Here is a 72,089-nt window from a genome sequence, read left to right as displayed (position 1 = left end):
AATGTCAGGCAACCCTGTGCCATGTCATGTGGTATGCATATCCACTCTCCTGTTATGGAYTGGTTTATGTTGTGCATCGGAGATTTTTGGGTTTATAAAGTCTACCTACAAAAATGTTTTGGGGGCAGCAACATGATTGCCCCTCAATTTCCAAGTACATATTACCCTTTTTAGTGTACCCAGCCTATATGTACAAAAGCAAAAGTATGTGTACAACAACAGAAAATATTTTTTAATACAAGACGTGGAAAATGTTTTCCTGCTATCTATGCAAAKAAAGCCTTGTTAGGAATTGTTGTCACCATGACATGCATCTATTCCCATCTAAAATAATGTGCATTTGGAGTCCTGCTCTGAAGCAGTCTGGGACAAAATAAATAGAGGCTTCTGTTAAGGATTAATTTTTCTTTATTAACTAGTAAAACATTTTAATAACTGGGAAAATGTAAGGAGGATTTGCTAGAGAAAATAATGATATAATATAGTGTGATAYCATGATTGTGAGACCAGAAATGGTTTCACCATTGCTTCATACTTGGTAGGTCCTGGAACACATTAGTAACGGAGACTGAAAACAGGCTAACTATAGAAAGATAAGCATAATTCCATCTGTTAATGCAAAGGAGGTTTCTTCATTACTTGGTGACTCAACAGTGTATTATGGACTGCAACGTGTGTTAGTTAAGGARGTTGCCATTGAAAACAAGTACTCATTTAGCATCTCACTGACCACTGCAATTCCCCAGGTATGAAGAGGTCTGAGGTGTCCCTTGCTAGCTACTGGGAAAATTTAGACAAGCATGTAAAGAAGCTGACCTATGAGAGGAGTTCCAAAAAAGAAAATATTTTACAAGACTTCCCACATCCCTCTCAGTCAGAAAAAGCTTGCTGGCACAAGCCAAAGACTCTAAGTGTATCGAGTTCCACAGTCCATCCATTTGTGATAATTTTTCAGTGTTAGTTAATTTATGTTAGTCTACAGCTATGTTAGAGCTACAAAAATATGGGAAGAGATGGGTACTCTTCCTTACTATACCAATATCTCTTCTATTTCTGCCATTTGCAAAGATGAATTAAAGGAAACTGTAGTTTTATGCTTAAACCACTTTCCTTCCTCCTCCATAATTTACCAGGTACAGGAAAAAACAGGAGTGGTGCAAGAGAAATGCTCTTTTCCCACCTTTATACAAATACAACCCTAGCTGTAAACCAGTAATAAACTCAGTGCATAAAGGCTGGATACTGCAGCAAAATTCAGGAGTCTAATCCTRTTGTTACAACTCACTCACTCAACAGTAAAGAGGATCAGAGGGTCTTTTTCCTGTCACAGATTCTCTAAGACACATCTATGTCTTTTACTTAGTGCAGTGCTTGTAGCATTCAGCAGAACATCTTTAGTTCACCCACTGCCAGAGGCTGACCTTGAGGTCTGTGGTCATTGTGCTCTGTTCTCCTACCCCTCTGCCATTAACATGCAACCTCTCAGTTCCTCTCAGCTGCATCCTGCAGGGAAATGTTGAGAGAGCCTCTTTTAGAAGTTGTTTCATGGCAGACCATGGTGGCTGAAGGAGCAGGCTAATGGCTGCTCACACCAGCAGCCAACCCAAACCATCCCATGACCCAGARAGCAGCAGGAAAGGTGACTCGGCATTTTGTTGGATGGCATAACTGTGATGAACTATGTAGCAAATGGAGAGGGACGCATGGAAATGGAAAGGGAAACATTGTGCAAATGACAACTCATTAGGAAGTTGACCAATACGTGGAAGAGTGACAAGGAAAAAAGCAGGGAAAATAAAAATGTGAAGAGAATTGTGTGAATAATACTCTGAAACTAGTTTAGCAACATGTGTTTGCTGCTTCCATATTAACTGCACAAGATTTCTCCTGCAGCTCTGGTGGTGCACACTGAKGAGTTGACCTGTAACTCAGTCCAGTTACAGTCTTTGGCCTGTGCTGGTTCTCACACCAATGACAGGTTTATACATGCAAATAAGAAATGCTGGACAAAAATGGCAATAGGGGAATGAAGCCAGGAGGGGAGAGGAGTGCTGTGAGGAAAAATATACAGAAAATCAGTGTTGAAGAGAAGCTCAGAAGTAGAGACAAAGCCCACTGAAGGTGAGAACAAAACCTGGTATTAATAGATACCTATGTCCACAAAAATAAATTGGCAGCAGGAAATGTTCATGATCCTGAAATCGGCTGCACTAGCAAAATCCTAAAACACTCCCTGTCTTGCTTTCAGCTAAACCAGCTGGGCTTCTTCCCAGCTGGTTTTAAAGATTTGTCCATAGAGCAGGACCCAAACACTCTCAGCCTGTCTTTGTAGAACAGGTACTCCACCCTTCTGATCACTTTTATGGCCCTCCTCTCGACCTGCTCCTGTGCTAAAGACCCCAGAGCTGGACACAGGGGCTCATGAGAGCAGAGTAGAGGGACAGAATCACCTCCCTTGACCAGCTGGTCATACTTTTCTTTGATACAGCCCAGGCTATGGTTGATGTTTTGAGCTGCAAGTGGACATTTCCAGCTCATGTCCAGACACTAATTCCCCGGTACCTCTAGTCCTTCTTGTCAGGGCTGTTGTCAAATTGTTTTTCTTCGCTGAAAGATTGGATTCGGCAGAACCAAAATAAATGAATCATACAGACACACAAATATGTCAAGTAGGTGGAACAGGTATTTGACCCTTGCCCTGTCAATCTGTCCTCAGTCTGGCTATATCTGTACCAAGTTTGTGTGTGACTGATGTGAAATCATCAGGAATTACCTTGTGCACACCACACCTCAACCTATTTACTTGGAATCGGCCGGAAGCGAGCACCATATTACATTGTATTGATTTGGGAACCACACCTTATGATTACCTTATCTTTGGGCTATGATTGTGAGGCATCCTCTGGCACTTACATTTATGCCTCTGGTTTTCTGTGCAACCTGGGACAACTTATTCAAACCTGCTATGGCTCCATTTCTTCATCTCTAAATTGGGGGCAATTCTTTCCTCATGAGATTGTTATGAAGACACATTAATTAATGTTGATAAACAGAGGATATCCTGGGGTGAATGAGATAGATATATGGAAAGTATTCTTRTTATTCATGTTATGACAGCACGTTCTGCTTGTATGTACAGAATATACAATGTGAGCTCAGAATGGGTGAAGTTCATCAAAACTATACATAAGAGTGGGATTCATTTTCTTTAGTCACCTAACACCTGCTAGTCACTGTTCTAGGCTTTTTATATTATTGATAGAGGCAGAAAACCTCAGGCAATGACTTTTTTATTTAATCTAAGGGTGGTWGAATACACCTTCCTTATCTAGGGTGATAGAAAGCATCTTCCTCTGCAGGTATCTATTTCTTCCCACTGGCTATGAAACCTGGAGCAGCTCATAGAAGATATGCAGGTACACAAAGGAAAGTGAGACTAGGACAAACTTACCCTTTTGACCAATGAACTGCTACTATTAATTACTTATTCACAAGAATGATAGAGCTAAAATATCCCCTGTATTGTACCCAGAATAACTTTTAAAGTCAAGTTGGACAGCCATGTAACAGAAATTGTAAAAGTGAATACCCAGCTTCATTATTGCACATGTAGGTTCTTATTATTCTTATYACACTGTGGTTTTGAGTGTACAGACACGACACTGGAGATTCCCTRGAGACTCTGGAAACTCCAAGTCCTGCAGGCTTGAGCTCAAGTTTCTTCACTGGAGGTATGGCAAGCCCTAGCCCTAGAAATTGAATACGCAGCAAGAATCTATTTAAACTTAATATCAGAGCTGAGCTCACATTTGGAGAAAGGAAAGGAGGAGTAGAGAGAGTAGAAGGAGGTGGAATCACCTCAGGTACCCATTTAAGCATCAGTAAGATCAGTGAGTCACTGCTATAGGTCACATTACCTATATTCCCTAGCCTTCCCTCCTATGGCCAAAGTATTTTTCATGCAACTATGTCAGAGTGTTTTGAAATTGTCAATTTCTGACTTGTCTGCAAGATTATTTTTATCCAAGTTTATTTTGCCAGGCCTTTATAGTAAGGGCTATATTCCTACTGTAGATGTGATTTCTAGCATAAAGGTTCCATTTCTGACACTACARCATTACAGATAAACTGTTACTATTTGCAATTAATAGAATATTTTCTAAACCTCCTATAATCCATAGTTGTTATACAGTGGATGTATTCCACCCATAGAGGAAATTCCATTTATACATGTGTTAGACATACAGAATATTCACCTTTTAGGATACACTGCAAGATATTCTAGCATGTTTGGTATTGTTATGCAAGGAAAATCTCTGTACATTCTTGCAGAATCTGAGACCAAGTWGCAATAAAAGTTGCTATAAATGCTATATAGAGTTTAATGTTTGATTTCCTAGGTAAAATGGTCTTGTAAAAACTCCTCTGATTACTGTGCTGGATATTCTGGATGTATTGTTACTGCTGTWATTATTTTTAATCACAGTGTTGCCATTCCTATACAGTAGCATACTTGTGATTATCATGACACCTGTACACTCACAAACATTCTTTTACAGTGTGACTTAATCTGTATCATCCTTGAATTTGASTAAATCTGGGATTATAAACATTACCTGGTTATAAATCCTGTATGATGTGCTGTGAGATGGCATATACTGAAAGTATAGCTCAGGACACATCACACTGTAGCCTCTGTCCTTCAGCACATATCAGGAAAAAAGAAAAAAAAAAAAGACAAACTACATCTAGAAATAGATTTGATTTTTACTTGTCATACAAAATATTGTCTGTCAATTCTGACACATTAAATGCAGTACACATGGAACTGTGTATCAATTTGCATCATACCTAACCACTTCACAAGTCCCTAAGTAAAGMTATCCTATTTGAAACCCTTGAAGTAATATTATAACTTAATGGCTGAAGATCTTTAATTATATTGGTAGTATTAAAAAACCAAACAGCACAGAAATGGAAAACTCAGAGTCCAAGAATAYTAAAACATCAAAATATTGGCCAAATAACTCCCTTAAATATTAAAATTGATTTTTCTCTGATCTTGAAACAACTGTTAATTTAATGTGCATTAGAGAAAACACATTCAAATATTAAAGTGATTGATTTCATAAACTTGTAATTCATTAACATGATGTAGGTTCGAGACTCAATTAAAAAGGCAGAAATTGATTCCATTAAAACAAAAATAAAATGTGTAAGCAACTAACGGCCACCAACCTGAAACACAGATTTTGTTAGACGGGCTTACTATTTGAAGATCCGAAGTCTGACCAATAAAGGTAATGGAACTAGTAGATAAAATAAACCTTCTGTAAGCATCTGAATTACACAAGTTTAGGGAAAAAAWWRRRRTKRAAARATTAGTTAATTTAATTTATATGGATTAACAAGTTTCTCAGTGACAGTAAGGGTAACTGCAAATTGTCCGTCAGGTATATGGAATACAATAMTTTCTGAGGTACCACTGGCAGATCTGGCATTCACATTTCYACAAAAKTACTAAAAAYTTGCAAAAAMTTTKGTGAATRGTATAACATCTGGAATKTTYCTAACACTAACCATCAAAATAAGAYTAATCTGGTTTGCARTCCAATWAAAAATCAAGAAGGTSCTAAATGAAGAMACATGAATTGAACACCAACATAGAGATTACTGACAACAGACTGATCTATACAGTAGGGCTGAGAAAATATAAAAGTTGCAACTGGAAATTCTGACAAGAAAAAATTATGATAAATAATGACTTATAAGTAATTAACTGAGAAAAGGAGAGTAATATAAACTCTTTTATACCACAGAGATAGAAGATATGACTTCTTTTACTTTGCTGCAGAAAGTTAAAGGAGGCCATTTGATAGGCAGCCAGTCTGCGCCAAARACAGAGCAGAGATGGTGACAGCAACCAAGATGGATGTTTCATTTGCTTCTTGACAAAATAACCAGCAGGTCTGAGGGAGATATCCTCTCTCCTGCAGCCACTAGGCAGCTCTGGGTTGGCACTGGGTTATGCATGGAGCTGCACTTTGGCAGAATTTTTTGGTGCACTTCTTTACCTCTGTGTCAGCAAAAAACGGGACTGAGGTTCTCAGTCAGGTACTGTCCTACACAGCGTTTTTCTTTAAGTACCAATATTGTACTGTGTAAAAGTGCAAAAAAAATTGAAAGTATCATTTCCCTTCTGTAGGGGAGTTTGATTACAGCCCTGGAGCTAGCCCTGTACCTGCAGATCCCCTTCCTAGAGCACACTGGTGTAATGAATGCCTCTACATACCATATATATTGTATACATACTGGTACTGTACTGATACTGGTAACTTGCATGGTGTTATTCTGTCCAAGATGCTGGACTGCATTTGTTGCATTGCATAAAATGTTTGTCAGCCCATTTGTTCAGCTTGTCAAGGTGACTCCAACAGCAGACATATCATCCAGCACCATGACTGCTCCTTCCAGCTGGATATCATCTGTGAACTTGTGGCAGATTCATGCTGTTCCATTGTCAAAGCTATGAATGGAGATGTTAAACAATATTGGTCCCAACATAAACACCCAAGGAATATGCCTTATAAACAGAGACCACATCATTTTCAGCCWGTTGCTCTGGCCTGTTTTTTTACTCACTTTAATTCACCCAGTTAGTCCCTATCTCTCTAGTTTAGGTCCAAAGATACTGTAAGAGCAGAGTCAAAAGCTCACCAAAGGGAAGGGCATCCACGACTCAGCCCCCATCTTCAAATGCAGTCTTTACAATGTAGAATGCAATCAGATTGGTCAAGCATAATCTGCAATTGGTAAATCCATGTTTTTTTCTCAATCACTTTCCTTCTCTCTTATGTTCCTGGGCATGGCTTACACAAAGATTTGTTCCTTAAGCTCCACGCAGGTGAAAGTAAATGTGGTAATGAATGTAAATGAAAGTAAATGTCTCAATTTCTCCAGCTCGTCCTCCTCGTCATCCTGGAAGATGAGTTTGCTTCTGCARTCATTGGGAACTTCTGATCACTGTAACCTCTTCAAGAGACAGACACAGTGTTATCAGCCTTGCAGTGTTATCAGCCATGCGTCCTGCTTGACTCTGTGCTCAAGTTGCTTGGGTAATCCCTAACTCAGTCTTCCTCTAGCACTGGTTATATTCCAAACACATGGGAAACCTGAGAACAAATTTTGCCACAAAAATTGGGATGTAAAAACCTCAGCCTCCCTGCTTCATTGCAAGGCTACCTGTTCACTTGGCCTTACTCTTCCTCTTGCTGCCTCCTTCATGTACTTCACCAGTTTTTACTCTGGCTAGTCTTTGGTTTTCTTAATTCAATCATTTCAGGCTTAGACATTCCTTCTGCATTTATCCTGAGCAGCCCATGCCTTCTTCTGTCTCCCATGGGATTCCTTTATTCCATCTAAGCCCAGTCAGGARTTCCCCATTCAGACAGTCCGGCCTCCTCACACCTGCATCATGTCCTGCAGACAGAAGCTGATGCTTCTCATGGTTTGAGACTCACTCTCCTGGGCTCCTTTGTCTTTCAAAGGAGCTGCTTCTGGGAACTTGCACAACAATAATCCCCCTAAAAAAAGTCGTCTTTTTTTAAGTTCAGAGTTGATATTACTGCTTTTCTGCTTCCTATCTTCAAATCTTATGGCTCACTAGGTCTAGACCAAACAAGCTTGGTTCTTTGGTTATTAGAATTGGCTAGGCAGAACTAAAAACAAATTTTATTATTCAACAACCTTATTTAAAAAGATTTCTTTTTTCATCCTGACGGATCAATAAATTGATCCCCAGAATATATTACTATAAATATTTCATTGTGCTCTTATTGTGCAGCATCCTTGGCCTCACTCCCATTGGCACTTTCTCAATTAAAAGGCAASTAGTATATTTCTGTTGGTGTTTCTGCTCTAAACAATGTAAAATAGGTGTCCATAAAGACTCTACTGAATTCCACAGAGTCCTGTTCATTTACACGGGTTCTGTTCCAAATATTGATTCATGAATTTTTGAAAGAATTCAGATACAGACCTATCCTTCTGTGTCCATGAGCCTCCCATTACCTGTGATTTTTGGGCAGGTATTACAGTATCTGGCCTTTGTTATTTGGACATACTTTAATACTGCCTCTAACAGACAGACTCTTTTCCAATGTCAGGCTTCCMAAGGTTTCGGATTTCAGCATCCTGCTCCATTACATAGATAAGACCTAACATTTTGAGACAAGACCTGAGGCAAAATAAAGATTTGTGGGTAGATGCAGAGCTCATAAAATGTGCACACAGATAAAATGTGCTTACTTGGTGCACCTACTCATATGTGATAATTGTCTTTTAAAAAACACGAATTTAAGGTGTTGGCTTCCCGTACRGGAGTCCATTTATCTGCCACGTAGAGCTGTGACTCTTACCTTGGGGACAGGTGACTTCGTTCCCACCAGAGCTTTGTAATCCTGGTAAAATCTCCCTGAGTATTAATTGCCTCTTGCGCTAAGAATGGATGGCTCAGAGGCTAACACCAAGCCCAGTGCCACAGCAGCCTGTAATGGGCAGTGCAAATCCCAGCAGGAAGCACAGGATACCTGCACAGCAGCCCTCCCTGGGGATTTCCCTGCCTATCCCAGCAGGCAAGAGAGATGSATGCATGGCATCTTGAGCTGAGTGTGAACAGGATGTGGTAGAAGATGATTTCAAGACCCTTTACAAGGTGATGACTGTATTTCTGATTTCAACAACTAATTATTAACATGTTCTTGTATCTTTTCCTGCTCTTGCTCTTTCTTCTAAAACACTGTTGTGTTATACACACACACATGCATACACCTACTACAAAATTCTGTACTGTGAACCCTGTCAACTAAAAGATTTACAGTACTCACTGAAAACTTAGAGCAAAAGCCCTCATATGTTTAGTAAGAAATTTGGAATTCCACTATACARCATAGGAAGTGGTATGTTTTATATGTGTCTGCTGTGCCTACAAGTACCCAGTGTTTCTTCAGGTTCTTTCCAAGTAGGGTCCTGAGGCTCATGCCCATGCCTGAATATGGCATTGGAAAGACCAGTGAACCTCAAGTTTATACCAGTGAGTGGCCAARACATAGCTAGCTTAAGGGACATTCCAAAAATATCTGCTCTATTCTATTCCAAAGGGCTGGAACCAGTATCACTTTTCTCTAGGCTTGGTTTCACCATACATAACCTGAAATCAGTAATGCCAGATTGTCTCAATAGGACTGCATGGCTAACCTACTGTTTATTAAATGTATAAGCCTGTGGCAAATACTTGCACATGTTCTTCTGAGGATGAGACAACACACCTGCAATGAGCACTGGCCCTCCGGCTGTCCATCAACAGCAGATCCACAGCATATCCCCCTGGCAGAGTGGAAGGCGGAGCGTGCGCCGGGTCACACCAGTTCAGAGGCCCAGAGGCTGGCACAGCCTTTATGTAACTCCTCTGCCACAATTTTGWGCTCCATCACCACACAGGTAAAGGGTATGGGCAGCAGCATCGTTAYCACCCATGCTCACACAGCTACAGCTGGAGACAGCACAATGGCACCCAGCTTGCGTAACCAACGCCCTTCCATCTCGCTGCGATGCTGTAAGGGCTCTGCAGAGGACTATGCCCTACATTTCAGGCCATTACCAGCACAGAAGGAAAGGTGCAAGATCATCCCTACAAACAGCTCCACGCCTCCAGGAGGCTGACACACCCAGTGAAGTGGGTGCAGTAGCAGTGACACACACCTATGGAAAAGGCTGGATTTGGTCGTTAGTGACATGCTGCAGATCTGACTATACATGTTGCTGTCATTTCAACACAGTGCCCTCAAAACATCAGCCCATAGTTTAGCATCGTCCTTCTCCAGCATTTACACATATGAAGCCCTCATTGCAAAAGCCTGCTTGCCACACCTCGCAAATGATAGATGCTGTGACAGATATCASTGCAGATAAAAATCTCAGCTGTGTAAAAGTATGAGAAACCATGTCAGAAAAGTATCATTAAGGCAGAGCGAGGTAGTATATATACAGGGTTTTATCATCCTTGTGGCTGTTGAATGCTCATTTTTAGAAGGAAGCTGAAACACAAGTAAAGCTGGGAAYGTACACATACCTGCTGGGTACACAACACATCTCAAATACTGTGTGTACACATTAGCTTCATGGTTTGTGACCTCTCCCTTTGAGAGGGGAATCAATTATAAATTAATCTCTCAGAATGGTTCTGGGAAACACTGGATTAATGGCTCCTCTTCACAACCAGCACTAACCAGCAGCAGCTTAAGCGGAATGAAGCCCAGCACTGCAGGCCAACRCTTCCAGTCTCTGCCCAGACTGTGGTAAATGGGGTTAGTTCTACAGTTAAAAAAAAAAAAAAAACCTGTAAATATAATGCTCCTGAGTCAAACTACAGTTTACTTGAGAGTAAAGCCTGATGTGGCTTGGGAGAAAGCTGTCCACCACTTCCGTCATATTCTTCTTGGCACCAAATTTTTATGTAGAAAGATGAAGAAGAAATGTCAATATGTATAGAGAGTCCTGCAGAAACAAAACTTGCATTCACTTCCCTGGGAATGTTCAATCTGACCCTTGACMATTTAAACCAGGATATTAAACATACTTTAATTCTCATATTTCAGATAGAGTCACATGAAAATGGGCTGATGTTCAAAACATGAAGTTGACACATGCAAGAAATCCAGTTCAGTGCTGGTGGCACCAGTGAGGTGGAACCTTGAGGGAACTTGCATCAAAGGTAAGTTTTGGCCAAAGCCTGCACTGAGAATTGACATCTCTGGATACTTTCTGATACATCACTYCAATGTATTTGGTTTGGAAAATTATTTTGATGCAGTTAAACGTATGAAAGGACAGATGGCATCCAGCAGATGGTTTAGAAGACAAAGAGCAGGATGTGTTTCAGCTTCTATGGAAGACTCTCTGTGCAAAACTGTGTAATCCATGTGTGCAGAGTTACCCCACCTCAAATGATGGAGTTAACAGTATGTTACGTAATAAACAAAAAAAAATTAATTAGTGCTGAAAGACACATTGTTTGTTTTAATGTTATTRTTTTTTAAAATTATAGTTGTTTGAAAAGAACTTCTTTTAAGCTTGTATAGCATAAAGCTGCCTTAAATTAGCCTTTGTATTGAAGCAGATAGCAGATGTACTATTGCATATGAATACACTTGAGCCTGTATTTGTTGATTCAAAGATCAAATGAGCTTCTTTTGGCTCAGCTAGCAGTCTTTTTAAGGCATATCAGCTCGAAAGCTGTAATGCAAGGAGCATAGCAATTGGACAGGTTGGGCAAGAAAATCCCATGCACTGCAAATTAAAGTGCTAACTGATTTAATCATTTTCCCTCCTAAGACACTGATGGAATCAAATGAAAAAAATATGAGAATTCAATAGTTAAAGTAATCAAAACACATTTCTAAAGTTAAAGGAATTTTCAACATTTAAATTTGGTCGTGCTTAACATATGTATCACTTTATATGCCTTCTCTACTGATAAGTGAATAGGTTGYCCCTTACATGTAACATCTGTAACATTTACATCTGTCAAACGCATTGATTGAACCAATTTAATGCTTTCGCACCAGGAAGTCCCTGGTTGTGGTGATTCTCTTTGTAGCAAGGCAGAGTTCTTTCACTGCTGTTTTTGCCTTTTGTTGAGCTGCCTGGAGGGATCACTGGTGGCAACATACAAAGCTCTGACTGCTTTTTTCTTACTAGGCTTCATAAGCATTACCAAACATACCTGCATTACATTTTCCCCTTGCAGCAATTTCACAGCTTACCTGAAGCAAAACCTGAGTGGGAATACTTTCAACTAGTGCAGAAGCATYTGCTGATTCATCAATCATTATGATAGAATATGCTTCACTGAAATGAATGAATAAATACATTTTTATGAGCTTTACTAAAGGCAGTGTTTATGTGGAATTTGTAACAATTTTATTGCTATTTATTTATTTCACGGAGAAGCAGAAAATGGCATGAARCAGTTCTGAAATGAGATATCATTGGGGTTTTTTTACAAAAATATCTGGAAGACATATGAATGGTATATATCTGGAATGGGAGTTGGGAGGAGACCTTCCTTGAGCACCTGTCCCACAACTTCCTGTTACCTTCTGCACCCTTCCCAAAGCACACAGCTGCCAGCACAAGCACCCTAGAGCAATGGCCAAATGGCTGGAGCACAGCTGGGAATTCATGTGCGAGTTCCTCTGGGGCCAGCTGCCACAGATTTGCCTTTTTCTGGCAGAAATTTGCCTGTCTGAGATGTCCAGGTTTTAGGAACATATTGTGGTAGTGCATTCCACCCTTCCTCCCATCCCCCCATTCTCCTTTCCAAGCCATAGTGTGATGTGAGAAATGCAGATTACAAAGAAAAAGATGGCAATGCTGGCTAACTAATGATAYTGAAAAWAAMMCATCTTTTTCTGACTACCATGCTGCAGATCTCCTTGGAGGATGCCTTCATGTGATGCCTTCGTCCTCCTGCTAACTTCAAACAGAAGACATGGTGTCAGCATTCTCAAGCCAGCAGATCCTGCGGGTGCACAAATGTAGGAAACTACCTGAGATGTGTTTGGAAGCCCCAGACGCAGACCTAATCTTAAAAGAAAAGCACGYCCACATATTTGCAGGCTGAAAGTTAAACTAATGAAAATAGCTAGTCATAAATTTCAGCACATTTCTTAGAAGCAATCTCAAAGCACACAGGAAGTTACTCTGGTTAGATAGTTCATCTACTCCTTGTTGTCTAAGCTCTGCAACTCAGTTGTGGCTCCTCTCAAGGCTTAATTGCTCTGCAAAATTATCTACACACGATCATATTGCTAATATAAAGGATTTAATTGCCATCAAGAAAAGTTATCTAATTGGAAATAGATGAAACAGTAAGTTGGATCATATAAATATTTTACAAACAATAATTATTGGAGTTAATTGTGCAAAAAAAACTTACACAGAATAGATAGTAATTGTAATAAAGAAGTAAGTATATCTGGACTATAATATAAATAATTATTAACATGAAGATGTATTCATATCACTAATATGTCTTGTTCCTTTTTTGTTCTTTGGTAGACTGTGGATTTTCACTCCTTGTGTTGGTGACATACTCTTTAGCTCACATCTTGCCCAACAGGGCAGGRGAGTGTTAACCTTTGCCATGTTGATTCACTCAGTAGCCCTTTCTGTTTCAAGCATGTGGCCAACGCAAATGGCCACATACTAATTTGAGGATTATGACTCAATCTCTGGGTTTCCTTTTGATTTAAATGATAATTTTAAAAAAAGTTCTGAAGCTGTGCTTTAGACAATGCTAACCACATATCAAGATTCTAAATGTCCAACAATATGTTCCAGTGGTTTCACCTATTGAAGGCACAGGAACCACAGCTAACACTACATTGTCTGCCTGCAGCTTGGGAAGCAGGTTGATGTTTGCTTTGCCYTACTCAGTGACAGATCCATTTCAGRGCTCTCACYGGACTTTCTGYCATGATCAGCATCATCAAAATAAGRTATAATTCAAGTCAGTGTAATTCATGCAAAATTTTGATGGACTCTTCTCACATGAGAGAAGTAGCAGCTACCCATACATCCGCGTGCAATAACTTTGCTTCGCTCCAATTTTCAGGCACATTGGGATAAATTTGACTTCCCTGTCCATGAAGACTTTCAGGTATTGACACAGGTCCTCTTCCTTTTCCTGGCATAGGTGTTCCCTRCTCCCAACCACCTGGTTTGGGTGCAGTGACTCTGATTCCAGTGGAATACCAAGTGATGGTCCATGTGCCTCTCCTGTCCACAGAGCTGGGATCGCAGCAGCCAGAGCAGCGCGGGAGCTACGCCGGGGTGACTCACCCAGGAGGAGGAGTGCAAGCTCTGCTCACCAAGGCTAAGTGACAAGTGACAGAGGAGCTGCTGCACTGGAGGAGGGACAGGCAGATAGCATCTGATCTACTGCTTGCTAGGAGGAAAGCTTGCAACTTGGGTGGAGCAAGTCCCCTCCTGCCCCTCGCTCCCAAGGGTGTCATGCAGCCATGTGCACTATGCAAGAACATGGGAGAGACAAGGTGGCAGGAGAAGACAAGAAGCAAAGGGCATGCGGAGCAGCTGGTGCCCTCTCCCCAGACTAGGAGTTTGCTGGGGCTTAAACGCGGGGTGCAGAATGGATGCTCCTTCTCCTGCAGCACCCAGCATCACAGCTGAATCGCTCTGAAACCACCATAAAAACCCTGGGCCAGGAGATAAAGGGAGGTGTGCGAAGGACAGCTGGGTGGCGCCTGGAGAAGGCTGGTCAGGGAAGTGCCACCAGGCGGTGGGGCAGGGAGGTAGCGAGGTCCCGTTGCGGTTGCAGGTGTTATCCGTGCTGGGAGAAGGGATTTTAGCGGCGGCTCCTGGAAGCAGCAGAAAAGCCAATACCTCGGTACGCACAGACGGAGGTAACCGCTAGCACCGCTCACTCCGGACCWTCGGCGTGTCTGTCAGGGGGGAGCAGAAGGGGAAAAGAGAAGAAAAATCCAAACTGCTACAAAGAGAAAAGAAATAAAATAAAGAGTTAGCTGAAATACTCATTCCCCCCCATCCCTCCCAAATCTGGTAAAAAAAACCCCAACCTATTTGAAAATAAAGAACCAAACTGCGATAASGAGCGCCTCCTCGCCTCCCCGCACACCCTCGGCGGGAGGAGGAGCGGGGTCCCCGCACCTGCTGTTCGGGCGCCTGCGCGGTGGGGCCGGGCCGGTCCGTGGGGCCGCGCCGCCGGCGGGCAGCGGGACCGCCAACACGTGACCCCGCCCCGCACCGCGCCGGGCGCTGCGCACCGAGCGAGCACCGAGCGAGCACCGAGCTGCGGAACCGCGGCCGCCGCCGCGCCGCCCCCCGCCTCCGCCTCCGCGCCCTCCACCCTGCCCGCGGGGCACGGGAGCCGGTGACGGGAGCGAGGCGGAGTCTGGAGGGAAGATACCGAGAGATAGAGATTTAAATCACATCCCCGGCTGTAGAAGGGGCAGCAGCAGCAGCAGCCCCGGCGCAGAGGCACGGACGCAAGCGCCGAGAYAAGGTCTGCCGGCTCCGCCGCTGCTGCTGCTGCTCACCATGGGTGCCGCCGCCGCCGAGCCCCCCAGCGCCATGGGCCTGGTGTCCAGCGTGGTGAACGATACCCTCGAGTTCTACCGCTGGACCTGGAGCATCCGAGGTAACGCGCCAGGGCGGCCCCGACCCCGCCATCGCCGTGCCCGGCGCCCCCCGCCCGCTGCCGCCGATGCGCAGCGGCTCAAAATGGCTCCGTCTCCCGGGAGACGCGGAGCGCGCTCCGGCTCCCCGGGACCGGGGCCGCGGCGGGGCCAGACCCCCCCCGCTCCCGCCCGCCCTCCTCGCCCCTCTGGGTGCGCTCGGTGCGGTGTTTGTTTATCCTCCGTAATCCCGTGTAGCGGCCCGGGGTGCGCGGGGCATCGGTCCGCGCCAAGGTGAGCGCGTCCCCCGGGCGCCCGCGAGTGGATGTAGCGAAATCCGCTTGCCAGGGCCGTGGTGCCTCCGGTTCTGTGTCGCCGCGGCGTGCCTTGGGGTGGTCATATGGGAATCCCATGTCGGAGGTAAGCGAGGCCCTCCGGTGAGTCTTGCCCGAGCTCAGGCGGCCTTTGGCTTCTGCGGCAGGTGGGAGCCCCGTGTCGGCATCCTGTGGAGTTCGGCAAACGACATGAGGAAATGGTTGTTCCCGTCAGTGCAGAAGCTTTTCGTTTTATGTTAAATGTGTTGGGGTCAGTTCTGCTGTTTTCGGTTTTCAATGTGCTCAACTCGTGCATTGGCACCCCACGACTGCAATGTGCCAGATGCTGAAGGAAGAGTAAATGTCTTGGAATACGGAGAAATGTGCAAAAGCAGCTTTCAGTGCTGGGACAGCAAATGAGGGGGTACCTTGCTGCAGTGGCCGGTAGCTCTGGAAGTGTTATTGGTCAGCGTGAATGGCTCTGTCTCGTGTGTCAAATGAAAGGAGTCGCAGCTTTCACAGTTGCTATTGTGAGTAGCCACGGGCAGCTGGCAGAAGGATCATTGACTTCTCTGGATGCTTTCTTCATTTTTTCATTGTCCACACAGCGATGAGGTTTAGCTGTTTGGAAAGACACAGAGCAAAACTGGAGTGCATGCAACTGTGGATGTATTCCGTGGCAGCGTGATAAGTGGGAACGTGGGGCCTTCATTACAGACGGGAAGCTCACTGCATCAGCAGTCTTTGCTTTTCCGCCCCCCTCCCTTCTGCCATCTGTCAGATAATAAATTAATCTTATGTTATAGATGGAAGGAGCTCACTTTTTTTCACAATTTGCCTACCCATAACTTCTGTGTTTTGCAATATTTTAAAAATTGAGCCTGCATKCATATTTTTCTCTTCTGTATTTAAAAACTGCCAGAATATGAGAGCAAATAAAAATGCTTGCAGCAGCACTGCATTGTAACTACCAGTGTTTGCTCTCTGACTCTTGCAATGTACAATTGTTCAYAGACTGCCAGGTAACACATGAAAGAGATGCTGTTCTAGTCAATCAATAGCATTTTCAGATAGATATAAAATAGATGTGGATACAAAGTTGATATCCTTATAGATGACTTGATTTCTTTAAAAAAAAACTTTGAGTTCTGATATATTACCTGAACTTCAAACATGTTATTTAAGTCTGTCTATAGACCATGTTTATTGTAAGCCAAAATGATCAGAGTGGAGGGAAAAAAGGGAAGAAAATGCAAGTAAATGTAAAGAATGTAACAATAAGTTACTGACACTGATACTACGYATAGAGCAAACTTTTTTCCTTCTGCTTCTTTGGCGAATGTTAAGCAGTAGTAGGATGACATTGTTACTGCCCGTAAAGTATGCTTCAGTCTTACAGATTTACTAATGAAAATTTTAAATTTTTGCTCTAAGTTCAGTTGTGTTGCTGTTAATGCAGGATTCCTTTGTAAAGAAGTAATCAGTCTTATTTTGTGGAGAGTTTCTTGTTCCRATTCTGGTTTGCAGTAGGTCGCTTCAAGGCTAGTTTTGGGTAGACCCTAAGTCACATGAAAAACACATTGCAGTTATTTTTTTATATGTGAAACGAGGTTCTCCTGTAGTTTTTAGAGTCAGGTACAGATAGGTGAAACATGTCACACTGGTGTTACAAGATAGCTCAGGATAAGAAGTGTTATTCATGAGCTGGTGCTGYGTGGCTGTTCAGTGAAATCATTTTTTAATGCCCTAAGTTCTGCAAAGRTACCTGCTCAATTTGCAGCTTTTCTGCATGTTTCTTTGTTTAGACAAAAATAATTGKCTCCATTTGCCATCTCTGAATATGYAACATCCTTCCAGTACCTAGATGGGGGGAGGGGGGTTAACAAGAGAGCAGGAGAGGGACCTTTTACAAGGGAATGTAGGCAGTAAGACAAGGTAATAGCTTCAGACTGAAAGAGAGTAGGTTTAGATTGGATATTAGGAAAAAATTCTCTACTGTGAGGGTGATGAGGCTCAGGAACAGGGTGCCCAGAGAACTTATTGGAATTGGAATTAGAAGCCCAATCCCTGGGATTGTTCAAGGTTGGATGGGGCTCTGAAATTCTAATGGAATGTGTTTCTGCCCATAGCAGTGTGATTGGAACTAAATGTTCTTTAAGGTCCTTTCCAAACCAAACCATTCTTTGATATGTTAAAATTGTGAATTCAGCACTGTTATGAATTCACCTTTGTGTTAAGAGCTATGACAGTGATGTTGCTCAACAGAAAACACAAATTATGGCATGCAAGACCATTGCCTAATGTTCAATATCATTAAATAAAAAACTATACCACGCAGCAAAGTTGCTCAACAAATGATGCTATGCAATAGCATTACACAATAAATCATACTGAAACACTACTACACAGCAAAATTACACAACAAAAAGTGAAGAAATTTTATTCCCACTACTACTCCTACACTTATTCTCTCCAGTTCCCACTTCCATTCTTCACTGAATACCTGTCTGTCTTTAGCCCTGTTCTCAGTATTCAGCAGGATTTTCCTGCCAGCAGGTGTTTTTGCCTGCTCACCTCAGACTCCTGTGATGACACTTGTGTAGAACTGTGCCAGAACATTCCACTGAGTCTTGTGCTGCTTTATTTTTGCACATTTAAGATTTGATAATTTTCCTCCCCTGCTTTGTGCTATTTAATGCTTAAAATACAATGGACCTTTCCTGAGACCAAAAAAACCCCAGAAGACCAAGTATATGATGAGCCTAAATGGACTTTGAGTTGATGCTACAATTTCTTTTAGTATTGAGAATGCTGTCTAAAGCTGATTTGTTTATGGGTTTGGTTTTTTAAGCCTTGATTTGGGAATAATAGTGTTCTGTGACTTTTTCCCCATGGATATTATCAAGTATATTTTTCACCCTTAGTGTAATGCTTTTRCTTGTTCATTTGTTGAAAAACTACTTATTTTCTGTCCTTCCTTGCCTACTTTTTGACCCCTTTCAGGAGAGCCCAAAATTTGTAACCATATGTGCACCTAGAAGCTGAAGGACATAATTAGGGAAGCCAGAAACTTGAAGAAGAAATAGAAAGGTCAAAAATATGTTCTTAGTGGTCATCAAGAGACAAAGAAAAAGGTGGTCAGAGGAACAGTTGCTATCAGGAAATATGATCTAGGAATTCCATGCCCTTATTTCTGTAAGGGCATGGGACCAGTTCCATGTAATAGCTAGGGCAGGGCTTCCTTCCCTCTCTSAGCTCGAGTAGCTGGTTGGGGTTAGATCTGCCAGGAGGGATTAAGGGTATGATTAGATGACTGGGCAAGTGACTTAAAGGGAGGTTCCAGGCTGAGTGCAGGGGAACTATTAGGATGAATAACTCAGGACACAATCCAGGAAAGAAGAGTATGGAAATCTTAAAACGTGGGTGAAGAGACCATTGTCAGTTGGAGATGAGGAATGGGAGACTGTAGCTTGAAAAGATTTGTAAAATGCCGTATGAAAAGATTTTTTTTTAGAGGAGTTAGTTAATTTGAATGTGCTGAGCTAAAGAATAGAAGGCTTTGCTGACTTTGGGTGAGAATGATTGTTCTTGGAGCTCAAGAGTTTAAAGGAAGCAGGGCCATCCCAGACCACGTGGGACTGCTTTGGAACAGCAACTATTTACAGCTGTTGCAGTTAATAAGATTACAGACTTTTTCCATCAGTAGGAAAGGAGAGAAATGCAAACTTTCACTTTAGTGGTAGGGTAGCCTTCTATGTAGCATCTGGTTTAGGAGCCACATCAATTGTTGATTTTATCAGTTGGATCAAAGTGTAAGGCAGTGAGGATGGAGAAGATGGGAAACTTAYAGCTGCTTGCCTGAAAAGTGAACCAGTGGAGCAACTTCCTTACTTGATCACCATAAATGCTTTTGCCAGGAGATATTGGGACTAATTTAATATTGCCCAGGAAGTTCAGGTTTATTTTCTTTCTCAGTCCAGGAAACAGAACCAAAACAAAACATGGTTCTTCTTCAGTTATTCCTTTTCCCATGGAGAACCCAAATATGACCAAAGAATCCTGAATGTTTATGTTTGAGAAAAGTTCACCGGGGTGCTTAGCAGAATGCTCTAAGTGCAAGTAGTCCCTTGTGTTTTAGGATCTGTGCCAAAGCTGGAGGCAAGTATGATCCCAGTGAAAGTTCTTCAGAGGGTGAWGGTGGGGAGAGAGAGTGAAGGGTGAGGTTAAGGTTTGTGAAGGCTGTTTCACAGAAATCAAGCAGAATGCATGTCTAAAATTTTGGAGGGCTAGCTGAGCATCTGACTTGGATGATTTGGCACAATACTTGTCTTAGAGATACAATTTTCTTCTCAAGGGAACAGTTTTTTTAGTCTGTGGCTGGGCGAAACACAAGGATTAGACTGGTAGAAACACATCAGAAATGGAGAACTAGAACTATGTAACTAGGCTGGCTGTCTTGTGGCAGAGACACAAAGAAAAAACCTRTGGGAGAAGCAGCATTTGGAGAAATTGATTGTGAAAGTAAAGAATGTTAAAGACGAGACCATGTGAGTCTGCTGTCAACTAAACTGTGCAATAGGATCATCCCAGTTTACTAGACTCATTTCACATTTAATTGCCAGTTAGTGGAGGGAGGATCTTTGTTMGTGAAGAGAAAAAACAGTGGTTGGTATTGAAGGCAATTTGCTGGGTGTTTAAGGGATATTCTACCATTTCATCATCGGGAGATTGTATGAGATCACTGAACTCAAAAGACATGATCAGAACAAAACAGATACCAAGCAYCTTTGGAAATGGAAACATCAGTTAGAAAAGTACATTACTGAAGGAGAAATGTCTGCTTATAGATCTTGGATCACTGAGCTTCAAGGACTTGTTGATGAGGGAGTAGCATCAAGCAAAATTAATTCTATGGATGAGAAGCTGAGTTATGAGTAGAAGACTTCTCTTTCCTAAAATGAAGGAGGAGAAGTTGTAGGGCTGATCTGCAAATCTCAGCTCCAATGAAGAAATGAAACAGGAAAAACCTTCAAAGAGCACCAGCAAGAATGTGATATGAACTTCTGGTTGAACACTCATAGGCATATTCCAGAAACAAATGAAAATGTGTAGGCAAACGGTCTAGAATATAAGTGAATTAATACTAAAGCTGTGTAGATAGCATGTTTTGAAATTTTTGAAGGAAATAAGATGTTATGCATATTCTTAAAGGGGAATCCATGGAAAAAGATCAGGAAATGGCTTTATACAGAATTTAACCAACTTGATTGCATGATCATCATACCTACTGCAGAAAGCCAAATGACTAGATGTTTAAAATTTCAGCACAATGGTAAATTGCTGTTGTGGAGTTCTTGGCAAATCATGTTTCTCAGCTGAGGCATCGTGCCTTTAGTGAGGACAAAATCAGTATATGATCTTGGAGCCATGTACTGCAACCAGAGGTGTAGAATCCTTGAGCAGTGAAGTGTCCTTGGCATGAAGCAGATGCAGTCATCCTGGAGACTCCACTGGTTGTGTAAATTGATCCAGCACAGTGGCTGAACTCTTGTTCATATGTTGCCGTCTCCAGGTGGGGTTACTTGACAAGAAGTTGGTAGCAGTCACTGCATTTGTGCTGTGCTCARGGTGAAGAGGCACGGAGCAGGGCTATGGCTCGAGACAGGGGACACCAGAAGGGATGGTATTCAAGGCAGCTATGCTATACTGTCCCGTGCAACCAGGGAAGAGTGCCAAAGGCTGTGTTAAGAACAGTTAGCAGAGGAAGGTTGGGGAATTAGGGAACATAGGATCTAGTTCCTTTTAAGGTCTTGCAGATCAGGAATCGTGAGAAGTGGATGAGGCAAGACTCCACTTTTTCCCCTACCAGTGCAGACAGGTTTCTGGAGTTATTTGATTCAGATGGATTAAGAGAGCACTTAGATGAAAGGTRTATGAATGAAAAGACTCCAAATGGATAGGGAGAGGGCTTTGAGAGGAAGAATTTACTAGGACACAAGACTAAGGGATGAGAAGATGCTGTTTTGTGTCCTGAAGAGTTTTTTGAGATGAGGCAAGTGGGATTGAATGAATGCCTGAATGACCTGAAAAACTGGAGCTAAATGAGAGTTCACTTATCTAAAAAGAATTAGCCATTAAAAGAATGACTACTTTGGCTTTTAAAGAGTGTTGATATGAGTCACAGAGTGATTTTAAGGACAGATCTGATCCATAAGGTAGGACTTTTCTGACTAGTAAATATATGACAGGGCTTCTCTTTCTCAAGCTGTGTTTGGAAACCAAGTTGGAGCTACCATTGCWCTTCATAAAGAACTCTGAGTGGGATTGTCTGACTGACACCTCATTTAAGATGCAGATGCCRAATACAGTTACTGGATCTTGTTTAGGTGACAAGTGGGTATAGCTCTGCTCAATGTTGTCAAACTCAAGTGCTTCTGAGTGTATGCACTTCAAATTCTTGTGGAATTTTGAAGATGTAAATGAAGGCAGCTCTGAAATTCAGGCTTGGCAATACTTAGGTTTTATATACTGTACCCTAACTTGTAGGCAGAGCAATAAGTAGCTGCAAGGCAAACCTAGAGATGAACAGAGTGCACCGTGGTTTGTATTAACTCCCTCTGTGTGTGCTTGGATCTCAAGATAAAAACAAGCTAGATCACCTTTGTCTCATGGAAGGTGAGGGAGAGTAARCCACCTCAGTTTGGCTTGTATTTGATGCAAGATAGTGATGCCTGTGGGCATCAGCTGCTCTTGGTKTTGTTTCGCTTATGTGACTGCAACTCACCTTCTTTCTTTAGGCACTTGAATAATTTCAGTGGTTTGATCTTTAACTCCTGCCTCACTGTTCACTCTGCCTGTGGCAGTGTCTGCTTGTACCATGGGCTTCTTCCCTTATATTGTGCTTGCAAAACAGAGTTTTTGTACTAAGGGGGCTGTGCTAGGAGCTTCCCCATGTCCRACAGGGCCAATGCCAGYCCMTCACTGAACCTACCAGTGATGGCARTAAAATAAATCTGTGACAGCAATCACACCATCAAAAGCAGTGTGACCAGCAGATTGAGGCAAGTGAGTCTGTCCCTCTGCTCCACTCTTGTGAGACCTTGAGTACAGCTTTCACTTTTGGGGTCCCCAGCACAGAAGGGRCATTGACCTGTKGGAGCCAATCCAGAGCAGGGCCACCAAGYTGATTAGAGGAATGGAACACCTCTCCTTTGAGGAAGGGCTAAGAGAATTGGRATTRTTCAGCKTGGGAAAGAGAAGGTTTTGGGGTGACCTAATTGTGTGCTTCCCGTGTCTGAAAAGAGCCTACAAGAAAAATGGAGARMAACTTTTTACAGTGGCATATAGTGATAGGATAAGGGGAAATGGCTTCAAACTGAAAGAGAGGATCTTGAGATTAGATGTTAGGAAAAAAATCTTGACTCTGAGGATGGTGAGATGCATGTACAGGTTGCCCAGAGAAGCCCCTCTCTTGATACCCCATCCCTGTGAATGTTTAAGGCCAGGTTAGATGGGGCTCTGAGCAACCCAGTCTAGTGGAAGGTGTCCCTGTTCATGACAGTGTTGTTTGAAGTGGATGATTTTTAATGTCCTTTCCAATCCAGGCCATTCTATGATTCTACAATAATATATTTAACTTGAGGGGGGAATAAAATGGTGCAGAAGTAATTGCAGCCAGAGGAGAAAATATGTGAGACAAACCACTCTGCAGACACTGAGGTCAGTGCAGGAAGGTGAGGAGGTGCTCCAGGCATTAGCGCAGAGATTCCCCTGCAGCCCATGGGAAAGAAAAGACCATGGTGGGAGAGCTGTGCCCCTGATGCCTGTGGAGATCCATAGGGCATCAGAGATCCATCTGCAGCCTGTGCAGGAGCCTCACACCAGGGCAGGTGGATGCTGTAAGAAAGCTGGGATCCTATGGGAAGCCTGTGCTGGAGCAGGCTTCTGGCAGGAAGGATCCCACACTGGATCAGTTTGTGGAGAATTGCAGTCTGTGGGAAGGACTCAGGCTGGAGAACTCATGGAGGAGTGTCTTCTGTGGGAGTGACCCCATGGGGGASCAGGAGAAAGACTCCTCCTCCTGAGGAAGAAGCAGCATCAGAAACAACACATGATGAACYGACTGTAATYCCTATTCCCTGTCTCCCTGTGCCACTGGCMGGGAGAAGGTAGACAATCAGTTAACTGAAGTTAAGCCTGAAAGGAGGGAGGGTTTGGAGGAAAGGTGCTTTTAAGATTTGTTCTACTTCTTATCATGCTACTCYGATTTTGATTGGTAATAAAGTCAGGTAATTTGCCCAAGCCACATCTGTTTTGTCCATGACAGTAATTGGTTTGTGATCTCCCCGTCCTTAACTCATGAGCCTTTTTTTCTATTTTCTCTCCCCTGTCCGTGTGAGAGTGGAGTGATACAGCAGCTTTGGTGGGTACCTGGCCTCCAGCCAGGATCAAACCACCACATCCCTAGTTTCACTCTCGGTTTCAACATAGTCATGAATTCTTGACTGCTTGGTTTGTTTCCATCATATTTTCCTTTTCTTCTGATCTCTTTCTGCTGTATCTAGAGAGTGTCTTCTTCTAGTTCTTGCATATGTTAGGCTTAGTTTACATGCTTGACTATGGTGTTCTTCTGTTTTCTTTTTGTATCTGCTAATAGCTGTTGTCTCCTTGTTTTCTTCTTCCAGTTATGACCAATAAGAAAGATTGTTTCACTACTTTCTAAATGTTCCCAGAATATTGCTGGAAGAAGGGAATTTATAACCCATACCTTCCACTTTTTCTGTTGAGCCAATAAACCTTCTCTCTCTAACATGATTGTATGTCCTTCTATTCTTAGAACATCATTATAACACCTTGCTTTTAAATGGTTTAAGATAACTTAAAGAAAAGAAAGTAGTTAGTAGTTAAATTGACTAGCTGAGCTGTAAATAGGAGACTTCATAATCATATTTTCTATGGTTTGCATTTAATATTTAGTGGTTTACCRGAAGCAGATGTGCCCAACAGAAGTACTCACATACAGAGTATCCCAAAATGCTTTGATGTTCAGGTCAGGTTTCTTTCTGCTCTGTCCAATCTCAGTTTCAGACCCATGAATTTTTTATCAAGAGTGAAAAACTTTATTGCAGAAGCCATTAGAGAAGCTTGGGGGCCAAGTGTTATCATGGGAGGTAACACAACTGTAGGAAAAGACATAGTTGTAGCAGTCATTTGGGCATGGACATTWTGTAGCTTCCAAACTGGTGATTTTGTTACTGTATAGTTATTGAATGAAAGATCTGACACTGATCATTTTTTTCATAAATTTTGGATTAAGAACATTTTGTCATTCTGTTTATATTTTGAAAATCAGCATTTCAAAACTAAGGCCTTTTTTTTTTTTTTGGTGTTTGGTTCCTCACCCCTGATTTGTCATTTTTGCTGATGTTAAAGGAATGTTGAGGAATTACATTTTAAATGTTTTAGAGTTTTGTTTTTCCTTGGAGGCTTTGACTGATGTATTTGTGTTAAGCTAACAGAAGACCTAATGTATCTCACAACTGTATCTTTACTTCTGCCTGTGAACTTTGAAGAGCTAATGCATTTCAATAACTCCTTTTGTAGTTTTTAATCAAAACAAAATTCCCATCTCATTCATCCTTCTATTAAAACAAAGTGATGAGGAGCATCCTTGTGTTAATGCAAACAKGAAAAACAGGTAGTTTTTCAGAGAGCTTTCTGTGCTGCTTCTTGCACATTTTCTCCAGTAGCTTTCTGGAACTGTTAGGTAGATTTCACTTGCCTTTGCTGGTTTTCATACATGCTTGAGCACTGCATTTAAAAGTCTCTAAATGTTCATCTGCARCCCCAAATTRCTGTGTTAYGAGAGCAGCAATGTAAGTTTTCTGTGCAGTTAAACATCACTCTCCTTCCACAGGGTTAACACTTKAACAAGACATGTATCCGTGCTGAATTTACTGTCCCTTGTATGCTGAATGTGTAACACTCTACAGCGGATAAGGCCTTGCAGTTATTACTAAACTGATGTTAATAATCTCACATTTTTCAAGGAATTTACATTTAAACTGAGGGCATTCCGTGACAGTTATCTGTCCATGGAGAAGATAATCATCCCCTTCAACATTTAAGAAACTCTKTGTGGGCCAATAGACTAATCTGTTATTGCAACATTGAGTGTGCATAAATCCTGTGTTTGTATTACTGCTTACTGATACCCCTGCAACTATTTTCATAGTTCCAAACCCCAGTGCTTTTGTGTGRAGTAATGGCATATCCAGTCTCYGAGAAACAGTTTTGGYAAAACYCACAGAAGTTTGAATAAAARTTTCAGTAGAAGAAAAGATTTGTARAATGTGTTTTGTRCAGTACTTTTATTGCTTTAGAAATACAGAGACATAGATTGGATCATAAAGTCTTCAGCTAGTTTATAAAATTACATTGTGTGGCTGGGTTGGGGTTTTGTTTGCTTTCATCTGTTGTTTATTCCATAACTTACAATATTTAAGGAAAGGCATGCAGGTATCACTGCCCTGGGAATGCATCTTGCATTTGTGATGTTTGGAAGAGAAGATTTAGCAAACAGAAGAATGCTTCATGCCTTGAGGGCTTGTATCTTGCAAATCTTGTGTAAGCTTCAATGAGGATTATATTTTTATTATTCGTTGAAGCAGAGCATTTGTACTGTCCCCACAAGTAATCAATGGAGGAGGTAAATMAAATATAATTTGAGCAAGGTAATCTCTTTGGACTTGAAAATCATACAGGCACAAACCCAGTATGATGTTAAGGGCTGAGTGATGGGTGTCCTGAGAAGACTAGAATGCTAGTTAGAATAACAGGAAGGCTGGTAAAATATACCTGGCCTTATAACAGCAAATTGGGATTAGGCATTGCTGTTATTTAATGGGAGTTTATGAAACACAAGCAAATTACACGRGTGTTCATTAGCTGCAGGAAATGTTGCACTTAACTGTGTGGCATTTTGGTTTTATGTTKCCATGTACATCTTTAAAGAAGACTAAGCAGTCAATTACAAATCCCTGAAATTCCAAACAAAGCCACAACTGGTTCTAGGTTGCACCTGTTAGTTTTGCCTTGTAGTCCTTTTGGTTTTGGGGCAGGCATCTCTCATTTCTGACCGCAGCAGGATTTTTTACAGCTTTGCAAACTTAGAATATGTGGGTTTCATTGTTTTGCTTTTCATAGCATGTGCTTTTCATTAATCATTGGGCTTGAGGCTGAATACTTTTATTCTTTCATCTTAGTTCTATGTTTTATGGCTTGTTAAAATGACAATGCTTTGCMATGAAATTTTGATATCTCTTGTTCTTGACCCAAACAAATTAGTTTTTGACTAGTTAAAGCTTGAGGATAGACAGAATACTTAATATAGATGTTTCTATTTATTACCAAAGATCAAAATAAACCTTTTTTTTTCTCGGAACTGTTCTATTAATTAATAAAAAAGAAAAAGAAATAACAAGGTCAGCTGCTATGCTTTTTTATGGCAGGTTTTGGAAACTTGTCCATATRGCATCCTGTACCATGTCATCCTTAGCTTTACCAATAGCATACATGGGAAGAAATTCTTTACTCTGAGGGTGATGAGGTACTGGAATAGGTTGTCCAGACAATTTGTGGGTGCCCCATCCCTGAAAGTGTTCAAGGCCAGGTTGGATGGGGTTAAGAGCAACCTGGTCTAGTGGGAGGTGTCCCTGCCCATGGCAGGGGGGGATTGGAACAACATGATCTTTAAGGTCCTTTCCAGCCCAGGCCATTCCATTATTCTCTGATAGTCACATCTTTGTTTTCTTGCCACTCATAACCAACACTGATGCTGTGTCATTTTGATAATACAGAATTTTTTTGTGAGACAAAGCAGCAGGGGTTTGACTGGTTCCTGTGAAACCAGTGCAGGRCTGATCTAAATGATTGTAGAGTACCCAGAGATGAGCCATGAAGATGATTYTATGATTGGAAAATATGCCTTCAARTGAATGAGATGAAGTTCTTCTTTAAAGAAAACTTKAAAAAGAACCCCAAAAAGGTAGCTAATGAGTGACCTGATAACTGTTCAAAACTACTCAAGTGAGGAAGGAAAAAATTTAAATAATGGGTCTAGCAAAGAAAATTATAATGAACTAGTTAAAGTTTAATCCTAATTCCTTTGGATGTAGAGAGCAACTTYATGCAATGGGTCTAGGTAACATTTTCAGCAAGCTGCTGTGTGTTGTACTGGGCTTTCTGCCACTGAAAAGATGTATCCTATAGTAAAATGGGAAATTCTAAGGAAGATCCCTTAACTAACACATGTGTTAAGGGAAGCTTTGTGGCCTTTGTTTTGCAGATGATACTAGATTCTTTCTGAGTTAGGTACAGTTGTCTTTGACCCTGTGGGACTCCTTGGAAATACCCATAGTCCCAGAAGATTGCAGACATTGCCCAGTATGATAGATAAGGAATCTTATGAATGACATATGAATGGCATGAACTGGACATTTCTTGTGTCCCAATCTTTTTGCTTTCCTGCAGCAAWCTGTCTGCACAATCCCCTAAGAAGATGTGGACTTTTCTTCTGGCTGAAAACATGGATGAGGCCAAAGGCATGTTGTTTTAGTTCATGCAGTAGCTTCAACCTACCATTACAGGATTTCTCTTTAAAAAAAAATTGATAAACTGAGATTATTAGCAACAAGGCAAGAAGAAATGGCCTCCAGCTGTGCCGGGGAGGTTCAGGTGGGACATTAGGAAGAATTTCTTTACTGAAAGGGTGGTTAGACATTGGAATGGGCTCCCCCAGGAAGTGGTGGAGTCACCATCCCTGAAGGTGTTCRAGGAATGACTGTACATGACACTTAGTGCTATGGTTACTTGACATGGTGGTTGGTGTTCAGTAGTCCATAGCATGGACTCGATGATCTTGAAGGTGYTTTCCAACTTTAATGATTCYGTAATTCTGTTAATTAAGGATTAGAGTGTAATTTGTGCAATGAGTAATCCATATCAAAGCAGGTAAGTTAATTCAAGCAATGAAGACCTAAAAGCAAAATTCATTTTGGGCCKTATGAACAGCTCTATTAAAGTAATAATAAGTAAATTAATAGAAACATTTTGGTTCTATAGATGTTCAATCCAAAAATATACGGCCTTTCAAYTTTCACTGCCATGGTGCTTCTCTATCAGTCTTCAGTCTCAAGCTGTGCAGCCCATGCAGTCATGTACTGTTTTAAAGGCTAAGTTTATAGCTTCAGCTGTTCTTCTGAGGTGTTAGTCAAAGACTGAACATTTTTCTTGGAATCTCTACAAACTGCTAATAGTAAATGTACTTTTAAATTATTCTCATTAGTCAGTTTAGTATAAAAGCCTAGGGTCTGATCTGGTAGATGTTTGTTCAACTTTACTTTCAACGGATCCAGTCTGCAGTGGTTTTGTAGCCAGAGTGAATCTTATATTCACTTGTAAATATTTACATGACTGAATGAGTATTTCTAATAAAAATGTTGAAGAGAAGTATATTGTGTATTTATCTGTAGCCAGAAAGAAAAGGGGGAGAAGGGGACAGTAAAGTACTGTAAAGGGACTTAGTGTGAAAGCTTTGCAAAAATTTTAAGGTGTGTGAAGTTATGTTTCTCACCTAATATTATTTTCTATGATACATGCTTTCATTTTATAATAACTTAGCACAATAATAATTACAGTGCCAGTAGAGCTAACAAGATGTGGGAAATTCTTAGGTAATTTAAACAGAGTGGTTCAGGGAACAGCACTCTGATTAGGTAACTTGCCTCCCTTATATTGTGAAGTTAAAATWTGATTTTTTTAAGAAATCTTTCTTAGACTTGAGATCGGGCTTTGAGAGTATTTTTGTTAAAATAAATGTGATCTGCAGAGAGCTCTCCCAGAACCASTTTTAAACAGTCACCATCATTTCTGCAGTGTCTTTAGCAATGTAATCGGCCAGATGGATGTGCTGGATTGGCACTGTAAGTGTCTTTGCGCTGAGAATAGTATCAATAGCTATTAATAACTTTGAAAGTCTCTCCAGATAAATTAGTGAGTAGCGACCTTATAGTAAGGAATATATACGTTGTTCAAGTAAAAATGAAGATTTGCTAAGTATTTCTTTTGAATATAATATGAACACAGGGAATTTCAAAAATCATGTATTTTAGTAAYGTAATACTTTCTCTGAAACTAATTTTAAAAGCAGAGATAGTCACCATTGTACTGTTTCAAGATTTTTCCAGGTGAATGTCAAAGTGACTGCTATGCATTTGTTTGCTTATTTTTAAAGTTTGTACTTGAGGAAAGAAAAAAAAAATTACCATAGGCTAAGTAATATGCAGGAAATTGAGCCATCTAAAATCTCTATTGGAAAGGAAATGCTGAACCATATTTAACAGAAATGTTTGCATGTTAAAATAATTACAGTATGTTTCACAAAAGTTTCTTGTTATTTTAAAGCTAGAACACCATCACTGCAACCTTACTTACTGAAATTCATCCTCATTTGCCAATCCATATTTCCATGTACATTAATTGTGTCCTCTTTGGACATTACAAGGCAGGATATCCAGTCCTTTTCACTGGTCCTGCTCTTCTTGCGTTGAAGAAATCAAAGGGGTTTATGTGGGTGTTTCTTGGTAATTTTCCCTCAGGAGGAATTACATCCTGCAAAGGTAGGTACCTCAGGGCAATTACAATTATTTATAAATATATAAATAATCATATATATATATATTTACATATAAATATATAGATATACATGCATGTATATTTTGTTTCATGTCTTTGCAAGGTGAAACTCTAAAATCTCTATGCACAAAATGACAGGAAAGCCTTGTGTATACAGGTATTTCATACTGTTTCCTTATATAACAGTAATTTTCTGTCAAGAACATGTTAGCAGATGCCTCAGTGTATGATGGATTCATTTTTGCTATAAATTGCAACCCTAAGTGCTTACTCTAAAACTTTTCCCACCTTACCAGAAGAGCACTGTACTACAGGCTGTGCCATCACAGCAGACATTTTATTTGTGATGGAATTAGAATCTGGGTCTTGGGATTTGAAAGACAAACGCATTAATCCCCTGAAAGATTCAGTCAATCTCTGTCAATTCTAATCAGGTAAAGGCATTGGTCCTTTTGCTTCAAAGCAGTTGGAGGGATTTTTTTTTTTTTTAATTCAGGGAGCTGGCCTTTTTTATTTCAAGCTTATTTCACCTTTCAGGTAAAAGTGTCCCTATTCTGTGTGAAATAGTACTGGATTTAATGCACTCATATGTTCCCTTAAGCTATCACAGGTCTCTGTAATTTGCAGAAATCTTTTGTGGTCATCAGCACCAGCTACTAAGTAGGACACAAAATTATGCTGGTTTTGCTAAAACAGGGTGTGGGATGGGAGGGAGGGAGGAAGGTGTTGGAGTAGCTTGGAATATTTTTCACTTGAGCAGATGACTTTAAATAGGAATTTATCTTGGTTTGAAAGAGAGCTTCTGAAAAGAAGTTTGTAGTAAGGGTCTGCATGTTACTGTGCTTTTTATGTAGAGTATGGACAAGTAGGCTTGCCAGGTAAACTGAAATAAAATTGGTTTTTTAATACTTTCTGTGCAATAAGCATGATACATGGAGTTGACTTAAAATGCAGCAAGTTACTTTGCATTATCCAGGAGAGATCCTGTGATGAAAAATTGTGGGATTAATAGTATTATTAGTATTCAGGTGCCACAGTACTTCTTAAAAATAATCATGTGCAGAATCTCCTGGATGCCCTTAAAATAAACATAGTTAKCACAGTAGAATAGACTTTTACTGTTTTGGATGTACTCCAGAACTGAATTGCCTACTGTATTCCCTCTCATACAGATTTTGTGTTTGAAGTGTAATTAATTGTCCTAGGAGAGGTCAGGCCCAAAATGGGGACTGTTATGAGATTTGTATCAGTAATTCAAGTTTTTCTTGTAAATACTTCAAGACTTGTCTCTGAGATGTTTTGGCTCACTGCCCAAAAACCCTTTGCAGGGGGAGAGTAAGAGATTGAAACCATGGTGTGGAAGAGCAATTGCTGCTTCTTAGGTGCTCTTACGTTGTTGACAGAGTTAATGAAATACATCTCTTGGTTTTCTCCGGTGGAGTTCTTCAGTTTGTAATTTGTGGAAAGGAGGTGGAAGAATTGTTTGCAGTGCTGATGAGCTGTRAGGCAAAGCCTACTTGCAGCTGGGTTCTAATATAAGTTGTCCCTTTGTCTTTCACCCTCTAGTGAATCCAAATTTTTCCATCTAGAAGTCTAGAATTGTCTCCTGCCACAAAAAGAATCTGGAATAGGTCATGGTTTCCTATTTTCAGCAGTGGTAACGTTCACCTCCTGGGTAAAGTTCAAATCTTCTCTTTCACATTTCTTTGTGTTGCCACTTCAGTGTGTAAGACACCATGAAACAGAAAATAGAAGTGAGATTCTCTAACATGTCTTTTCCTCTTTATCCTCTTTATATTGCTTACTGCAAGAAACCTGGAAAAGCAACTGTGTCTGTTGTTGCCTCACATGCTATTAACTGTACACTACAGTGAAGGGAGATATTTGGTTAAAGCATGTCACTCACAGTCTGTTCCCAAAGCTGTCTCTTAACTGGCACCTTTCTTCTTGTTTTATAATGAGTCTTTGCCTATTACTTGGTAGATGATGAAGTTCTTTTTTTTTTTAATGCTGTTATCTTCTATTTTAATATTCAGATTGATAGGGTAATTGCTAAAAGCAAGAAGGATCTGAATAGTAAAGGATCTAAGTGTCCTTTCTTGAGGTTTCCATGCATTAGATGAATTCTCTCTTGTATTCTTGGTATCAACAGCCATAATGGAAGCAGCTAGGCTGGTTTGTCTTTCTTCTTGTCCAGTTCTTTTTATGCCTCCTAGCATCTTGCTTGGAATGTGCAGCTCCATTATTGTTAAATCATCTGGAAGTAAGAAGAACCTGTGTTCTGCATGCTCTCTTTCTCTAGGTCACAATGTGTTGTTTATTAGAAATAGAAGGTCTCATGAAATTTGCTCCTAAAATTAGGTTCTAATTTGTGGCCTTAAGGACAACAAAGGAAATGAGAAAGAAGTGTAGGAGAAGTAATGGCAGTGCTCTTCTGTACCTTCCTCATTGCATTGCAGTTCCTCATTTTCTTGATAAGAAGGGTTTTCTCACTTGCTGATTGTATGCCTGGGATCAGGACTTAATTTATCGTATAGGGATTTTTCATGGTTTTTGGCTTACAGTTCTCTAAAAGAAGCTTGTCCTCTAGGTAAATCTCTGGGCAGCTATTTGTGTGTTTGCCCACAGTTGACTGAAGGCAGCTGTTTTCGATGTTTGAGCTTCCCAAGGATCCCTGTGATGTGATTCCATATGAAATGYAACGGGCCCAAGCATCTGGAGTATAATCCAGTTAGTATTGTAGAGCTGTGCAGCATTTGAAGTCCTGATAGTTCTGAGATAGTTACCTTTTATCTCTTGCTACAATTTGATATTAGCCTTCAGGGCAGGGGGGTACACGTGGCACACAGGACAACATGGCACTAAGTAAGGAGGTGTCACTGCAGTCTCGCTTCCCTCCTCTAGCAGAGCTGTCTTCTAATCCTACATGTCCCTGGTTCATCAGGCTAAGAGTGCTTTTTCATACTGATCCAGAACTTAATATAGCATATTCTCAGCTCTGAAATATATGTAAAGTAACTGGATCCTATGAGTGACTGAAGGAGACTGTAAATAAAACCTTTGTTTCCCATGTGGCAGCACAGATTGACCAGAACCATCCCTTTTGAACTCTTTTTATTTGGTTGTTTTCTGCTAACATTGTGAGTATTGTGTCTGAAATGTGAGATTGACCTACATCAAACAGCAAAGGTTATCATCATACAACCTGTATGAAATTGATAGGAGRATTTCTAGTACCTTATTTTAAACTGATGAAAGCGAATGGTTTTATCAGTATTTTGCCACATTTGYGTATCTCTCATTTGCAGTGCTGTTGAATATTTGGTTATATTACCACTRCAGTCACTATTCATCATAAGCAAAATTCGTTTGGGGGGATTAGTGGGTTGATTTGTGTTTGGGCTCATGTGATTCTGTTTGCTTTTTTGCTTTGGATTGTAGAACTGGACAACAGAGCTTGAATGACATAATGAATGTCTGTGTGAGGTAATGTGATATAGTGGGTTTTTAAAAAAAAAATATTTTCTTTAACCTTCCTAGAAAGAATGAGTGCATTGTGTTTCTACTGTCTGATGCAGCTGTTCCAGGAGAAAATAATACTTAAATTCAATGCTTAAAGTACTGATGGAATATATTTTATTCAGACCTTGTTGACTCCTTCTGTTTGCTTCAYTCCCCCAGACAAACGTGTGGATGATTGGCCCTTGATGCAGTCTCCATTTCCAACCCTGACTATAAGCACTATTTATCTCCTCACTGTCTGGCTGGGCCCCAAATGGATGAAGACAAGAGAGCCCTTCCAGTTACGCTTCCTGTTGGTTGTTTACAACTTTGGAATGGTTCTGCTCAACTTCTTCATTTTCAAAGAGGTGTGTATGCCCTCTTGCAGGAGGGAATTCTTACTGAGGTTTGGGGATGTCAGAATGAAAATTATCTTGCATATGCATGCCTATTGAGAGTGAATGTTTTGCACAGACCTTTAAAGTTGAGTTTGTCTTTAAGGTGAGTATTTCTATAGCTAGGTAGTTTCTGTTTGAGAATAAATGCACTAAATGAGTCTACAGAAAGAATTTGTGTACGATGTATTCCAAGTTCCTCTTAAATTTTATCTTAAATACTAGAGAGAATAGTTAAATACTAGAGAGAATAAAATCTGTAGATTTAACACATGTAACTGATTTTTTTTTCATCTTAATAACCCTGGAGGGTATCAGAATGCATCTTTTTAGAAATGGAGCTGTTTGTTTATGCTTTCAACATGTTTGTGAATTTTAGAAATTCAGATATCTGTTGTCTGTAGTGAGGAAGAGTAGCTTGTCTACAAGTTATCTTTTAGAATAAGAATAAAATGAACTGTATCTTTAAATAAAGGTAAACGGACACAGACTTCTAATATTTGGTTTGCAATGTTCTGAGTGTGTTAATTGTAATAAATCTCAGTGATGCTGAATTTTTCTTTTGTTAGATTTTCTGGAGAGAGGAAATGAGTAGTTACAGTGCAGTGGATCAGCTGTRTGGTAGCTAACTGGGATTACTTCATAGTTTGGCAATTATTATTCAAGGATAGGTGTACAGAATATGGCTTATGCCAAGTTTATGCTACTGTGAATGCTTGCATGGATCAATTGTTATCTTCCTGGAAGACCTCTGATAATAGATTTGCAAAATATGTTTCCAGAACTAAGCAAATGAACAGAACAGTTAATATAACAGCATTGTAGAACTATGTCTGGTCTGGTCTGTACTTTTGCCAGGGAAAAACAGCATATCTGGTGATAATATGCATTTTGACTCTTTCCCAGAGCTCCTAGAATAAAATCATTAATCTTAAAATTATTTCAGCCTCTGAAGACATGGTTCAGTAAAATTTTAGCCATTACACCTTAGTCATCATTTTGTCTAAATTGTTTTCTTGGACTATTCAACTAAGTAAAGAAGTACTACGGGTACAAAAGAATTTAATGCTGACACTCAAGCAGAGTTGTAGGAAGAGATTAAATCCAATCATCTTGACAGGCTAAAACTGAAATACCTGAAATTAATTCTGCAATGTTACTGCCATGCCTGTCTTTTTCACTTATTCTTTTAAACTGGTTTGTTTTATCCATAAGCTGAATTACACCAAATTTGCAGTAAAATAATTTTGAAACCTAAGTTCCATACAGGGTAACGCTAGTGGTATTTCTAAGTCACTGAATTAACATAAAAATGAATGGGACTGCAGATACTTGTTTGTTGCTGGTATGCTGAAAGTTCATCACTTTATACACAGAGGTTCTAGTTTCCTGCTCCCTCCTAATGGTAGGTTGTTATTCAATGTTAAAGCAGTGGATACAGCATTTCCAGGAAGTTTGTTTTCTTGATCTTAAAGACTGATARGAGAAAGGTGTTCAAGTTTCAGTAGTTCTGTTTAACAAGGCAACTTCTGCTTCCATCTAKATGAAGTTCACAATACCACTGTGCCACTGCACATGAGTTTTAATGAAGTTGTTATGAGTAGAATGATACTATTTGTATTTTGTGAATGATTGTAAAATTTCCAGGCATTGCTGAGAGCAGAATTTGAATGTCAAATGCCGTTAAATGTTTATTTAAGTAACCATCCTGATGGCAAGCTCTATTGTTMATCTGTGGTAGCTTATGCTAAATGGTGAGTCATAAAGCACTGTGAGTCTAGTGCAAGACTCTCAYTCATTGAATTAAAATTCAGGTCCAAATTTGGAGCAAATTTTGCTTAGAACATGCAGAAGTCACAAATTAATAGACCCTATTTTGTCTTAAAATAATGAATTTGTCATTCTACGTCAAGGCAGTCTGGTGGGCTTTTGCCAAGGGAACCTTGGTTGCATTATCCAGTAGGTCACAACAGAGATTGGTTGGTTGCTGTAATAGTGCTTTCCCCAGCCTTCTCTATTAATATTGGATGTGCTTGTGCCCATGTGGGATCACATTGGAGTTACAGCTGGTTACAGTAGTTTGTAAATGGATTTAGATGATGTAGAAGTAGTTCAGTTTCTTTTCTAGGATAATTTATGTGAACAGTTCTTTGATTTACTTTAACACACATGTGCAGCAAGTTAAGTCCAGGGGTTCAGAAGGTTTTTTATGTTGGTTGTTTACCTGGGTAACACTTGTCTTTGCATCTGACTGTACTCCTAGTGCTGTATGCAAGATGAGACACCAAAATATACTCAAGTTCAGTCTAAATGAAATGGAAGTCAGGTTAGTGGTAAGAGTAGTTACTGCCTATCCATGGCACATTTTTTGAGGTGCTTTTCCGTTACTCCAATTTACAGGTTTTGTCTGCTCTACTACTGTGTCTTTGATCCTTTACAGAGTGGGRTTGCTTGGCTTTACACAATCTTGGATCATAATTTTTATGAATGTCGAGATTGCAAGCATTACTTGAACTTTCTACAGCTCTAAACAAATCTGTTTCTTTCCAATGGGAACKTGCTCAAATGTTGATTTCATCTTGTCCTGTCCAGGTTTTTGCAGTGTGCTTGGTTTGGAGTGGCCCTACAGGAGCACTTCGATTGCTTTAGGCTGTTTTTTTGGCACAAAAAGGGGAAATTTTCTCCATCCATTTTCCCTCATTGTGTTCTGTGGGTGTTCATCTTTGGCTTTTCAAAGTGGGTGGGGCGTTTTCTGGATTTTGAGTGTTATACTGTCTTAATAATTGTAGATCCAAATTATCTAATCCCTGCCTTTTGAATAGTGTTCTCTTGAATCCATACTGGGAATAACATTTCTGTCAAGTGTAGTGAARGCAATTAGGTATTTTCTATTTCTGAAGCTAGAGCCATCAGTAAGAAAATTTGTGTTTCAACAGCTTAAGGTCATTCTGGAATTTGTTGTACAAGGCTCTAATTAACTGGGCAAATACATGCAGGAACACATGAAAATCTTTTTAACTTCTAAGAAAAAAATAAATACTCTGTAACAACAGKTTGTTAGCACTAAATATTGGCTTTCTTCAATAGTATTCTCAGGACTGATAAGAATATTTKAAGTATTTCTGTTCAGGTAAGTTTGATGTAGCAAGAAATTTACTGATARTTGTTATAAATGTGCTTTATGTATTATATTTCCCCTCATATATGGCTTTAWTATTTTCAGTTGTTCTTGTCATCAAGAGCTCGAGGGTACAGCTACGTCTGCCAGACTGTGGATTATTCAGATAATGTTTATGAAGTTAGGGTGAGTATTTCTTTTTTGTATTTTTATATGAATGTGTGTAATATATAGCACTACATGATGGTTTTAAGCCTTGTCTGAAAACAATGTTTCCACAGCTGCTGTCAGCTGTGACTGTATCCCGTTACATCCTCACGGGCTGCTTCAGGTTTGACTTCATTGGATGTAGCAGGTTTAATCAAAGTGCATCAGCATATTTGTACTAACTTTCATCTGGCTGCTGCAAGTAAGGGAAGCCCTAAAGATACCATCCTTGGCTTCACCCACAGTTGTACCATCCAGGATAAACTTTGTGTAGATTCTTTGGTTCCCAGATTTGCTGAAGTTTGTGATACCAGGGTAGGATACAAGGTGTTGTTTCTAGCAGGATCAAAGCAAGTGAGGTTTGTCAGCATATCTTGTGGTTGCACTTCACCCGTACTGGTGAGGTAACCTTTTGTCTCCTTTACCCATGTTTGGCTTTATGAGGCTTTTTGCTGGCTTTTGACAAATGTATTATCAGTACATTTCATTGTATAATCTTAGATTTCAATTATCTGGGCTTTGGAAAACATCCAGATTAAAGCAAAGTGCAGATACTTGTTCATTTTCGTCATGCTGTTGATGAGCTCATGAACTAAACGTTATCTTCCAGCAGAGCTGACACTTGAGAATCTCTCAGCTGTTCTTGCAAGTTTCATGTACAGATTAGAACATGTTCCTGAAAATGCAGTGGAAGTATGGTGTAGTCTGAATAAATTGTGTTTTTAAAAGAGTTTGAAAAATKTTTGTCTATAAGGTGGCTGTTCATGGACAGTGTTGCCTAAAAGTTTGTGCAGGGATGATAGTGAGAAAGAAAGGTTTGACTTTTACACCTTATTTATAATGGCTGATATTGCAAAACAGCTCTGTGTGTAGATTTTTATTGGACTTATGGTAGTTACCAATACAGTTCTCTCACTATTTCAGTCACTAGAATAGAATAATTCTGTTTAAAATTTTGGTGAAAAACAAGATCTAGCAAGGTATAGCAAATGCTTGACAGGTTTGAGGTTTTTAATAGAGAAGCAAAATAGAATGCCCTTGCAATCAGCTGAATGACATTGAGGACTGGTATGGCATATATTGAAAGAATTTTTATATTAGCTAAACACAAGAAGTATTCTGTTTCACAGCCTCACTTTAGGTGCACTTGTTTGTGAGAAGCAGTGAAGAGGTCAGACCTGCTCAAAAGAATGACCATSGATTTGGTTGTGACAAGCAGAGCATTATTATACAATGAAAAAAGGCAAAATTACCTGAAGAATGTATTTATAGTATATAATATGTCCAGAAAAGAAGGGTTGCTCTAGCAATATATACTCTTTTAGCTTCCTGACTTAATATTTTTAAAGTTTTTTTAAAATATTTTTCCCCCAAAATTTGTGGATTTGCTTAAAATTTCTCTCTGAATTTTGAAGTTGAAGCACGTTCCGTTTGCAGCTGAGGGAGTTGARGAAGGAGGGAAAATTGAGTTCTCTCAAGTTGCTGTGGCAGCTGTATAATATGTTAACAATCAAGATTGTTACCTTGATCATCTTCTGGTGGTTCTTTTGAATGAATTCTCAGTTTAGGTATATAAATTGCAAGTAGAAAATTACACTTTCCACAAGTGTACTTTGTCTGAGCATTCTGGGATACATTTCTGTCCTGYTTCACAGTATAGCATGCTCTTCATTTAGAAGGTGTTTTCTTTTGACACTGTCAGACAAAAAAAAAAAAATCCCCAAAACCCACTCTGCCTCAAGATTTCTTTCACCTTAGTTTTCATAATACAAACCTGCAAAAGCAATTTTAACATGTTTTTGCAGTTTTGTGTTTAAAATTGATAAGCATTTTAGCACATGTCTTAAACCCTTTTAATAGATCTAGATACTAAATAKCTAGCATTTATTGGCATCAGGTTTGCTCTGCAGAGAAATGCTGCACTGCAACAGTAGAATCAATTACAAATGCAATGGCTGTATTTGCAAGAGAATAAGTAAGTTCTGTATTGCTCAGATAAARACTGGGAGTAGCTGACATGCAAACAGCACTGAGCCCAGAAGGCATTATGGARCATGCTCTGAAAAACAGACCTTCATATATGACTTTTATTTGCGGCTTTGAAATTTGGAACAAATATTGAGAGATGTGAAACTAATTGTATGTAGTGGTCTAAATGGCATAGGAGCCTTGGTAGGGCCTTTGTTTCTGTCTTTTTGGAATGTGCCCCTGTGATGCTGCCATCCAATTGAGTGGCCTCTTTTTGCCCAAAGCCCTTGATCAATATAAGGGGTCAAGAAACCATCCTTTGTCCTTCAAGGGAGTACGGAAAGCTGGTAAACAGTACTCAGAAAAGAAAAAAAATGTCTAACCTGGATGGCAGAGAATGTCTTTCCCTGCCTCTCCAACATGATGTATCAAAACAGTGAGCCAGTGATTTTAAAGGAATAGTGTGGTGGCACTTCCCCTGTATAGCTTAGCAASACCAGCAATCTGCAGCTCAGAGACCTCTTAAGTCAGACACAGCCTCTTTGGTTTTCCCAGTTTTTAAGGGGGTATTTTTCCATGCATTTGTGTGTATGTTTTCTTCAACTATACCAATCTTCTGGCTTTCATTGATGATTAATTGTGTCRGTAGTTTACAAAAAATGTGAAGAARCTGGTYCTYCTWYTTACTGTTTTGAGCCTACCTATACCTGTTAATCTCATTCAGGCTCCCCTGGCTGTTCTACAAGCAGTGGACAACTGCAGTAAACAGGGATGAAAATTAAATTCCACAGTTGCAGAAACATTTTCAGAAATAAACTGCTTTGTGAAGGACTTACCTGTTTGATGTAGTAGGTAGCCACCTTACTGACTGCTGGCAGGAAGTTGATTGGTTTTGTTATGAAAAGATTTAAGGTTTGTAGTAGACAAGAAAGAAAACGGGGGGACAACTCTCTACAGAAGTATTTAGAAGGATCCACAGATGTACCTTGGAAAAACTTTTTTGGTTATAACTTAAGAGTCAAAATAAGAAATGCAAGGTCCTGAGGTGTTAAATACATGCTCTGTAATACTCCTTTGGGAATTTCAGYATTTGTAGTGAACGATTTCCTAACAATAACTTATTGTATGTTTGTGTCTGAGAGTAGTCATTTCTCCCCCTCTGCTTATATCTGTGTCCTTGTTTCCCAGGTCAAGGTTCATCTATTTTAGTAGCATTTCTGAAGAGMCAAGAATTGGGAATTTGGGGCTGTGKGAATTAGTTCTTATTTTAAGGGTGCTRATTGTAATTGAGAAGCTGAGCAATGGTTGTTTTCTGTATTGTAATTATAATCTGTGTTGTTTGTGTTTATGTCTAGAATTTGAGTGGTTTCCTCTTACAACAAAAAATAATATTAATTTACTTTAAACTTCTGTGAAAAGAGAACTTGAGTTAACAAGTTCTGTAAACAAAATTCTGTAAGTGAAAGAGGGAAAAGAGTTCACTATAAAAGCCACTTTAAYTTTTCATGTTACTGTGAGTTTCCAAGAAGTACCTGTCCCTTCACACCCCTTAATGGGTAACTGACTCCAACCCAAAATGAGGAAGAATGGTGCAGAAACAGAATCCTGTAATAAAACAGCCCTCCATTCAAAAACCTGCAGCAGGCAGAGGACATGGGATTGGACCTCTTGTTGACCCTCTTAATCCTAGGCTGTAATGTAATCTTTCTATGCCATCTGGTGTTTTAACAGAATTAGATCAGTACATATGAAAATTACCAGAAAATATATGGTTGTGACTAGTATTATTCATTACAGAAATGCGCCTTTTTAATGCATGCTTTCTTTTCTTTTAAAATAAATCTTTCTTGCATGCTGTGTCCAAAGAAAGGCAACAGGCCAAGTCATGATTTCTGGTGCTTTGCAAAAAAAGTACAGTAGTAGCCACTTGCTCCTGACACAGCTTAGTCATCAGTGTTTTGTCCACTCTATTTCTACCTTTTTTCACTGTTTATATCCGTGGCCTCAGGCAAATGACTTGACATCTGCTTCATTTTTTCTRCAAGCTAATGATGAAAACATCTGCAGAAGTCACTGGAAGTACTGAAATAGATCATCAGTACACAAAACCTATCAGGTTTGAGAGTAAATGGTAGAAAATTTGATGGTAGTAAGAGAGCAAAGAAGCTGACAGGCCAAAAAATCTACAGGAGCACAGAACCAGCAGGTATAATGGTTCAAAGAATCCTGTTGTTTTTTTAAGTGATGGGAAATATTTTGATCAAAAGTATGGATTATTTTTTGCCAATGGATTGTAATTGCTTTCTGTACTAGGTGGAATCCAAAAGAAGAGCAAAGCGGTGTGTTATGTGACTTGTTCAAGAACATATACTGAGCCTGTGGCATCTTGGGCATAAGACAGAAGTATTTTTGTAGGATTTTTGTTCCCTTATATTTTGCTGTGTCATRTAGTAAATTGGCTATTTGCTTATTGGCTATTTGACCTACTTTTCYCCTATTTRAGGAAAAGAAATGTCCATTTACTTYTAARGAGATTTTATGGCAGTTTGCTTGTAACTGACCTATTGGTTCTCTACAAGGAGGACCTCTAAAGAGCTCAGGTATTGCAGTGTTGATTGTCATTCTATAGATACACAGTCCAAAGTGTTTGTTTTTAACTTRTGAAATAAAAAGATGCCTATCTTAAGTTATTTAAGAGATGCAACTTTAGCAAAGACCTGTAAAAGATGCTAGACTGTTATGCTAACCCATTGGGTGTGRGACAAACCTTGATGTGGGTGTTATTAAATACCTGACTACCTGTCCCAGAGGCAGTACTGTACTGGATATTGAGTAATATGCATGCATACAGGCATATATATATACACATATATATATATATATGTATGTATGTATGTGTAGAATATATATATATATTAATATTTTTATATTTAACTTTTATATATATATGGTTCTTGCAGCTTGCCTGTATGTCTGGGAACTCCAAGATCTTGGAGTCACTTTTCTGTCATTAAGCCTCTCTTCAGCTTTAGATATTAATATCTCTCTGTATAAAACTGAAAAAATCTGCCTTCTCTTCCCAAGACCTGAAGTGGGTTAAGTCACGTCCAGAGAGTAAGAAGGCTGTTCATTAATGGATACAGAGAAGGCTGCAGTTTGGCAGCAGTAAGATRTGCAGTCCCTCTGGGAAACTGCAGAGCCTGCAATGCAGATATGCAGCACTCTTCTCCTGTGCTGCATTTTTGCTTCTGCTGTAATTTCTCCTGAACTGTTCACCAGACCAATTATGGCTGTAACAGACTTTGTGTGTGATAAGATGTTTTCCTTTCCCTCTGCTTTGGAGAGGTGGAGGAAAACACCATGCAGGACTCTCTACATTGCTGTCTACATTTCATTATGGTTTCCCTTTTTCTCACCTAACAATATGGGTGTAGTTGGGAAGGGAAGCTACTCTGTGTAAACTCTTTTTTTCTTCTGTCTTCCCTGGGGACTGAGGGGGTGTTGGGGTTATTGCACACCGTGTTAAGTTAAGAAATTCTGATTTACCATCAGCTGAGTCCTGAAAGACAAGGTAAACTTCTTACAAATAGGTGTGTTGTGACACTGCCTGCTCTCCTTGCTGGTGGTACCAATTCCAGCTCTTTTTTTTTTTTTTTTTCATTCTCTGTGTGAGTCACCATCTGGGATATGTTCTGGTCCCACCCTTGCATAACAAGCTAGATGACTTACAATGCCAAAACTAGACTTGTTGCTGTGTTTTGGGATCTGGGAGGGAGTCCCTACCACCGCCATACTCCCATATTTACATTTGCATATTGCTACACAGAGCTTTCCTTGCTTTAACAATATTCTAATTTCAGCAGGAAGCTGTGTTTATGTTGCATCCTGGGCAAGATTCATTGTGATGGATGGATTAGAAAAAGAATTCTGGGTGTGTAGCGCTGCCCTGTTGGATAGATGGGTTATATCTCTGCAGTTTTTATGGCTCATTTCTTCTATCACCTGAGTGGCAGAGAACCACCAGGGRAATGCTGCTTTTCAGAGGGACTTACTGAGCAGGCCAGAAGAAGCTGAGGGAATATGGCTCTCAGTGAAATCTGTACTGCCCCAACTCTCTTGGTATCTTTCCACCCATATGCCGGTGGTACTGAAGTCTTCAACCTTGTAACTTCATTTTATCATGTTTCTGCCTCATTGTTCTGACCACATCAAAGTGTTGCCTCATTAGTAGGGGAAGCCCTGTGGGAGTCTTMTTCTGCAAGGCTTAGGAGAGAATGAGGACATGAACTTGCTGTGTTTAACTGGTAAACTGTTAGAGATAGCAAAGCTTTTGACTGTATCAGGTCTTTCTTACAGTTGTGACTTGTGAGCGGTAGGCCCAGAATAATCTTACTTCCATGTCCAGAGTAGATGAAAGGAATATTCTTTCTGTTGTTTTCATACCATTAGATGTTTGACTCCACTTCAACATTTACCAGGATTTAGGGAAGGAAGAGATATCCTTCTCTTACAGCAGAAAGACGGCGAGAGCTTCCATCCATTACGCTTGGAATCACTAAAACTTATGTATTGTCTGTTTTTCATTGCAGATAGCTGCTGCTTTATGGTGGTATTATGTCTCTAAAGGAATTGAATATTTGGATACAGTATTCTTCATCCTGAGGAAGAAATTTAACCAAATTAGTTTTCTTCATGTCTATCACCATTTCACCATGTTCACCTTGTGGTGGATTGGTATTAAGTGGGTTGCAGGTGGACAAGGTAAGTTCTCTTCCTCTCATATGCTTTTGACTGGGCAGAAGGGAGAATTATTATTGTTTGGGAGCAAAAGAATRAAGTTTCATAGACTTGACTATGTAATGTACAAAACTGTTTAATAATGCATACAGTCTCCCTCTGTGAGAAACATGGGGGAGGAAAAGATAGCAGGGCAATAATCTAATGAATTGCAAAACTTTTCCTCATGGGCATTGATTGCAAGCCTGAAGTTCTGCATTCAAAAGTATCTGTATCTGTGTGAAACATAAGATGTATGCATCTTGCCTAACTTCAATTTTTGCAGATACAGAGAGCTGCAAAATCAAATTTTAGGCCACATTACGTGTGCAAATTTAATGAATTTAATTGAAATGTTATTTTGGCATTGTATCTGAGTTTGAGGTTTGCTTTCATTTTTATAAAGAGGCATGTATACAATTATGAAACCTTCCCTTGGAGGTGAGCCAATAAATCTATCAATTCACTTTCAAAACCTATTCATAATGACACAAGTTTCAATTCATTATCAGCCTTTTTTTCCATGCTTCCTTTTTAAAGCCTCCATCATATAATTTCATTATTATTTGTTGCACTTGCTGTATCTTCCATTGCCTACATTGTACTCTCGTTCCTTGAAACGAGAGCCTTGTCTCTTTCAAACTGAAATCTCTGCAGAGCTGAGGGTACAGGGGAAATGCCCTGGTTTTTTTGTAGTGTGGTTTGTGGGCTTATGACAGTGAAAATACTGTACAGTAAGCACAAAGTACCATATTATGAACAYGAAGCTAATATTTGTGGTTTGATGGGGTTTTTTTTGTTTTTCTTGAAACTACACTAATACTTAATGCAAGGGGGCTTTATGCTCCCATTTACTGTRGATATTCTGTACTGAGTGACCACTTCATTTACATTCCAAAGAGGAAAGATACAAATTTAGTATCTGTGACTACCTTTCAATTTCTCTCACACAATATGCAGGAAGCAGGTACACAACCRGGTATTTCATGATCTTTATTTGCAACTGCACTTACAAATTGGAGCCTGGATGGTTACTTGTAGTCTTGCGTAGAAATTCCCTGGATATCTCAAAAGGCCCCCTCCTTACCTTTTCAGAATTTTCATGCTAAATATCAGCAGTTTATAATACAACAGTTGCAACTGTTTACAAATTTCTTTCAAGTTTTGGTGTTCTAGCGCTGCCTCTTAGTTTCTAGAGCCTGCAAAAGGAAAAGCAGCGGTTGCTTTTCTGCATTTATGTAGCACCACTGCATAAACATGGATAGATCTGTATTCTTCTATTTTCTAGTTGATAGCACATTGCTTACATAGACAGGTCTATTATAAACAAGACCCTATTATAACAGCTGGGTCTAGACTGCACGGGCATCTGAGCTGTTTGATGTCAGCAGCTATTGTCTRTGTTGCCCTAATCTTATATATTAGAGCATTTTTGAGCCTCTCTGTCAGTGTAAGAATACCTTAACAAGATATAACGTGTTTCTGTTAAATGGCTGGTAATCTTGACAAAAAAAGAGATCTTAATGCAAATGAAGCTGTCAACATGGATCTAGCATGGCTCATTCTGGAAAATGTTGTAATATATACCTACATATTTAAGAATGTTGAATATTTTRAAATCATTAATAAAGAAACTGAAGATGAGCAATAAAGACAAACTCACCTGGCAAGGCCTTAAAGTTCTTATAAACACAAGTCAGGTTTTACTTTGTATGGGTTTTTTTTGGCCTACTTCCATGTGACTTTCTTGACTTCTTGCTGAGAAGTGAACCTTTTGCATTTAAATACAGTTTAAAAGATTTAAGTTCAGAACCTGATTATTTTTACTTTACATTGTCAAATACTGATTTTAATAATCCTTTAGCAAAACAGTTGCAGTTAAGCTACAACAACTAACGTGGAATCCATGTCATTTATGTCTATTCAACAAAAATCCTGTGAAAAGCTTTGGCATGAATAGTTCCATGAAACATGTGATCTACTACCTACATTAACATCTGTTTATGTCAGCACACGTTGACAGTCAGGTCTGTACTATACTATTCAATGTTTTGAAGACGCAATCCTGACATGTCCTGTGCTTTGTAATTTTTACTATTAAAAATAATTATAAGAATAATATAATATGAATACTTCTAGAAAATATTTCTCTTTTTTTTCCAAAATTACATGACAATCTTCYCTTCTGTTCCTGGACAGCTTTTTTCGGAGCTCAAATGAATGCATTTATTCATGTCATTATGTACATGTATTATGGATTAGCAGCTTGTGGCCCTAAATTTCAGAAATACCTGTGGTGGAAACGGTATTTGACCATATTGCAATTGGTAAGTAAAATTCTTGTTTTGAGATAAAAGGTGTTGTCTCTGGGTGGATTTGCATTTGCAGAGCTTTGGAACAGATGCTGCTTCTTCCAAAAGTTCTTCTATGTCTGACACTCCTCAAGTTAGAATACTTCCAGGGGATGGAAACATTTATTCAATTTCTTAAAAAATATGCAGCATAGATAAGAGTTGTGTGAGTTCAAATCTAATGCTTCCTTCAAGTCTAATGCTTGTTGTTTCAAGTGAATTGCAAAAACATGTTCAAAAGGTAGAGAAAATCCAGATCTCTTCTTAGCTTCCCATTTTCCTAGTTTTGAAAACTGATGCCAGATTCTACAGTAAATGTGATGTTCCTGGTCAAGCATAGAAGTACCTGTTTGAATGTGACACCCAAATACAGCTTCCCTACCACCTCCCAGTTTAGCAGTTTTCATTACTTACTTAATTGGTATAAATTGATGCACTCARACCTACAGAATATATCCAGACCTTTTTGATTCTATATTTTCTGTCTTTCAGGTGCAGTTCCATGTGACTATTGGCCACACAGCCATGTCTATTTATATTGATTGTCCTTTCCCTAAATGGATGCACTGGGGTGTCATTTTCTATGCTGTCACCTTCATTTTCCTGTTTGGTAACTTCTACTATCGGACATATAAGCTGCCCAAGGAACCTGTAAAGAATGGCAAAATAGCAAATGGTGCTGTTGCAAATGGAGTAAGCAAACCAGAAAATAATGCGGTGGTGGAAAATGGAAAAAAGCAGAAAAAGGGAAAAGCAAAAGGAGAGTAACTTGATCCAGGCCTTAACCATTGTTGGCAGTGAGGAACCTCCAGTTTGGTTTATAAAAGGAAGAAAAAAACACTATCTGTACCAATTAACCTTAGGTTACTGAAGAGCTAGAACACAGATATTTTCATTATTTATGAAGATTGTTTTAAGAACAACACTAAAGTTGAATTTCTATTGTAATTATGTAATTATCATGCATATGGTCTCTGTGTAAACTTGTAGACTGCTGGTGTTGGTGAATGTAAGGAAGAATTGCAGTTGATTCCATGTTTAGCAGTCCAAAAGTTAATACTACCATTGATACAGGCAGTTTTGTTGGCACCCACATTTCTTGGGRGGTGGGGGAGGGAGGGGAAGGAAGTAGTATTTGAATACTTGTGCTTTCTTTCCAGAAAAAWTATTAAATTTCAAATTATGATGTATTATCTAATCAGAATGTGCAACTTTTCTTGTCCTCCTTGGAGAGTACCTTCAGACACATTATGTGCTGTCAGAACAGTGTTTGACTTTTCAGACATTACTTGATTTAATTGAGTATCTGTTACAGTTTGGTTTTTGTTTTATTATTTTTTCTTGTGTGGAAATATACCTACCTCTTCATCTGCTGAAAAGAATATTGAGCATTAAATAACTGGTTTCTGAAATACGGAGTCCTCTAATCTAAATATCCGTTAATACTAATTCAGGAGAACGTATGTTTTTCTGTGGGAGTAAAAGGGATTTTTGGTGACATCTTTTGATCAAGTCGTCAATAATCTTTTTTGTAATGTAAGCTGAAACTTTGGAGTGGTACTTTGGTAGAGCCAAGTCAAGAATACATTTTTAGAATGTATAAGTATGAACAAATATATTGGTTAAAGCAAGCAGTGAAAATAGGCCTGCTGCTTGTTGTCCATGACCTGCATTAAATCTGTGACACTGATACTCAAAATGGTAAGATAATGTTATGGCAGAAAGAAAACAGTGTGTACTTCCATTTCGAAATGTTATGTGCATGGGTAATCATGCTAACTACAAGACCATCACTGAATTGGGAGAGAGAATTAAAAGTACTAAATACAGCAAACATAAAATGTTGAAAATGTTGCTGTTGCTTGATACCTGTCACAACTCTATTTGTTAGACACTTGCAGACAAAGTATTGCTGATAGACAGGCCACCATTTAAAGTCAAAACTGCTAAAATAAGTAGAAACTTTTAGATGGATTTTCATTTACATGTTACATAAAGGACTTTTTACCATTCCTTTTGTGAAGAAAATAGGGAAAGAGTTACACTCCTTCTGAATAATGTGATTACTAAGAGAGCTGTTTTGAGCTGCTTAGCATGCAATGAGTAGAAGATGGGTGGAATTAGAAACTATATCCTGAAGTACTGTGTTTCTTGGCCATCACTGCAAGAATTGCATTGTTACTGTCCAAATACATTCCCCCCAGCTCTGGTTAAAAACRTATCCAGAGATAGCAACAAACTTATATCTGGCAAGTGGCACCACTGGTGCAGGGGAAATGTACACAGAACTGTAAGTGTATAGTGAGTGACATGTTCAATAGATTTTTGCTTTCGATCATCCATTCATCTGTTTATAATATGCAAGCAGGTTACATCTTCTGTGTCTCAGGTTTGTCTCATCTCTAATTCATACAAAAAAAAACCAAACATCTAAACCCAAAACCAGATCCTAGGAAAAAGAATTTTGGATATGGTCTGTTGTATTAAAAAATAATTCCTAGTGCTGGAGTCGGTTCAGCAGGAAGTCGGTCCATTCCTATTYACTACCACTGGATTTTTTGGCAGAATACAGAATTGTGAAAAATTGTTTCTGCTGAACTCAAACACATGTGACCATTAGGCTTCTTACCTGCTGTGTCTTGTGATTCTTCCAGCCTTTGTAATGATGCTTTTTGCATTTGCTTAACTGTGTATTTATGTAGTGTGGCATGGGGAAGAGGGAYGGTGGTCTATCCTTCCTTCTTGGACAAATGCCACTACCCTTAACCAAGCCAAAATGCTGGCTGACTCAGTAACTTTGGAATGGCTAAAGGAGTAAATATCTACAAAGCAGATTTACAGCACACCTGCTACTCCAAGGCACTGGCTGGTGTGAATACACTYACCCTACTGTAAATTCAAGGTAGTTGATCCCACTTTGATTAAGGGTAGCTTCTTTCTGTTTGCYGTGGGATGTGGGCAGCTAACTTCTAAATCTGTATCGTTCCTTGAATTGTGTTAAATTGGTTGTTTGCTCGTCATTCATTCAGTAAGCCAGATCAGCTAAACAGATACTCTTAATGTGATCTAGCTCTGAAAGAGCATTCTGGGGAGTATTCCAATATAGGTTCAATTGTGTCTTTGCTACACTTTCTAAATTAAGAATTATGTCTTGCATGATGGCAAGTATTTAAATAACTGAAAGTCAAATCTTTTTTCCCCTCATCATGCATGGAAGTGGCTTAAAGTTGATGAMAGCTGGAACTTTATTGACAGAATTTGAGTAAAAGCCTACTGCCAAATTCTGGGGTATTAGTTAAATTCTAAGAAAAAGTGAAAAACTCGTTGTGAGAATGCATGTGTACATGCACATCATGTTGTCTGGCCCTGTGCATAAAACCACAGAGAGATTGCCATTACATGGACAAAAAATCCCCAGTTATTAAATTACTGGAACACTGCTGGTTTGAGTACAYCTTTTGCAATATGACTTTCCTCGGTCTATTTATGATATATTTGATTGTTCATGTAATTCAAGTCCCATTACAATCCTGAATATAATGGCCTTATTAAATGTGCATTTTTGTAGGCATGGTCTTGAGTGCAATATTTCTGTTTCTGACTATGCAGCCAGGCTCACAGAATACAGGGCTGAATTTGTACAGCTTTTTGTTTTTCAAAATATGAGGCAATAATGCACATGTGAAATACTGACAGATTCATTATAGTCATCTTTGAKTCTAAGTAACCTCAAAATTTTGCCATAAAAGTATGTATAAATATGTGTATTTTCTATACACAGTACTGAAATTTAAATTATGCCATCTGCTTTGCAGGGTTATTGGCTTTTTTTTTTTCCTTCTAAATTCTTTCAGTTTATTAAAAAATTTAATTCAAACCATTTGGAACTTTTCTTTCTTTGCCAACAAATGGAAATTTTTTGCTAAGAGTTCTGAAACTCTTGGACCAGAGTCTCATAATTATTTGATGCCATATAAGTAATACCATTTAATTTAGCCTCATGTCTAGCAGTGACAGTTGTTGGATTATTTTAGCACTTTTTCAGTGTAAAATACATACAAATTATCTATACATGTGTGTATATATGTGTACACATACATAGTGTATGTGTGTGTGTATATATGTATGGATTCTTAGAAGATTCTTTAAATATGTGAAGTAAATATATTTCTTGAATGTGAATTTGGCAGGAGCTAATAGAATGGTTCCTACAGCTCCAGAAGTAAAATGAAGCAGTTTTTATCATTCCACAGATCCAATATCAGTCTTGCAAACATAAATAGTGTTTGTCAGTCATTTTAGACATAGGATGGCAGACAAGACAGCCATTTCTACCAGTGTAATAAATATTTTGAGGCATCAGTTGTAGATTCTGAGGGGAGGGACCTCAACTCAGGGTAGCTGAGGAAATATGCTGTATTATAGTAGGGATCATTTTAGTATGAGTAAGTTGCTCCAGATGAGTCTTTGAAGTCATTGCAATCATATTCTCTGWTTAACAAAAAAAAATTTAAAAGAAATCATAGAGTCTAAAATCATTTAGGTTGGAGAAGACCCTTAAGATGATTGAGTCCAAYCATTAAAYAAATGTTTCTCTGTGGGTTCAAAAAATTTGAATATAGAACTATCAATTACTTCCAGCTCCAGATCAGGAGAAAAAGGTGAAGGCAAAAATGAAAATGCTGCACATCTTTTTCAGGTTAACCTAAGGGCACATTTCTTCAGAGTAAACACTTGAACTGCATGTGCTAGGGAGAGAGGTAAGAAAGGATAAAAATTTTGTGTGATGCAAGATCTCAGTCCTAAAATACCTTATAAGCACACTAGCTATCTCCTAAAAACTTGAATAAAGGTGTTCATGGTGCATAAAGATAAACCTTGCATGAAGCTTCTGTGGGCTGGGAGTCATATTTAAAATGAGATCAGTTAAAATTGAAGAGAATGGGGAGCTAGTTAACTATCTGGGTAGTGTATTTATCTTGGTTAGAAACACAGACTTATCCAGTTTGATAYGTAAAGCAAGACACCCATATGACATCTCATCGCACTGTAGTCTGATGCGTCGGCCCCTTCTCTAATGTGAGCAGAGGGAGCTCCATGGATATCAGTGGGTTGGTTCCCATTTACCTCAGCAGAGTATGTTGAGCCCTAAAATGCAGGGAAAATACTTGCTTTCTGCCAATATCCCAGGAGGATTGAGGGAAATGTATGGTTCAGGGTGCTGCTTTTGCATAAGGTGTTCATGCTTTTGTAAACATTAAAAAATAAACATTACTTTTTTCATGCTGTTTGAGTTTGGTTTTATACATTACATTATATCTTCTTCTGTGTCCCATCTTGCTTCAAGATGCCTGCTAATTTTAGTGTTAGTGCAGATTGTGTAATGGAATCTGTTTTGTAGCCCAAAAATTTGAGAAAACCTTCTTTGTGATACATCCTCCCATTTTAAGGTTACAGGGACTTCCTAATTAGGAATACTGTCCCCAAATAATAGTGTAGTGKCTTTGAAATCACCCCTAGGGAACTGACTAAAAATAGGATGTCCACTTAAACTAAAAGAAGCCCCTAAATTTCCTTKTTTGGTCTTGGAAGTGTTAACAATTAGAAATACAATTAGCCATGTAGCTTGGCTTTTGTGGGACACCGTGTTATGTTAATGTAATCTCATCCTCTCATCCTGAAGAATCTGGAGCACTTCTGGTGTTAGGTGCAATTCATGGTTACRTGTTGCTGGGTACAGTAAGTTCCTTCATTGTCTGCCAAGTATGATGTCTGTAATCAACTTTATAATATCAAGTTGCGCCCATGTTGCACTTCCAGCACCTCAGTGCAAAGAGCTGCTCCGGATGTCAAGTAGTAGAGAATCAAGTCTGCCATCATAGCAAAATATGGTGTGGTCAATTATGTCTTGCACAATTCTCAGCTGTTGCTTCAATCCAATCCTTACATCCTGGCTGGAATTAGAAAATACACCAAGCGTTCGGAGCGGGATTTGTCCCATAGATGATTAACGCATGCTGGGGTAGGTTCTCTCTGCAGACATCTTTTTCATAATTCTATTCCCCACCAGTAATTAAGACCATGTGATGAAGTCAGATTCATTGGATAATTGGATAGAATAGACCAGATCCTCTGATATTTGATTTTCTTTTTTGTATAACTTGGTTCTTAATGTCTGGGAGATTGGGGTTGGGTGGGGTAAGGGGTTTACTACCTCGTTGCTTGCTCAGCTAAAGGCACTGGGTGAACATGGGCTACTCTTAGACACAYACATGAAACATGTACTCAAAGACAGCTCTGAAGGCAGAGCCTTATATGGACTAGTGCCTTTCAGTGTCTKCTTATACCTGGGACTTCTAGGTCATCTCATGAATGCACACACACTTCTCCATTGACTGCCTGATGTGTCAGTGACATCACATTTGACTTGACTACAAAGATAYTTACTGGTGGGCAAGTTTATGTCTCTTGATCATCGCAGTGCCACTTGTCCAGGCCCTGAGTGGAGCACACTATAAAACAAAGCATCACAGAGTCAGTGCAGCTTTGMGGGGAAAAGCTATTTGCATTTTGATTCAGTATGTGGGAATTTATCTGAACTCGTATGGTGTCACTGCTATCTGTCAAATCAATATAAGGTAGGTTTTAATCTGCTGAACAAGAAGAAATCTTTAATTATTGAAAGGATTCCAGATGTCTTYTGTCCTTTGGCTAGAGAACTATTGTTCTTGCAGTGGTATAACCTTACTTTATTTCATAAGAAAAYCACTTTTATGCTAGTATTTTTTGGAGTGTTTTTATGAGAGAAAATGAGAGAAATACAAGGAACAACTTTGGTCAAAAGCTTTGGTCAAGAGAACGTGAGGTATTTGCTCCTCTAGTTTTTGCCTTTGCCCCTAGATGTTGCATGAGTTAAATGACTACTGTTACTGCTGTGTATTCATTATAGATGAATGGTATACAAGTAGTGCACTTGTGTATAAGTACATTGGGAAGTACATAAAAATTTGCTTTGTCTTAAACGRCAAATAAGAGAGCTATTTATATAAATACAATTGCTTGCAGTGAAAGTAATGACAAACATCCTGCATTGAAAGGTCTCACTCTGTATTTTCTCTTTAATAATCTTCAGAGCTTCTGAGTAGCTTCTTGCAGTGACACAAAGCTTTCCAAAGCTGAAAATTGCTGTATAACTGCTAATAACCTGGTTTTTTTGTGGAGCTCCTGTTACTGCTTTGTTTCCTTTTTGTAAATGTATCTTCAGGTCAGGTGCTTGCTCACTAAATTATCCCAGAGTGGGATGTATGTCATAGAAAGATCTTGTAGTAGCTGCAAGTGAGTAAAATGTTAAAATGAACTCTGGGGTGTTTTACAGTCAAGGGTTTCAAGTCCATGGCATCATTTGGTACACTGGCTTCACCTCAAATGCTGCTCCTGGGCACCAGGTTACAGCAGACTGGGCCTACTCAGCCTGATGGGAATGTTCTTTAYTGGACAGCAGATTCTCACCTGGAAATTGGTGTCTGACCTGGTCTCCACACATTTGGCAGATGGCACAGGAGAAGTCCTTGGGCAAAAGAGGAATGGGTTTTTTTGTAGTTCTAACTACTTTCTAAACACTAAATTTGCCAGGGAACATTTTCTGCTAACAGCAAGAGGTACAGAGCTTGAAGAAAATGTGTCCCTGGATTCAGTACTTGTAGAGAGCCTAGCACRCTTTTCAGTTCCTTGTTGCTTGACATAAACCAAATATGCTGGAAATGCTCCAAATAAATAGGAAGAAAGCCACTAAATTTGTAGGACTTATTCAGAAAATGAGACTTGATGTAGTAACTAGTTTTTTACTGAAAAATTCTCCTTTTTTTGCTGTTTGCCCTCTTCAATCACTGTGCATGCCTTTCTGCTCTGCTRGAATGGCTCCTTGGATGAAGATTGTGATGWGTGTTCAGRGAATWATTTACTGCTGTCTCTGGGGYGTGTGAAGTGACTTTTCCTGCAGTYTGAAATGCCTAAGCAGGTTGAGTAGTAACTATATTTTTCATTTAATGATCTCAAAACTGGGTGTTCAGGATACAATAAATTAGAAGAAGGAACAGCTTTTATTAAATTTTGTCTTCCTACTTAACAAATACGTGGCTACAAGGACAAACTCCAGTTTTGTATTCTGTGATATGAAGGCACACTGTACATTCATAACCAGAGTTTTTGGCTGCAAGAGACAGAGAGTTTACTGCACTATAAAATCACTTTGTTAGAGATTTTATACTGAGCTCTTCTGTGATGAGAATTTAATAAAAAACAGATTTTTATATAAATATGACTTTTGGGTTTTTTTATTTGAAAGTCAGGTAATTTTTCTTGCACAGGTAAAATCCCTCATTGTGACTTTCGATGTTTTTGGTGTTCTCTAGGTGAAGTTTCACTTATTTCAGTGAGAGTTTTCACTGAGGACAATCCATAATGCTAACAGAATTCATAAAAGTGCACTTACCATCTAGACCTCACATTGCACACAAAGACATTTGGAGGATAATAGAAAAATAAGGAACAAAAACTTTAATATTTTTTCTATTTGTTTTTTTTTAAGACTTTACAATGAAGGTGCAGTTACTTTAGTAAAATACTAGAAGTGGCAATGTATTTTGAACTTACACAGTGTTGGCTGTGGCAGTTTCCTTACTTAAAAAACCCTGCTTTGTGCTGCAGACCAGTGCATGGGTGATTTTATTTCTTGCTTTATGGCATTTTATTAAATCTGCTTTTGATGAGGGATCAGATATGAAACTTGTATGTGCAATGCWTGTAACTCAAACTCTCCTGAATGCCTCTGGTTGCACTAACACTGTGAAAAACACCTGTATTACTATCTTGATAAGCAGTTGGCACAAGCTGCCTGTCTCACAGGTTTGTAAAGTCTCTTGGATCCAGAAGGTGCTGTCTGAAGCCTGTTGAAAGCTAAAAAGGTGTTGATCTACCAAAATCCTTGAGCCGAACCATTAGGACAACAGTTTGAATTGCAAACTGTTGAGCAAAATTGAGCAAGCCTGTAATTTTTTTCATACTTAGACTCAGAGGGTGCCTTTCTAAAGTATGTTTCAGTGCATTTTTGGCAGTGAGGCAATTTCTCATGCTTTCAATACCTTGAGTCTTTGGCTTTGCCTGCTGTTCCCTGGTCTGGCCAATGGCTACCAGGGAACAGCACTGTGCTCTCAGCAATTCATGGCAAGTATTAGAAGATGGCTCAGTAGGGTCAATAGGTGATGCACTAAATAGAAGGAATCCATTGACATTGTCATGTGCTTTGTTAGAAATTTTAACTGACTAGGGATTAAGCAGATATTTTAATCTGACCAAAATATTCTTGATATTTTCTTCATATTATGTCTTGATGCATGTTTTCATGAGGAGTAGGAACATGTGCTGTAGGAACAAAGAGATGCACAAAGCAGTAGTTGTTTGCTTCCTTTGCAAGGATGCTGAAAATAACATGATGTTTTAGCCAGACAAGGGATTTGGGACTCYGTTCTCAATTTAATTTTTGGTGTAGCAATTTTGGCAGCATGACATCTTGAGGCAATGYAATTCTCTGTTTGTTAGAACAGGAGCAGAATGCTGTGCAGTGCCTCCTTCACTGAGCAAATTTCCCATTATAAGTGTAACGCCAGACACCAAGATTAGTTCTGAACATCATTGTGGCCTGGTGAGCAGTACATTCTGAATCTAAATTACAAATTTAAAAGAATTCCATTATCTGTCACAAAATCAATATAGTCAAGAGCTTTTTTTCCAGCACTGTGACTAGACCAGGATATACAGATTATTAGCTGCAAAAGCTATGTTTAGGAACTGGGAATTCAGGAAAAAAAATAAAAACCCAACAGGTTTTTTGTGTTATATTTCCTTGATTTAAGTAAGTTTTAAAAGTCATTGCAGTCAATACAATTTTGGCATCTCTTTCTTCAGCATTGAGGAGTAAGGTAAAGACAAATCCCTGAACTGTGTTCATTGAGGTTATTACTTACTGTTCTTTTTGTGCCCTCTGCTATTTCAGTACCTAAAACAACAAAATTAAGAAATGCCCTCATTATTGCTTATTAACACTATTTATTTTAAGAAAATCAGTATCAGGTTTTAAATCCCCAACTGGAGCCTCTTTCTCTTTGTTGCCTGGATGAAATAAATAGCCATTACAGTTTGAAGAATGCTTTAGAGAAGAGATAGATGATACACTCAATCAGAGGTGGGGTAGGCTAATTAACTATATTTCTTGATTTCTTTTTTTGTAGCTGTTATATTGCAATCTGAATATCATGCCAGAATTTCAGTTCTTGAAACTGGACATTCCAAAGCAAAAGGAGTATTTTATGGTAGCAAGGAGGAATTTATCCACACCAGCGGGATGGCCCTGCTGTCCCATGAAAGTTGAAAGCATTAGAAATCATAGCAATACTTGGGCCTGACCTACTTTGAAAATTGCAACATTCTCATCACTTGTCAATCCTATTTCTTGGGATTGGTTTACCATTGAGGACTTAAGGGATTGACTGAGCAGCAATTTAAATATGTAAATAAATAAAAATAACAGATGCTGAATGTCTGTTCCAGGTTACTTAGTGGGAAAAGTGAAGATTCCCATAGCTGGAAATTGCATCCACTTGCAAAACATTTTCGAGGTGGCACTTGGATTTAGCAGGTTTGCACAACCTGTTAGCTGTAACCAGATTGCAGGATGCAGGCACAGATACAGGTGAGTGGTGGCAAAGGCACAGATATTGCAGGATGATGCATTTCATTACAGTGTTTCCTTGGCAAAACTTGAAGCCTTTCCTAACTGCTGATGTTTTCTAAGGAAGAGCTAAATAACATTCTGGCATCAATAACGAAGGGCGTTTCTGCAGCTCCACCTCCATGGCTTTAGAACTTTAACTGATGGGCAATTTTAAAATGGCTTTTCTGGCATCTGCCTACCACAAAAGCAAAAGCTGCTCTTTCCAAAGCTCGCCAACACTGGTAAAAGACCACTTCAGTTGTTTAGCTTTGGGGTATTTCTTACCTTAACAGGGAAATGAGACCAAAAGACAATCTGTAGTTTGCCTGGAATGGCTACTGCTCAAACTGCGGGAGGTTTGTGTRTTTTCCAGTGGTTTACAGGCAAGGATGAGAGGACTGAACAAGTTYTGAGCAGACACCCTTTCTGCAGTGTGGTGTCATGCCCTAACAATAGTGTTATCCCTCCTGGCAAGGCTATAAAGTAAGGAGATTATTAATTCAACAGTAAAARGCAGAGTTGGTAATTTGTGTCAGTCCTAGCTCTTTGTTAACATTTGTTTTCCAAGGGAAAAAAAAAAAATTACAAAGTGGTTAGAATACTTGATAAACAACCAGAAACAAGGCTTGCAAGGACTTGGATRAGGATGATTCTTTCCTTTGATCCTTTTCCTTCTGCAGCCATAGCACACTAACTAACATAGGGCTGCTGCTGCATCTGCAAGCTCAGTGCAAGACCTGTCACGCTGAGGGGCTGGAAATGAGATTCTGCAGCCACTGCTGTTGGTGTGGAGAAACACCGAGAACTGGCAGAGATTTTGCTCTCCTGTCCATCCCCAGAGCTTTTGCTCTCCTGTCCATCCCCCCTGAATCTTCTCGTGCAATGAATATGCCACAACGCGTGATTTGTACCGTCACAGCTTTTGCAGTTTCTGGTCTGGGATAAGAGACCGAATTAGTTTGCACAGCGTTAAACAGCATTAAACAGGAATTGTGCTGAATGCTGAAAGCAAATGCCAAATCCCAGTATCTTATTAACTAATAAGGTCTTTTTAAATTTGGGATGTAATTAGCTTGCATCATAAAAAAAATCTAGATAAGCATTTTCTAAAAACAGCTGAAAAGCAGTCACATGGAATTATTCATAATTGCTGGAAATAGARCTAAAACCATTTTGCTTGAAAAAACTTCTAACACAACTGCAGTTTGGTAGCCAGAAAATCATAAACTGTTTATTTTTTGCTATTATGATCAGATATGCACACCTGGACACTCATCTCCCCAATCACGGTGCTGCACTTCTTACTTTTTCTACAGTTCTTGCTAAGTAAATTGTAAAATCTCCAGCATCTTTCTGGTGTTGTTCACGGGCATTCCCAGATAACCAGTTTGTTTAGCTGTCTGTGAGCAAGCCCCAAAGCCTTTGTCAGCTGCGCAACAGCTCTTCTTTAGTTTTGACTGTCTCTGAGCCACAGGAGAGAGATTTTTATAACGTCACACAACTGCTCTGTTCTGAAACTCCAGAGCACATGGAGTAGTACAGTGCCAATGATCAGGTTTTATGAGGTGTTTATGTAAGTATTTTATCACCCTCTAATGAAGATTAATGATGTGATGGTACCACAGCCAGCAAAAAAAACCCCAAAACTACATATAGAAGTGTTTTGAAAAGCCAGCAACAGCTCAGGGTTGAGACTGGTAGCTCCCCCCAAAAGGTTCATCATCACATATGGTCCAATTCCTTCACCTAGTCCAGAGATCGAGTGTCCCCACAGGGTTGGCACTCATCTCTCTGCTCCACCCATTCTCTGTTTCCCCATTCCCAGCCTAACCCATCGCTAATGGAAAGGATCTCCCAGTCTGGCTCCTGCCACAGAAGCGCTGGCTCAGGCAGGAAAATGTGCCAAAAYCTCACCAAGCAACCGGGAAACATGAGCAGGTTGGGTCTGAAGAGCGCTGGCGGTGCAAGGCAGGCCTGCCCCTCGCCTGCTGACAGCCCTGCCTTATCTCCCCTGCCATCCTTCCCATCAGCTCATTCCRCTTGGCTCCACCTGTGACTCACTCTATTAAATGGGCGTCACATTTTATTACAAACCTGAGCTGATTAATTACACGCTGTTAGGCAAAAAAAAAAACCAAAAAACTGCGGGGCAGCTGTTGAGGGGAGYGGTGATGCAATGGAGGTGCAAAGAGAAAAGCTGTCACTTCTGGAAAGGGAGCGAAAAGGATTAAAGAGCTAAACGTAACCAGAAGAGCTGCTTTCCTAAGTGGATCAGTCACTGGAGGCATTGGGAAAGCACTGCCACCCACCAGGCCAGCGCCTTGCAGCTCCATTGCAGGCCTGCAGGGACGGGGGCTCCTTGGGCCTCTGCAAAAGTAATCATTGCTAATTAAAATCGAAAGTGGTGATTCTTTTTAGAAAGTATTTCAGAAGTTTTTTGAATGGTGATCACCTGAGCTGGTGTGGGGGTATCCAAAAGAGGGAGAGTTTGGACAAACCGTGCTTCCCTCCTGTGCCCAGTAGCAAAGCAGAGTGAGGAAGGGCCCACTCATCCTGGCTTTCTGCTCGGGTCAGCAYCATATCTACCCAATCTAACCAGGAAAGGGCGAGGCACCTCTTCCCAGGAAGGGACAGAGAGTTCCTGGCAGCTCTGTGTCTCAACTGGCGCCAGTGGGAAGGGAGGACACAGCTCCATCCCTTTGTGGGGAAAAGCGGGAGTGAGGTGAGTGATGCCAGGGAGGATTGTGACTTTACACTGCCATCTCTGTCTCTCGAGGCACAGGCTGGCACTGCCTGCCTTTCAAAAGAAGGCTCTCTAGATCCACACACGTACACAAACTCACACATAAAAAAAGCACCTCTTAAAAACAATTTGGAAATTTTGGGTCCAAGACAAAAGTTTAGTGGCGTGGTTTAAAAGCCAAGAACGTCAGTACATGAGAGCATGAATCATTCAAGAGGACTTTTGCAAAGGGGAAGTCAGCAGGTGTGACACTGAAATTACCATGGGTGGCAGCTCACACCCTTYGAAGCGCTGGCTAAGCCAATTTATTTTTTGCTATGCATGTTTGTTGCTTGGGCTTGGAATCATGCAGAAGAAAACCACTTYTGCTTGCTCTGTAAAACAGGCTGTCTTCTTGGTGCTTGAGTTGGCACATCTCTGGGTGGTGGACTGACCCTGGATGGATTTCTGGTGCCACCCRAAGCCTCTCTATCACTCCCCTCCTCAGCTGAGGCAGAGGAGAGAAAATACAACAAGCAGCTTATGGGTCAAAATAAAGGCAGGGAGAGAACACTCATCAATTACTGTCATGGGCAAAACAGACTCAGCTTGGGGAAATCAGTTTAGTTTATTGCCARTTAGCACCAGAGTGGGGTAATGCAAAATAAAAACAAATCTTAAAACACCTCTCCCTACTCCTTCCTTCTTCCCAGGCTGAACTTCACTCCTGATTTCTCTACCTCCTCCCTCCCAGGGGCACACGGGGTGAGAACTGCAGGCAATTTATCACAYGGTTTCTGTCTCTCTTTCCTCCTCAAAAGGGGACTCCTTACACMCTTCCCCTGCTCCASTGTGGGATCTTTCCAGGGCTGAAGGTGGATCCCTGCTCTGGCACGTGGAACATATCCTCCCTTCCTTCTTCACTGACCTTGGTGACTGCAGAGTTGTTCCTCTTCCATATTCTCACTCCTCTCTTCTYTGGCCCAAATTTGCTCCTGGGCAGTAAATCTTCCCCCTTCTTCAATCTATTATCCTAGCAGTGCTTACCACCATCACCATGGTCTCAGTTTGGCCAGTGGCAGATCCATCTCGGTGTTGGCTCTCTTGGGCATGGGGAAAGTTTCTAGCAACTTCTCACAGAAGCCATCCCTGTAGACTGCTGCTGCCAAAACCTTGCTGTGCAAACACAATGCACCCTATTTTCCAATGCCATATGAAACTGCCTGTGGAGTAAGTGAAAGGGGAAAAAATCCTCCCTTATTCACTACTAAACACTCAAAGCGAAACCCATGGAGTCTTTAACTCTGGAAAGGCAGCACAAACYTCCTTGCAGAATTGCAGAGCTGTCTGAGAAGCCAAGGCTATGTGAACCTTGGGGCCAGTTCCTTAAAAAACCACCTTTAGCACTTGCTGATGCTGGATAATTTCCTCCTGCAGCCCCACACCATCTGATAGATGTCTCAGAGCCCTGGCTAAGACACAGCCGGAAATGGTACAAATTTTCAATGTATTATTAGCAAACAMAGGTGACTCATTGCTTTCAAAACAGCAATGTTATCACTGTCTCACTCACCAGAGAGTACAGGTTCTCTATAACAGAGAAGCCAACAAAAATTGTACGTCATTGTGTGCTGGGYGCATCCCTGGGCACTAGCACTGCAGCCTGGTATCAATGGAAAACCTTCAAAGCAATACAAAATATCATTGGATTCGGGAATATAAAATTAAAAAAAAAATGGTTACACACTTTCTGTAGATTTTTTACTTGGGGAAATAAAATTTAAAACAAAAARGGGTTTTTTTAACAATGTAGTTATGTAATGCATCTCATCCTGTACCCTGCCTTTGCCTCTTCAATATTTTCAGCCAGCTTACTAAGTGATATATCATATTTTTGCCCAGAATTATAGAACACTTTAGCGTTGGAGGTCTATCTGACAACCTTCTGACCCWATTTCCTGGTCAGGACCAATTTCTAATGATGAAGAAACTCCTCAGATAATCCCTTCCCACTACTGAAAATGTGTCTTACCAACACTCTCTCTTTAGACACCTTGACTAAGCCAGAGACAGGGAAGAGGGAGGTTGGAGGTGTCCCAGCTATTAGTGGAGAGAGTGAACAATGGAGGATCTGAAATAAGAGGTTAGGGAGAGAGTTTGAGGCACAACAGGCCCATCTTTTCYCTACCTGCATATAAAGACAGTCTGGTTTTCTTCAAAGCGAGAGACAGCTACTTTCTGAAAATAATGGTGATTCCCAGTAAAAAAAGCAAAACGTCATCCACCACGATGGCTCAGAAAATTGCAAATTCAGAATTTGGCAAAGAACAGGGAATATAAGGCTCAACTCAGGAGCCAAAAACTCCACAACAAAAGATGTTTAAAAATGAGGTGATTTTAATGAAATATACATTTAGAAAGAAGCAGGATGGTATTTTCAATCATAATGAGAGAAGTGATATTTTTTTAGCTGCTAAGTTATAAGTGAGGGCGTTAAAAATCTGTATTAGACATAAACAGGTTTAAGTCTTGCTACATACTCAGAAGGCCTGGAAAATCTGCCAAGGAGATAATTGACCTACTCATCTTCATTTTGAGAATATCCTGGTGTACCAGGGAAATTCCTGAGGTCTTACAGAGCATTAGCATTAAGCCACTGATAAAAGGCATAAAAATGAGAGTGCTAAAGGTACAACATTTAGTCTGACATCAACTCAAGGCAAACTGACAARACTGCTGACAGAGGGATTGGACTGATAGATGATGGGAACAGAAACTAATGCTGCTCAACACTCTAGTGAAAATGTTATTGGTAAGTTGTACCAGAAAGAGCAGATAGTTCTAGATGGGCAGGGGAGCAGGGAAAAGTGAGAAAAAGCAGAGGGCACACCAAGGGCAAAGGAGAATAAGGAAGGGGACAGGGGAGGAGGTACTTCRGAGCTGAAGCACATATCCACTCCACTGTTTAGGATCCACATGAAAGCAAGTTTCTTCTGAAGAATTGCAGCCCAGGGAGAACCCCACACTGGAGCGGGGGAAGAGCATGAAGAGGAAAGAGCAGCAGTTACRGTCTGACCCCTGCTTCCATTCCCTCATCTCCCTATGCAACCTTGGGGGAAAAGGAGGTAGAGGTGGGGAAGAAGCTGAGCCTGTGAAAAGTGGGAGGAGAAAGCTAAAATTTTAATGTTTTTCTTTGTTTCTCACTACCTGAATCTATTTCAGTTGGCAACAACTTAGAATATTTCCCCCACCTCCATCAAGTCTAGTCTGCCTGTGATGCTAACTGGCAAGTTACTAAGTTCCCTGTCCTCCCTGTGACACAAGACCTTTCTCACACATTTCCTGAGGGTGGGGTGTGTGTGCGTGAGTGAGCAGCTGGGAGGGATTCTGGCTGTTTGGAATGGCTAACCCACCATATTCACATCATGGGAAGCACAAAGAAAATGCATTATCTACTTTAGAAAAAAAAACCTGAATGATTAATAAAGCTAATAAATAAAGGGTAAGGARGCTAATTGTGGGGATATATTCTTGCTTCTCCCAGAAGCCTGTCCTTGGATGCCATAGGCTGAGAGCCCATTGCCATCGCAGGCTATTCCAAAAACTGAAATGAATKCTATTGGCAGATTGATTTTTCCTTGCAGGTATTTTTGGGCTTGTACACATCAACTGGATTGAAAAAAAAAATAAAAGTCCAGCAGTTTGTCTTGAAATATTGATTTTTAATCTTGTTTGCCCTTCATGTTTGATTTAACTAAAGAGAAGGAGCTCTTGTAAGGGTTTGCRACTGCTTGCATGTGCTGTGCTTACTGTAATCCATCCCCTGTGTACCTTAGCTATAAACACAAGGCTTTCCAGAGAGCGACTGCCAAGGCCCCAGGGGCCAATAAAGAGCTGAGATATGTTTTCCAAAGAAACCACTAGAGGGTACTCAATGACCGCCTACTGGAGGCAGGTTTGCGGTCTAGCCACTAGGAGARGGAAGCCAAAAGAAAATGTCCCTGATCGTTGCGTTAACAATAGCAGCAGTGCTGCACCAGAAAGCGCACTAAGTAGGATTTTAGAGGGAAAAAAATGTTGGACGAGCTTAAATCCATCAGGACCATATCTGTACCGCAGTTCCAGTGGCCCCAAACTGCTATATGGAAATGGGGCARCGGGAAATAGGGATTTGTTGGCCCTTTGCTGGGAAGTGTGACTTGTGTGCAACCCCACTGTGTGAGCCCCACTGGATGTGGGGTTGGCTGGAGCCCAATTCACATACCTGTGACAGCACACTGCTGGGATTTCTTCCTTTCTTTCCTGCTTTTGCTATCTGACCTGCATTTGGGGTGACATTTGTGGAAGCTGGTTTGACATAGCTGAGGTTTCCTGGGGAAAAAAGTGCATTTTTTGATACTGTTGGCCACTAAAGGAGTTGATGGGGGATACTGTGGTAGAACCAACCTTCTCATAAAACGACAGTGATTGTTATTCCACAGTGATCAGTTTTTTTCTCATGATCAGTTTAAATGGGAAGCCAATGATCATTCTTTTTTGCTAGAAAATGAGGTAATGTTACCATGCAAGTAAGACACAAATAGCAGCATTATAAATCCAGCAAATTCCGTGGTCACAAATTTCTGCTTGTTTTATTCCAGGCTTTTATTTCCCCATTAAATGCCACAAAGGACACCTAAAGTACTAGGCATGGCCTCAGAATGCTGGTCCTGCAAGGATATGCCATTCATCTTTTGCCTTCAGCTTCCAASAAATCAATAATAAGCATCTTATTTCAGTGTTGAAAGAGAAGATTTTTACTATCCAGCAGGACATCTGAGTTATTGACCTTGAACGCTAATCAGTATGTTTGAATGTTCTCACCAGGTTTAGAGCCGAGGCTAAAAAAAAAATCTAATTAAATCAGCAGGGGGCATGATTTCTTCAAAATATCACAGGATTATCCAGCCAYGTGCTGGGTATTCTTTCTGTTCACAGAGCAGAGCTGCCCACCAATGCTATTTCTAAAGTTCTAGTGCATTTTTTTTTTTTTTTTCAGTTAACCTGTTCAGCCCCTGAGATTTCCCACAGGAAAACCTCAGGTTTTACCGACATAGTGCAAGGTCCTGCAAAGGGACYCTTTGCCCTAGCAGTGGGCCAGTCCTGAAAGGCATTGCTTAATCATCCAGGAGTTTTTTTCTCTTTTCCTGAATGTCTAAATTTCTGGGGAGAGCCCAAGCCTTGGCTGCTTTACCTAGCCTACAAAATGCTGAAGAAGTGCTGATTCRCATCTGGTGTGGCCATGAGTCAAGRGGACCAAGACCCAAGGTCCTGGTRRGATGCAGCAAGCTTGCCTGCACCCCTGAAATCCTCCTTAGCAATAAGCAAACAGGAAATTCTTCCCCTGCCAATATTTGTCTTGTTCCCCGTTATGTCATATTGCAAATAGTCTGTAGAAATGCACCTTCAGATAGGATTCAAAATTCAGGGATAAARCAAAGGTCTGGCCAAGGGTAACTGTAGGTGAATAGATTTTATCTACTTTTATTTTGGGATAATGAAATTTCCCCATTTCTCTAGCACACTAGCTCTGTGTGCTTTCCATTTCTTTACCAGTTATACTGCAGGATGATTTCCACCTGCAGAACAGGCAGGACAAAACCAGTGAATGTGCAGAAGGTGGTCAGTGGGATGGTGCTCTAAGGTGGAACACGGTCAGATCTGATGCCCACAGCAGTATGGACAGATGACAAAAGAAGCAGACGTATCCTCATTTTTTGTATGTCACCTTGAATACTTGATCCAAAGGCTCATGCCATTTTCATTGGAAATTCTCATTCAGACTCTGACTCAAGTTCTTGGAAATTCAAGTTCACCTTCAGTCTTTGATCAATAGAGAAGAGGATTTTCTCCTTGGCATCAATGATTGCACGTAGATTAGAGGGCTCAGATTGACTGAATTTGCTTTGTCTTGMTACAAAAATTGCCAATAAAGATACAACTATGTCAGTCAATCAAGATTCAGAATGCAGAATAATGAGAGGCTCGTCATGGTATATAAAGCAACACATTAGTTATTTTAGTAATTACACTGTGTCTCTTTGTTTCATGCAGATTCCCTGCCTACACTCTAATTAGGCTACTTTGCTTCAGCATTAGTCGCCTTTCATGTGCATGTCCCCCCCTGGGGCTTTTTGATACCTCAGAAAATGAAATGGGGATGGGAAGGGGCCTGTTTGGGCTTTGTTCCACAAGTCTGAGTGACAATACAACATTCAGCTTCTGCTAAGATACTGTCAGGGGGAAATCTGCACACTCAAGCAGACTTCCCAGAAGACAAAGTGTTCGATCTTTGCTGCTTCCTCAATGAATTCACAGGTGTGGATTAAGGGACACCCACCTTCTTCTGATTTCAGGCATAAATTGTGCACTCTGAAGTGGACACRTTATACTGTGACTGCCAGTTGCTAAAGACCCTTAGTGATGTAATTTTAAAGATTAAATGCTGAGAAAAAAAAAATATACGAACAACTATTTTCCTCTTGGGACATGTTTTCTAACCATGTTTAATGAAAAGGCAGAGGGGATGGAAGACAGGCTGAAACAATCTCTTTTCACTTTATCCCCAGTCCCCTCAGCAAATGCACATGTAACTCCCCTCCTACACACTCACATGCCAACAACTTCCTTGGGACATGCTGGTCTCTATCTCCTGACTAGTCAAGACCACAGATCRGGGAAGGGGATGCTTATGCTGCCCACAGCCCTCTGTTGACTGGGCTGGATTGCTCAGTACCATGTTGTGAGCCAGCTGGAGAAGCAGTGGCCATCAGAAGAGTCAACTGTCCCATCAGCCAACACTGGCAACTTACTGTCTGTATTCCCAAGGGAGGCGTAAATGAGGAGGACAGGGACAAACAAAAGACTCTTTTTTTAGCTTCATAATTACGGAGAGGAAAAGGTATTCAATATTTGTCCACCATAAAATCCATAGATCTCATAAAATGAATATAACATAAGGGAAGAGGAGGGGCAGGCACTGATCCGTTCTCTGTGGTGCCCAGTGACACAAYCCAAGGCAATGGCCTGAAGTTGTGTCAGGGGAGGTTTAGGTTGCATATTACAGAAAAGTTCTAAACACAGAAGTTGGTTGGGCACTGGAGCCACCCAGGGAAGTGGTCACAGCACCAAGCCTGATGGAGTTCAAGAAGCATTTGGACAATACCCTTGGGCCCATGATGTGATTCTTGGGGAAGGTGCAGGGCCAGGACTTGGACTCAAGGATCCATGTGGATGTCTTCCAACTCAGCACATTCCATGATTTTGTGAAAATTTTGGTGTTCTTGGTAGCCTTTGGACRTTTTCTTATATCCAGAGCATTGTAGTTTCTTTTCTGAGATGATTTCTACCAGTGCACATTGTTACCAAAGGCTGCCAAGTGTTTAAACCCCTTTTTGTCCCTGGCTGTGGCAGCTGGCTGGTCTGTGTTGGTGGTCTCTTGGGAGGCTGCTGAGGGGAAGACATAAGTCTGCAACGGTGGATGAAAGGTCATTTTGTGCTCTGCAGAGTCTCCATGACAGAATAAGTGTTGAAAGCTGAAMTKTTCTTTYAAGACAAATGGAAAGCCTCCAGATRCTTYTGCCTCAAGGTAGAAATAAAAAGAGATTTTYCCAGTGCTCATTTATTTGCTGACCCTTCTATGAAGCCCACCCATTTCAACCTTGTGTTTAAAGGTGAGTTTGCCAAAACTGTCTAGAGCATTTGAACGCAGGAGGGCTACATTCATGAAGTGGCATCTTCTCATTTTGCCATCCCAGCCCTTTCTGTGTTTTGCTGAAGATGCCTAGATCAGACCCTACTGTTGGATTAAAGYCCCTAGGGTTCTCCACATTTTCTCCAAAAAAAAGGCAGATTCACAGAGGGGRAAAGGGGGACAGGATAGGTCAACATATTTCTGTGAAGGCTCATTTTCTTGTACTTACAACAGCCAATTTCCTCTGTTATCTTGTTCCATAAGTGTCTTTGTTTTGCCAGTTTTTCCTGGAGTTTCCCTCATTCAGGAAAGACAGATTTACCTAAAAAAAATGCTGTCCTCTGCAAATTTTTAATTCTGCACTTCTAATTTTGAGGTCTCTGTGTTTTWAAATGGTTGACAGGTTTGCATTTTCCAGCCTCTTATTTCAGTTTCTGCTTTTAGTAATACCTTCACCTTTTTTGATTGGCTTCAGTTTTGTTTTCCCCTTGTAAAAAGCTGAAGAAATCTATTCTACATAATCCCCTCTCCTTAGCCAAAATCAGAGCTGGTGTGTGATGTATGGGTAGAAGTCTGTAACCTATATCATGAGAACCACTTCCCTTTCTACTATTTATTTTGCAAATTTTAATAGCATTGCTTGTGTTTCAGTGTTCCAATATCTCTAAGAAAATGCTATGTGCAAAATTATCCTCATGTGAAATATTTGTGAACTTAGGGGCTGGAGTAGAAAGTCCAGAGCTATGTTTGAAACCTGTCTGGCAGCAGTCTTTGGCGTAAATATATACATATATATATACAAATGTGTATATATGTGTGTATATATATGTGTGTATACATATACATATACATATACATATATATATATATATATTCACACATCTCATGTATCCTCAAAAGAGAGCTTCTGCATCCAAGCTGTCCATTGGAGCAATGCCATTGGGAACAGAGCAGAGATTAACCAAGATATTTCCTGGCAATGTCCATTCTTCTGGGGAGAACAAGCATGCTAAGCTGGATCAAACCCCAGACTTCATGTCATGGTGCTCACACCTTTTTCACACCACTCTTAGGATTCACCCACCCCTTGGATTGTCCTAGCCACCAATTTGGCAGCCCAGGGCAAGAGCTCTGTGAGCTGGAAACAAAAAGGAGAAGCAGCACAGTGGGGAGGGGAGTTGGTCAGGCTGAGTCTCCTGGGGGGTCCTCTTGCTTTTGGAGCTCTGCAGCAGAACCACATTCCCTTAGATATATTTTGTCCCAATTTTATAAYCTGAGGCTGTTGAACTGGCAATCAGTTTAGCATACGCACCCATTGCGCTAAATTTCTGGAGCAAAGCRAGTGATATTACAGCAGAGATGGGTTTCTTGCTCTACTAGATTTTGTCATCATATTGATGTATGGACACCCAGAAATGCATCTGTCTTGATTTACTCATTCCTAGTGGGCAATGCTCTCTTTGTTTTYCAACTTCTCAGCAATGAAGGCCATTAATTAAAATGTATGGCTCTCTCAAGTGCTATTTTAATTGCATTTCAAATCCAACTTAAAGGGCTGGCAAATAACAAAACTGGGTATTATGTCCATTTTGAAATGCTGAGAGATACAAGGGGATCAGACAACTCCTGCAATTAATCTGCTGCCCCATGCTGCTCAATTCCTGAGTGTGCCATTTGTTTGATTAATGGATGTTATTTTTCCCTTTAAAAATCAACAATTTTAATATTGTTTTCCGTCAGAAACTATTTGCACCTTGCTTGTGGATTAAGGAGAAATTTCTTTAACATGTCTCCCACATGCTGGTGAAAACATCAGTCAAAACAGGCCCTCCTGACCTGGAAGGATGGGAGCTGTTCCAGGCACACTGTRTTCATGTGGCTCAGTTGCCCGCTTGTTTGTGGCTGTATTACTCAGTGCCCCATCAGCCACAGTAATAGASCAGAGGTTCATGCCTCACACCAAACCTGGCAGAACCATTCATATCTTCCCTTTCATATTCAGATAGCTGGGATCAAATCTCACATTTACAGCAGTCCTCCTTCCACCCCCTCCTGCCCCACAGATGCGAGGACCACTGCAGAGGTGATATCTCTGCAGGGAGATAAGAAACCCCTAGAGGTGTGTGGCGAGACCTGTATTCACTGTCTCACAAGGCCCCTTCCACAGGGATCACCAAGCAGCTGGTCTCATACCCACTCAGCATTCATTAGCAGAGCTCTAGACTTTCCCTCCGTGGTCAGTATTGTCTTATCAGGGCTTTCTCTTGATAGAGAGATTAAGTAAGTATGTTCTGTTTGAGCAGCTGTATCCTACTTCCGATCACCACTGACTCCATCCAAATCACCTCCCACCAGCAATTCTTCCCATATGCCACTTTCCTTTCTTAGCGGGAAAATCAGAGGAAAGTTGTGGGATTGAAAGCTTCTTAGACCTCACTTAGACCTTGGTATCTTTTCTTCCTAGAGGTGCTGAATATATACATAYAAATTTAAAATAAAGCAAGAGCTTTCCAATAAGACAAGCTATTTCTTGCTCTGTGCCACTTGCTACTCCAGCCTCACTTCTTTTGGCTTRGCTGGTGCAAAGTGGCTGGAACCCACCCTCAGACTCAGCCCAGACTCACAGAGAGGTTTCCAGGACTGAAGCAAAGCTGTTCAATCTGCTTGCAAATGCAGCAGAGAAAAGCTTGCCAAGCAGTTTACTTTCTGCCAAGGAGGTGCTTCTGGCCTCAGGAGCCTCCTGATTGTTTCTGTAACCCTGGGCATGACACTGGCTGGCATGATCAACAGTTGTATTTCAGCTCCAGCTTGCCTTTGTGAACTCAGAAACCAGCCTCAGTCTTACCCATTTCCAAAAGGTCACTGACAGCATTTCATGGCTACACAAAGGGATGGTGATTCACAAAGAGTTTCAAGCGGCTAAAGGTTGTAGAGAATGAAGGGGCACATCCATTTTAAAGGTATTTYAAAATCAGTATATTGATATATATTTGCAGGAGTTGTAGTTTCAACAGAACTCACTGAATTCATGCCTCCTCTGCTTACACTGAGCAGCTCTGAGCGTAGCAGACATATCTGCCTATTTATTTCATATTCACATATATATAAWTATTAGGGTTCCTAAATCATGGTTGTAAAGGAAATGTTTTTCTTTATTTACTATTAGCCCGAGAGCAGCCTATTTGGATGCAGCTCACTCTGCACTGTCATMAAATTTATAACACTCCTAGGAATAAATAGATTAGCCCTGTGTTTAAGAGTGCAGCTGGTATCAAAAATGATGAACAGATGAAGAGAGACCATCAACTTTGTCAAGAAGAATCTGTGTGATACACATATGAGCAGCTGAAATGGGGAGTGCCTGATGCCTGCCATGACATCCCATTACTGARTGTCTGCCATGCTTATCACACACAAACGAGGTGAGGTTTACAGGTTTCATGTCAAACCATGGAATTCTTACACTGGCTCTTCCTATTTTCCATTTGAATCATAGACTTTTGGACCATTTTGTCAAATCAAWTTTTTTTTTGTTTTTAATCCTGTTGCAACAGATTCTTCTTTGGCTTGCACTGGATAACAGCTTTGCTGTTTTGTTTCTTATTTCATAATATTTGGTCTGACCTCACACCTATATGTTACTTGGTAAACCTTGCCCCCTTTGCTGGAAGAGAGCATTCCTGACTTAGACTGTAGCAGATTCCTGATTTATTGAGGTCTCCTCATCATCWTTAATCAAGATGAACAAGAGTCAGCTAATACAGAGAAGAGCGTGCCCAGTACTTGCTAGACAATTTGAATTTGTCCAGTATTCCTTTAAATATTTTAATCAGATGAGTGTGAGGGGGAAGCTTGGTCTCATTAATCGGTACACTGAAAATGTTCATGGATAAGCTCCTGAGGGAAGAATTGCAGGATGTGGGTTATTTTAAGCAGCATTTGCCTGCCTATGCAGAACTGAAAATGCCTGTGATCTACAACACTTGACAAATAAAAATTTGAGCAATTATGTGAAGACAAGAAAACCTGTGTATTCTGTGCTGAATTATAAATCACGCTGCATGGACAGGTGCAAGGGAGCAATTGCACTGGCTARCAGAAGGCCAGAAGGCCAATCAAGTCTAATTACATAACAATGGCTTCAAATCCAACTTTTAATCTCCTCTCAGACCCACAATACTATGAGAAAGGGAAAATCTTTGAATGTTTAATTCACCATTAAGYATTTTAAATGTATTAAATAAATTAAACATCTGGGAGCCTCAGGAACTTTAAACCTGTGCTATTTTGGACAAGTTAAAGTTGGTTCTGAATAAATGTTCRTTTCC

The 72,089-nt window shown here is 40.1% G+C and overlaps 1 protein-coding gene across 1 annotated transcript; it reads left to right on the top strand.

Annotated features, from left to right (window-relative positions):
- Nucleotides 1–15,015: 15,015 nt before the first annotated feature.
- On the top strand, nt 15,016–51,827 carry ELOVL4 (ELOVL fatty acid elongase 4). Its single transcript, XM_057369423.1, has 6 exons — nt 15,016–15,238; nt 33,905–34,092; nt 37,343–37,423; nt 44,002–44,173; nt 46,388–46,515; nt 47,032–51,827. Exons 1-6 carry the CDS (start codon nt 15,139–15,141, stop codon nt 47,305–47,307), a joined length of 945 nt encoding a protein of 314 aa, XP_057225406.1. The 5' UTR covers nt 15,016–15,138; the 3' UTR covers nt 47,308–51,827.
- The last annotated feature ends 20,262 nt before the right edge of the window (nt 51,828–72,089 follow it).

Source organism: Malurus melanocephalus, unplaced genomic scaffold (genome assembly GCF_030028575.1).
Source record: "Malurus melanocephalus ecotype Western Australia unplaced genomic scaffold, MMel_1.1 scaffold_4, whole genome shotgun sequence".
Classification (NCBI taxonomy): domain Eukaryota; kingdom Metazoa; phylum Chordata; class Aves; order Passeriformes; family Maluridae; genus Malurus; species Malurus melanocephalus.
This window is presented reverse-complemented; position numbering and strand designations above follow the sequence as displayed.

Coding starts and splice junctions, on each gene's coding strand:
- ELOVL4 (XM_057369423.1), top strand. CDS start 15,139: ATGGGTGCCGCCGCCGCCGAGCCCCCCAGCGCCATGGGCCTGGTGTCC. Junction 37,424..44,001: donor ATAATGTTTATGAAGTTAGG/GTGAGTATTTCT, acceptor TTTTCATTGCAG/ATAGCTGCTGCTTTATGGTG. Junction 44,174..46,387: donor GTGGGTTGCAGGTGGACAAG/GTAAGTTCTCTT, acceptor GTTCCTGGACAG/CTTTTTTCGGAGCTCAAATG.